Raw genomic sequence first — 72,089 nt, 5'->3', positions numbered from 1 at the left:
TTGTATTAGTTGCTGTAGCAAATCATACTGACCCCATGATTCTTGAAAAGCTGCTGAGCAGGGGAAGCAAATGGAGCATGGTGCTCAGGCGGGAGGGGCAGGTAGGCAGGGCACAATGAGGGCATCCCTTGGACTGAAATGGCACTCATTTTATCCTTCTCATCCCTTCACCCCAGAACCAGGCCTTATATCTCCTCCTCCAGAGTGGAATTTTTCCAGTTACGATGTCATCACACACATGGCCAGCACGTAAGATGAGGCCACAATGGCTCACGATACCACCTCCATGCTAACACCAGCTCCATTGTGTATTGTTCCTCTTTCCCAGGTTAATGTCCCATTGATTGACCAATACGCTGTTTCTCTTAAGGGCCAAGTTCCCACCAGTTAAACAGTAAGGTTTTCTGCATTGTATGTTCCTCATTATCTGGTCAATGTGCACAGCAGTGGCCCAAACATGGCAGGGCCTTAGACACGATTTCAGTCCCTGACACAACTTGTCACCAAGGAATGGTCTTAGAACGGAAAAGTCTGGGAGAGGGGGATGCGCAGGACCAGATACCTCACAAAGCACCTGCATCTCCTCTTGTGACAGTGTGGAAAGACCAGGCCTCTGTGAGTCAGTCCTGGCAGAGGTTTGCCCCCCCAGCTCAGGGTGACGGTGGCTTTTTGCCCCTGCCAGGGAGGTGTCTCAAGCCACTTGTGTCCCCACTGCTGGGGCTGCAAATCTCCTACCTCAGAACAGGGTTGAAGAGATATCATAGCTGGCACAAGGGAAAAGTTGGGATGTACTCTTAGGGTGGGTGTCCAGCTAGGACTGTGACAATCACGCCATGTACCGGTCTGGGAGCTTTGATATATACCCACTGAAGAAGTTAACTTCATATCCCTTAAAAAAAAAGGAACAAATCAGAAGTATTCTCTTCGAAGGGTGCTGTACAACAGTGCTCAATAGGATTATACAAATCAAACTGATGAATTCCATAGCTTCACAGGGTTGAAGCAAACTGTGCATTAAGTCCTGGAACTGAAGTCTGCATTAGCTGATATTGTTACCAATGTCAGTGTCTTTTAAAGCCACCTCTCAATTCCCTTCACAACCAGAAAAAAAACCAGCCCTTATGTGTGAAATAACCCTACAGATCTTGCAACACTATTGCATAACCCTATATGGTGACAAAAAGTGTCCTGACTCAAAGATTCAATTCTTTAAAAGGTGTGAGGAAAACTTATGTAGTCTGTTTAGCAGTTTACACCATATTTTCAGACATGTCTAAGAACAGATATTTTATTCAGATAGAGGAATGGGTCCAAAACTGAATGATCAGAGCTGATACATACTGAAAACAGAAAGACTGCTATGGGAAATACATATAACAGAGATACCGAAAGGAAAGAGGCAGTCTGTGAACCAAGAAGTAAAACAGCTGAGATGTGCTCCTTCCTAACTACTAAAATGATGACTTTTTTTTCTGTAAGAAAACAAGATAGTAAAACTGGTAGAATAGTGGAAAGTTAGGAAAACAAGATGACAACTGACAGTACTGCACACTTGGAAAGCACACAGGCATCAAGCCCATCTTTGTATAGCTGCAGTGTTTAAGGCATTGTATTTAGTTTTGATGCATTATTATCATTATAGTCACTTAAATTCTGGTAGTACTTGGATACTGTGTCCTAAAATTAAGTATCTTCTGGCATTTTTTCATCACAAAAAAAGGGGGGAATGACTCAGTGATGCCTTTACTTCAATGATGAAGTTTGCCTGAGAAGCTCCTCCCTCCCTGCTTTTCCTGGCCTGCTGCTTGTCACTCTGGCCTTCCCACATTCTTACTCACTGCCATGCAGCTGTCTGGGGGCTTAAGAAATTATCCTGGTTAAGGACCAACCATTTTTTCCAATCTGAGACACAGATAATTCCAGAAACAAATCTGTTCTCCCTAATTGTTTATGTGTTTACACTTTGCCCCATCATTTTAGTGTCTGAATGCCATGTCATTTGACAAGCCTTACATATGTTCCATCTTGACAGAATTAGGGGATGGAATTCACTAGCCATTACATCTATTATAAGGAAATCAAATATGTGGGGCGGGGGGAATAATTCCCAGTTAATGGATAGTCGCACAGGATGGCCCATGGGCACCAACACAATACAAAAAATAAATACTAATAAAAATAACATCAGTTCTTACTCATCTTTGCCACAAGAAAATAGGAAGTGGATTCAAGTGGCTACCCTGTCTGCTTAAAAAAACAGCTCTCAGGGTTAGGGTACGGTACACATTAACTATAATTGTAGCTACTGCTGAAGACAGTGGTTAGATTATCCAGCTGCCCTACTTCTCTCTCCATTCTTCTGTGCTTGCTGCTCCTCTTCCAACACTATTGGTGCTTGTTTGACCAGCTTGACCACAGAGTTAAGCTGACATAAAACCAGCCCTATCAAATAAGTAAGTGAATGGTTTTATTCTTGTTTGGCTTCCTAGACTGACTCATCTCACCACTTGACTCCTGCAGTGTGTCCCAGTTTTTGTGCGCTGTTTACCCCTCCAAACATGACAGTAGTTCCCTGTCTCAGATGTCAGAAAGCATCAGCATTAGCCAGAATGTGTGTGAACCTGCAAGTATTGGTTTAATTTGTTTGGGTTTGCTAGTATTTGATCTGAGGGTAATAACTTCAAGGGCAGCTATGTGATACTGATGAAGTGTTTTGTTTAATTACTTGGCACAGAGCTTCAGATGACAGACAGGACAGAAACTGAATTCCTGTAAGGTCAGAGAAGCATACTCAGCAATTTCTGCATCAAGCCTGTACCTCCTGCTTGAGCATTTCTGCACTGCTTTTCAACAAACCTCCAATTCTGGAGATGAAGAATCTCTGAGAAAGTGTGATTTCCAGTTATTAATTGGCTTTATTGTTAAAAATTCATGCCTTACTTCAAGCTTGAATTAAACTAGTTTTGACTTCCAGCCAGTGGATCTTCTCGTACTGTTGGTCCCTTGACACAGGTGTCTATTCTGTACAACTGTGGAAACCACACAAGAAAAAGCACTTTTATAAGCACTGTTATCAGTCTTAAATATTGCTGAGAAAATGTACATTCCCAAATATCTTCATACTGTCTCCATCACCTCTTCCTAAGGTCTCTAGAGAGAGCTGTCAGGGAAGACACTTTAAGCATACCCATAGAATTTGTTGCTCTGCAAAGTTCATGCAGTCATACCCACCAAAACCTAGAATGATTTTGTTTTTCTGAGAACAACACACTCAGCTGCATATGTGTTATGTGGGGGTGGGAGGGAGGCTGTGGGGTGAGGTTTAGCCATTATCTGAAGTGCTAGACAGTGGCCACAGCTAGACAAGAAACATCAGGTGATTGTGACCACAGGGTAGGAGTGATACCAAGATGTCTGTTCTTGGATGCTCAAATGATCCGTCAACCTCATCAAGCATACTTACAATCTGGGATGATTTTTCTAAGGTTTGACTGGAAGGAGCATCTGGTTTTATACCTTTCTTGCAGGTGGAAGGTAATATTCTGTTGGATCATCTGGGCATATGTCATCAAAGCAACTCCCTTACAAGGTCAGGGTGGCTTCACTGCATGTTGAGAACACAGGAATAATGAAGTCTAGGTTTGCATTGGCACCCATATAAGCCACCCTGGTTGGTGGTGAATGCTACTCCATTACAACCTCATGTATTGTGAGGGCAAAAGGCCATACTTCTGGATGCCTGCAAGCCTAAGACAGAAGTTTTTTTCTCATAGCATTAAACTTGCATGCACAAAAGCTACCTTCTCAGACTTAGAACTGCAAAAGATATTTGTGACATTCAGTGAGAGAACCCCATAGGAAAACCAGAAAGAAATGCTGTCAAGTGCATTTTTTATAGGTTTAGGTATCAATGAGACTTCACAAATTATTTTGCCCTTAATGCAATGTATATCAAACAGACACTGACCTGGCTCAGTGGGACCATACTATCCCAAAACCTCAGCACCCTCACACACAGGACAAGCCCCTACAGGACAGCAACATTACCCCTAACCAGATCTGAGGCTGCATAGTGCATGTGCTGCAACTCTATGAGGAGGTATGATAACTAATATAATATCTAATAACATTTTATTAAATATAATCATAAAGGAATAATCAATGTCCCCAAAGTTTCCTAGAAAGGAAAATCCTGGAATAATACCTTTCCTGGCTTTCATATTAGGTATGAATTAGTTATGAAATAATCTTCACCATCTTTAAATAATATTGTGTGCTACACAACATTAATAGCACACAGCATGATTTAAAGTTAGTAATAGTAAGGCTTAGTAAGTTTCTAAGATATTCCCAGAATTTAGTCACATGAAAAAAACCAGCTGCCCCATACAGCTGCATGCATGTGTGTCCTCACAACCAGCCATGCTGAGCCTCCTTTTGTGTATTGCTCACTAGCAGCAGCAGCTGGGATGACAATCCTTGCAGGTGTTAAGACACTGAGCAAATTTCATGTTCTGAATTTTTCAGGCCATTAACCTCCAGCTGTCTTGGCTCAGTGGGACATTCTACTACATGAAAACCTCATCACACTCACCAACAGGAGAAGGCCTACTGATGGCTGACCAGCAGCACTGTCCCTAAAGAGGTCTGAGGCTGTACAGTGCATGTGCTGCCACAAGAAAAATGTCCCTCACAGCCCAATCTTAGCAGGGAAGCTGAGTACTGCCCTCTTCCCTTCCAACTTTGTCCTTTTACAGCAGTGAAGGAAATGATTCCATGAAGAAGGGGCTAAGACCAAATCCAGTTATCTGTTTTCCATGGTGACTTGCATAATCCTTCATCCTTATAGGTACTCTTTATAGTCTTTTAGAGAACAGGGACTGCGCGAGCACTCTGCAAGCCAAAGTCATGGTATATATGTACAATCCGTGACAGAACTTAACTGACTACTCCAGGCATGCTGATGACACACAGAATGCACAGCTGTGAAACACAGTGTGCCAACACTCTGTGCAAACTGCTCTTTGGTCTGCTTTTACACATTGTACTGGAAAGTCATGCTGTCAACAAGCAGTGGACCCTTTGTGAGTGGAGGTCAAATAATGACATTTCTGCATGAAAGAGACCTGCCACAAAGTAAGCTTTATCATACTGCTACATTCAAGAGCTGTTCAACTGAAGATTATTGACTGCTAGAGATTTAACTCTGCTACAGTGTCAGAAAAAGCCCTATCAGACTTAGAGTCCCTTATACTGATTCCTGTGATACACTCTGTAGCATTCTGACTTTCTGGACATTTCTTTTTGTTAACAGGTGTTTCAAACGTATCATGCAAGTTTTAATATCATAGATGGGGATTTCATAGATGGGGATTTCAGATTTACTGATTACTTTTGTTTCTCTGTTTTGTCTGCCACATTTTCTAAAACTCCCTTCTTTTCCTGATTTAGACAATGCCTCCTCAAAATCAAAACATCTCCTTGCTGGGTACATTTCCAAGATTAGCCAGTCCTGCTAACTCCCTACCAGTTTCCTGTCAGATTGCCCATGGACTGCAACAGCATTCAGCATGAATTTGTGAGACATAATGTGCATCTGCAAAAAGTGTTCTGTTAATGATACCAGTGGGCTTAATATATGCATACTAGTAAGCAAGGTGCCTATTACCTTTCACTAGTAATCATTCCTCCAATTTCCATTTCTTGCTACCTTTTTTGATCATATTCGACCTAAACTGCAGGCTCTTCTGTGTGGGTTCTTTCCTCTATCTGTTCACTTAAGTGACAATAATAGAATTATGCAGAACGGGTCACAAAATCAGAGGCAGAGCTTCTTATCACCAAGTTTCACATAGCTAAGTGCTGAGCAGGAGGGAGTGGATTTTGGCAGGCCGAAGGGAAAAACAAATGGGCTTGTCTTTGTCCTGCATTGTGATAAATCTTCCAGCCATGTAAGTGTCATCTCAAGACCGAGAACCTCAGGATGTGAAAACTAAGTGAAATGTGAGTGTAGACTATGAATCATTGGGAGCTGAGTCATCAACACAAAGAGGTCTGTAACACCAAAAATGTTTCTCTCTTCCAAAAAGGTCCTACTAAGTAAATACTTTAGTATGAAATACTGATCCTTACTAAGAAAAACCAGATTTGCTTATAAGCGTATTTGAAGCTGAAGCTCATTCACTCGTGAAGTGCACATTCCTAGCACAGCATAATGGTGCCCTGGTTTATACTCATATCTTCCAACTACCATAACAAGTATCAGTCACAGCAAGGATGTTCATCTTAACAAAGAAAAAAGGAAATTGCTTAATCAATGTAAGACTGGACAAAGCACAATAATGAATGACATGAAGGTCAGACAATGGAGTAGCCGACTTGTTTTTAAGGGTGAATTTTATCTTTGCTTTCTTATATTTCAGCATCTCTAACATCAGCTGCAGGGAGGGACATAGCTACCCTCAGAAAATTAGCATCAAAACTGAAGAAAGTCTTTGCTGGTTTGATTTTTTTTCCCAGCAGAAACAAAGACTCTATGTTCCCCCTGTATTCCCGTGTTCTGTGTAGTCTTTGAGCTATGAGTTGTGTTCTGTGTAAGCTTTGAGCTATGAGTTGCCTCTTTGCTTCTGGACACTTGCCAAAAGAAATTATAAATGGGATTACTTTGTTGCTCAGTCTTGCTCTTGTAGCTCTTAGGAAAGTGTTGAAGGTCCCAAAAGACATGTGACATTGCACATATTTTAAGGGTGTATCAATCCATCCCAAAAGAACAGAAGGAACCTTTTGACTCACTTCAGTACCTGTTGTCTTACAGGACAGCTTCAAGAATAAAAAAGATGAAGAATTTTTCCATTAAGTAAAAGTTAGATAATTGATTATTATAGTGCAAATGAAGTTCAAATTAGAAAAACAAACAAACAAAAAACCCCAACAAAATACTTCTTTGAACTTTATTTGAAACTGTGGTGTTGCCCATTAATTTCAGTTCATGGCACATACTAACAAGGAAATTTCCTTGGCTGAGTCTTGGTGTTAATGAATAACCAATGCATGCCTCTTAACTTTTACAGCTGAGAGTCTCATTCCTGAAAAGGACACCATAGTTTTGAAATAGTTCAATAAAAAAACAGGACACAGGCATGGGATACAGCTTATTGAACAGCCTGAAGTTTTTACATTTTTCTTTCAACTGAAGTACCAAAGACCTATCCTTTCCTGTTTACTTCATGTTAGAGAAACTCATAAGGGCTGTAAACACATCAGAAATCTCTGGTGTTTTACCTTGCTTCTCTCTGTTTAATTTATGAAAATACAAATTAAGCATTGTTAAGTTTGCATCACTGTACAGAAATTCTATTTTATACTTTTGCTATTCAAGCAAAAATATTCTCTCAAATAGTAACTCTGCTCTTGTCACCCTGCTCAGCAGATGGTAGGGAGACCTGGCTGGTCGGAAATTTTAGCTGGACTTCCTCTTAGGCCACACAACACACATTATGAAAACATTCCCTACTTTTCCACTGTCACGCAAAAGCTATAAGCAATGTCATATTAGTTACATAGGAATTCTGACAGTCTCAAAATATCTGACAGTGAGTGAGACACCAAGAGCATGACATGACATATCAACACTGCAGAAGACAACATGTCAAAGAGTCTTGTAACTATGCCCCTGTTCTCCCTGCAGTACTGATGGAACATGCAATTAGGCTCTGGAAATGTAACATCACCTGTGTTACGCAAAACACTTCTTACATGACTGTATCATTCTTACACCTGTACATTATGCAAGAAGCCTTCTCATTCAAATAACTTACTAATTTTATAATTTAACATTGCTGTGTGGCATTGCAGTGAAACTACACATGACGAATGAAATGGATGGACATCAGGAAGTGATGTCAGAATGGGATTACGTGTGGCATGCTGTGAGGATCCAAGCCTTGGTAGTTTTCTGATACTGAGTTTAAGGAAAGGGTGTTTGATTTTTAAGCTTCTTCCTTTATGAACTTGGCTGTTTAGACCTTCCTGAGCAAAAAATGTGCGGCAGTGTGAGCTATTGTGGACCAAGTAGGACCAGGACAGGAGTTAGGAGTACTAGCAGGAATTACAGATGGAGCATACTAACTAAAGTTGCTCTCTCCTGCTGACTTTCTGTCAAAACAAAAATGACTCCACTACTCAAATAACAGTACAGGTGTCTCCAGATGAGAAAAAGAAATGGGCTTAGACAGTGCTACTGACACAGAACTGAAGGAGGTAAATAAGAGGACACATGAAGGCACTTAAAACATATCTGTGTAAAAATTCATCTCAGATTGAGGGCACTCCCAGCACAAAAGTTCAGATGACATATATAGCAGGGATTGAATATTCGAGTGAAACAGAAGCAAATGCTGCTTGTCACTGCTGCTTGTCACTGCAAGCACAGTCCAGTGGTATTAGGGACACATGACAAACTCTCTTTCACACAGATATTGCCACATGTGAACTTTTTGCAACTGCTACAGCTTCCAGATGTTTCTTCCACCTTTTCCCTAAGTACAGAGTAATTACTACCTATTGGGACAGTTTCTGCATATAAGCTGTTCCAACTACATTGATGACCCTAAGAATTTGCATCAGCTACCTTTTCCTCTTTTCCATGACTCTAGCTGTTAACATTAAATGTAATGTTTCATCAGGAAACTAGGCAAGATCACTTTAATTTCTGTGGTATAAAAAATCTGACCTTACGTACTACAGCCAAGATAAGAAAGAACTCCAGCATGGAGCATTAATTACCCTTGGAAGGTCTCACTACACCAAATAATTTGCTCAAATACATTCATAAACTGAAACTTGACTTAAAAACATTTTGCAATAATTATGACACTTTTGATCCATGATCCTGAAAGTATTTAATGTTGTAATACATTACTCAAAGTCAGGGTTGGATAAGAATAAGAACTGGCATCAGAAGTGAGAAGACGGCACACAACAGGTAAGGCAAAGCACACTGAATGTTTTTAGTTTTATCTCTGTTTCTTAGGTAACTAACATCTTCAAAATTGCCAGTCCTCGGAGTATATTAGACAGTTTGTGTTAATAAAAGCTTGTGGCTACCATCAGTAACATACATTTTAGAAGAACTGGATCTTTTCCTTAAATCAATCTATCCCTGCTATGAAGTACCCATAGATTCGATTTTCTGCGTGATAATCTTTTTTTTCCCCTCAAAAAAAACCCCCTTGTCATTAGGTTTTACAGATCATCATAAAGAGAATGCACTGATGCTTACAAACATTTACTAAAGACCATATTTTGGAAAATATTTTATTCAACAATACTTATAATGTCAGCAATATAACACTTTGGTAAACAATGGACAATGGTTTTTCAGTAGTTAATCTTTTATGGCATTTTAATGCCAGTTCAAAACAAAGCTTCCCTCTGTGGTCCATCAGGTGTGGAAGATGAAACCAAACAGAAGACTAAAGTCTGGATACCAAGTAAAAATGCCCAGAGACTCACATATGTTTTGAAACATGAGATGTAGCTTCCAAAATCCAGCCCGGTCTCATGCCTCTTCCAACAGCTACCAATATTCATTGCTTCTGCTGAGGGAGTAAATAGATAATACCTGTTGGTGTGGCAAAACCTAATGAACGGCGAAAAGTGAAGGGGAAAAAAATAGTCATTATTGGTCCATGTGAGGCTTTCTGACCATCATGCTGCCTTTCAACACCACGAGCTGTTTGAGAGATAGTTAAAAAATTGCAGCAGGAATAGTATCAGCACAGTCCTAAGGCAGACATCTTGAAATCTCCTGAACTCAGATAAGTTCTGAGATTGATCATTATGTCAAAGATTCTGTCTAGTTAGAAAAACTGAGCTCTCCTTGGAGCTACCACTGCTGTTGCAAAGCCTTGAAATATTTAATTGCAGAGCTGTACTCATTCTAGCTCTTAAAAAACTTATGTTTCAGAGCTTATTTTCTTAGAGGCCCTTCTCTACACCAGGTATCAGTGCATTCCAAATACCCATTAGTGTGTTATCTGATGTATTATGTCACAGCCTTGCAAAAAACCTGCATTTGTTTTGGACTATAATGTCCAAGAAGCTGTCAACACCTAACATTCTGGAAGTGTTCAGTGAACAGTTAAGCTTATATAAAAAGAATTCACAATCAGCTGTTAGTCTTGTGAGATCATGATGTCACTCCCTGCTCACTGCCCACTGTAGTACAGACTGGAACACTTACCTCATATACAAAGAATTTCTCATTGCAGATTCTCACTTCCTTAGACCCTCCAGCTAGGAGTATTTATTCAAGACCCTCCATTCTAACAATCACAGGGGGCTGCTGATTCCTCTGTCAGAGGGAAAGACCAATTTCATTTTGTTCTTTTTTCTCATTATTTTCTGAAGTGATTGACAGAAAGAGCAAGCCATTCTTCCAGCAGCAGAGATGAAATTAGTCAATGCTCAGACTCGTTCCCCTGCTCTGCCATTTGTAAGCCCCATTTGTAAGCCCCATTTGTAAGCCCCATTTGTAAGCACAGTAGAAACTTCTGAGATAGTATCTGAACTACAGTCCTGTCATTAAGCTGGTAGTTAACTGCCTTTCAGATCTGGAAGATACTACTACTTGTCAAACCTAGCATGCAGAACGTCAACAATTTGGCTTCATTTCAGCTCAGACCAGAAGATGTTGAGTCACACTGTGATAAGAAAGCATCCAGAAGAATTGTCAAAAATCTCTGAAAACCCCATTTATTCAGGAAAACTGCTCCACCATAGTTACAACAGCTAAAAAATTCAGTTTCTAGGTACACCTGTCCTTCTTTTCACTCTAACGCCAGAAATATCTTCCTGTAGTTCCTGCATGAAAGAACTACTCTCTCTTCTCTATTATTTAGTGCCTATCAATGTCATTCAAGCCATTAAGAACAGGCTACAACAATGTATTCTCCCTGTTCAGGAGACTAACAAAAACTTCACCTCATGGGATATAATGCTTCCTACCACTGTCAGCATCTCCTTGTTTCTGTTACAGTTTTATATCCTGATTAATGTAGTTTGCCAGGTATAACTGAAGTGCCATTGTGAAAAATTACCAAACAGCAGCCTAAGTCCAGATATGTGGAGACACAAATCATATTACTGTGTATTTACCACAGTTATTTTTCATTTCATGTGCAAAAATGTTCAGTAGAAAAAACCTCCATATTTTAACCCATATGTAAGCCTCACAAGTAAAAAAGCATCATACGTCACTCAAGCAAACAGATTTTTACTAAACTTTTACATTAGAATGCAACACTTGATAAGCTGAGCCTCACAGATTTGCCTTAGCATCTGAGGTATCAGGCTACCTCAGTCTACAAATACATCACAAATTATTTGACTTAACAAATTATAATTTCAACTATATTATTCAAAATTTATTTATTTGCTATTTATTAAAAAAACTCAGCCACATCAGCAATTAATACTGTGACCAGTGCTGAAGCACTTCGCTTCTCCATGCCCAAATCCCAGGACACTTTGTTCAAGATGACTGCCCAAGATGTTAGAGCAGTTTTATTCAGCCATAGACCTATCCCAGAGAGAACTATTCAAGCCATTTACAAATACTTACTGAAGTCAAGAGAATAAAAAACTGCAGCTTATCAGCAACCTCATGTCAGTATTTTGAATAGCCTGACTGTTGCCTTTTTTTATTAAGAATTTAATTAATAACTAAATTTTCACAGTTCTGGATACACAGGAGAAAAACAAACATAAACGCCTCAGATCCATCATCAAATGAGCTCACAGAAAATAACGACCACTACAAATACATAGCAAGTGCAGAAAATATGCATGACACAATGCCTGAGAGCCTTGGTTGGCGTAATAAGCACACTGAGACTTGGAAAACTGTCTGCAGCAAAGAGAACACAGATTGTACTGACTACCACCCAATAACACAAGCAAATTTTGTGTTCATCTTTGTTCCTTCCGCAGTTTTCTGTTTGGTTTCCTCCACCTATACACAATATCTAGTTTCAGACAATTCTTGTTAGATTTGGTATATCACTAAGGACATTTGGACCTCTGTATTTCACAGCATTGTAATCTTACTATAATTCACAAATTCTATAAAACTTCAAAATACAGTCCCTGCTTTCCTCCTGTTGCCTTGGCTGTATGTTGTAGTAAGATCTCACTAACATACACATAGTATGGTGTTCCTTCTACCTCTTCAGCCACTCTGCTGTCAGCATGTTGCCTCCTTTCTCTTTTCAACCCTTCACCTTTCCTCTACTGGCAGCACGGGTGAAAGATGAGCTGTTTTTCAGAAGGTATGGATGTCCCATCCCTGGAAGTGTTCAAGGCCAGGTTGGATGGGGCTTTGAGCAACCTAGTCTAGCGGAAGTCAGATATGCCCATAGCAGGGCGGTGGACTAGAGTATCTTCTAAGGTTGGACTGGAGGATCTTTAAGGTCACAAACCACTCTGTGACTCTCTGCTGCAGGTATCACAAAGTCCTGCAACATGAATTCTCCACTCACACATCACAGTGGAGCAAGCTCCAACTGAGCTTGCAGAGGAAATGTTAAACATATAGAGTTTCCCATCAATGATCCAGATGAAGTGACGGCTTGAGTTATTAAGCATTGGGGGCAGGTAGTCTACTGATCAGGACTGAGAGCTGCAGGATTTAATGGACAACAGTATTTCAGATTTGTGTCTCTATGTGAGGTGCTGCCCTTAAGCATTATATGTTTGCATTATATATTTCCATTAGGTAGCATATATTTTGCCATAACTTGGCAAAAGTTTCAGAAGCTGCTTTGAAGACAGCATAGATAGCAACAGCAGCATGACAACAGCAACCCAATGCAGTAAGGAAGACATGGATGTTGAGTTCTTTTTAATGTCAGATGCTCACTGCAGAATGGTGTTTCTAGGCCAGAAATGCAACCCAGGATTGCTGGGAGTAATCCACCCAACTTTACACTTTGCACATGTCTGAGTTCAGAGAGAGGCTTGATAGCTAAGGGAAGAGTAATGCCCGTCCCCAGTCTGAGCAATGAAATATACTGAGCAGACCTCCAGGCACTGAAATACAGAGCACCTATACTGACTGCAAGGAGCCTGACACTAAACACCTTGAATTAAACAATGTGTGTTTCTCCCTGGTGATTAAAAACACACATCACCATTGAAAGGTCAAAATTTTTACAAGCTTCCTACCTGTGCAGAACAGAAGGGACTTGCTATTCCTGTTCAGATTTAGACTCAGGTCACCATAATTAACTGTCCCAGGAACTGTTCGATTCGTCAAATATTGCTGCAGTTGTCTCAGACAGGTAAGTGTAAAGGTATGTCGTGTTTCTTTTTACTTATTGACCTATACATTTACGACAAAAAAATTACTTTTTTCCCCCCTAAGAGAAATGCTAATCTTTTGTCATCATATTCCTACCAGCAATGCTTAAAATGTCCTATAAAACAACACATACTGAATAAGCAGTCAGTAGAAATCATAACAATGACTACACTGCATCTTTTTCTAAGTCACTGAAAACATACAAGGTTGGTATGCTTCAGACACCAGAATGAGAGGTATCATAGTTAAGACTACTCCTTCTCTGTGATAAATGAACTAAGAAATTTGAATTGAAAGAATTGCATTCGTACCTTCTCTCTTAGTAACGAATGCTTCAGCCTGGCTAGGGTTCTGACTGTCTGAAAATTTGTTTACTATCAGACCTCCAAACTAGACAGAAGTGGAAGATCAGCAGAAAGATCTGTTGTATTAGTCACAGCATGTCCTAGCACACAAGCAGTTTGGGACAGTAGTGAGAATTCTAAAGAAATTTTTATAGCAACTGATATTTTGGCTTTGATATGACTGCAATACTGTCAGATCTCAAAATCAATTTGTGCACTTAAAAGAAGATAGTATTGTACTGAGCTCTTGTAAACTGCTGGTTCAAATGTCTTCTCCCACTATTGTCTACAGTTTTGATCAGGATGGTCAGATGAGGAGTGCCATGGGGAAAATCCTCTCTCAAACATGAAAATTAAGAGCCCTCACAAAATTATGACAAGGTTGGCAATGCCCATATAACCTGCCTGAAATGCTGATGCTTCTGCAGCACTTCCAGTGTAGTAATTCTGGATGTGCATGCCTATGGAGTTGCAAGAAAAAACAAGCCCATAAATTAGGGCTAAGCTCTTTCTAAGGCTATATACGAGTTACTACTCAGTACTCAATGCCTTTCTTTTCTAAGGTTTATAGCATCCTTGCAAGCCGTCACATAAAAAACTGTACGCGTGCTGTTGCCACACATCTAAAATGAAACCAGTGGTCCATGAGCCACACTCAGGAAAGAGGAAAACAATCACAATTTTCACACTTACGTATTTATGGTAACAATATACACTTCAGAATTGCCCTTCAACTCTAAGACTTAAACTGATAATACACTCAGTACTATCTCTGTACGGCAGGAGAATTAAATTAGACTTAGACAGAAAAAAGATCTGTGAAGACAGAGCATAAAAATATGTGTCACAGGTTCCACGCTTCATAAAACAAGAGATTAAAAGCCTATTAAACAGAAATTAGTGTCAAGGAGAGAGAATGCCCTGACCATCTTATCAATGATCATCACTGGTCATCACTGAACCTTGGAAGAGGCAATGATGACACTCTTGATATTTTGTTTAGTGTTTCATTAGTTAGACTTGTCAACAAACTGAAACATTTCCTCAATAGCCACTCATATCTATCATATTTTTAACAGTTTAATCTGCCCCTCCCCTCTGACTTCACTGAGAAACACTAAAACCAATATAGCTATTTTGCCTCGTACTTTTCAGTGAAACTATGCTCAAATGCTAAGTCTCAGTTAGCCAAAAGGTAGATATTCTCCAAGGAAGTGTTTTATGCTTTCATAAGTTTCTATAGCTAGCATACCTGTGGCAAAGTATTATACTACCTTATCCCACCACAGAATGTCTTAGACCAATTTACAAAATGAACAATAGCAAAGCTCTAATCTCAAAGATACCATGGGATAAAAACATCTCACTCATGTTATTTAAGTTTTTATGTGTCTCCAGGGTTGTCTATGGCTAGCACATCTTCATGAGGTCACTTTTAAATGGGTTTCCTCCACAACACAAATGGCCCAGGACTGGAGTCACCTTCTAGCGTCACTCACTATGATGCCTACTCTGGTTTGTATAACATACGGTTTACAAATGTGTTTCAAAAAGCATGCTTAATATTACAATGGTATTACTCATTTACTTGAACTTCTTTCAGGGCTTAGTTGAAGTACATGTGACAGAAGTATTCTTCATACCAAAAAAAAAAAGGTAAAAACCTGATACTTCCTTCTCAGGATTTGCAAAAACAATGCACAAATCTTTAGTGCCATATGCCAACAACTACATACCATACATACATGGTTATTCTAGGAAGATGGCATGATAGTTTGCAGTATTTGGGAACTGCTAAACAAAAACATTTAATTTCACAAAATTTCTGTGGCAGCATAATCATTTAGTCTTCACAAACTTCCTTTTTATTTTCCCTTAAAAGCAAGTAAATAAAACAGCAAAGAAAATACATCAAAATTCCATTAAAGCATTGCACTTTTATTTCAGGGGCTATCACTAAAGACAATTCCCCTTATGAGATTTTTCCATTCTGACAAATGTGCTTTTTCTTTGGGCTGATACAAAGACCCCTTGCATGGAGATACCTGGAGATCTGAAACCCTTCATTTTCAGTCCCTATGGGATTTTTCTGCCTACACTTTGCTCTTGCAAGAGGAAGCCTAGATGTGTGACAATGACAGCCCCTAGTGGAGCTCAATTATACCCACAGCAGCCTTTCACAAAACCTCTTCCACAACCACTGCTGGATTTGCAATACATGGAAGTGCATTTTTCTACAAACGTTGATGAATGAATATGGCCATGTTTCTTCATTTTTCATGCACTCTAGCTAGAAATTAACTATGTGCCCTGTTTCATCAAGTTTTTTATTTTTCTCTCATCACCATTTCTTGACTTAGCAATTATATTTTCCAGTTACTTTTTTTCTGAAATGAAAGTCAGCATAAGGTTTTATTGCTTTTATCATTACACTAATTCACAAGTGAAAAAAAAACCTATTTATTCTTTGCTCTCACTGGAAGTGTCACAGCATTACTTACTGGCAGACACTTACTCAGATGCTCTGAGATAGTTTCTAGATAACTGAAGGGGAATTAGAGCCTTTGACAGCAAGTGCAGCTCTTGCCTGGTCGTGGAAGCCTCCATTTCTCATCCAGCTGAGTCTCCTTGCCCTGCTCTGGTGGTAGGACACACGCTGTCTCCCAGAGACTGATGGTCTTCTCCTTGAGTCTGTCCCCCAAGAAGAGAGCTCAGCAACCTCGTGTCTGCAGTAGGGTTTGCTCCCAGAGAAAAGGATCCAAGCCAGTGTCAGAGTTCGGCAGGTGGAAGAGGGGCTGTGGATGCATTGCTCGTACAGGGCGAGGAGATGGTCTCTCCAGTGCTTCACCTCCCTGAGAGCATCCCTGTGTCCCTACAGGCTACCACATGTGGAGCACATCTCCAGGCTGCATCAGGTTTTTGGGCAGGGCTGTTCCACATCCAGGCTCATGTAGCACAGCTGGAGAGCTAGGTGAGCCCTATCATCTGCTGAGTGGGGCATCACAGGTAAACCAGGGGGAGGAGAAGGAGCCATGTTTGCCTTAAATAGCACCAGGGTGACTGGGCAGAGAGGAGAGATATCACAGTCTAGAGATGTCTACAGTCTCCAGGTGCTGCTGTGGGAGTTCTAATCCTGGGGCAGCACACGGACATTCTTTTGGGTGCTAGGCAGGTCCAGACAGGGGAGCTGGAGTGGACACAGCAAAGGCAGTTTCTAGAGCTTCTCCAGCAGTGACACCAGGAGGACCTGGATCTCCTCATACACACCCATAGGTAGCATGCTTTGGCCTGTGCTCCCCTCCTCTGTAAGGTCCTTGCCTATACCTCTGTTCATTTTCTCTGGGGTGGAAGTGCTGGGGTGCTTCCCCAGTCCATCCTTGGGGTAGGCAGGCACAGAAGCCATATCAGCGTTGCCCTGATGGGGGCAAGAACAGCCCCACAGGTAAGCCAGGGTCCAACTCTGAGTGGAGGAGGAGGAGGGGCCAGTCCCACTGCCAGAACATCCCCAGAGTGCTGGGTATGGCCATGAAAGCAACACTTTTTTCCTGCTGTGACCTCTTGGGTAGGAGCCAGATGAAGGTGGTAGAGAACACTGATGGGCAGCAGCAGGTAGGCCTGTGGGACGAGAAGGAGCAGTTGGCAGCTCAGCCCCTATTGCAGAGCCAGGATGCAACATAGCTGCATCCCAGGAGCAGAATGCCTTGCTGCTTAAAGGTACATTTCATCAAAATGGATTTCATTCCAATGTGACCTATGGATATTGTCTCTGAGACATTAGACAAGTACAATCACAGTGTAGGCTCTCAGCTCTGCTAATAAGTTCATTAGAACAAGTCAGTCCATTTGAGTCTGGCAAAGCTGTCTCCCTACTTCACAAAAGTGTCTTGGGAATGAGCAGAGCGTGGTGATCACATACACATGCAGTTTTCCATGCATGGAGTTTGGACAAGAGAGGGCATTATCCCACCTCACGTCGATACCATCTTGCTACTGCCTCTTTCAGAGCAGAGGGACATAGAGGAGGAATGGAGCTGATTCCAGGAGGTGATTGCAAAACTGAGGCTGAGCAAGCAGATTCAGCTGCTGAAGCAGATGCACCCACACTATGTTGTCTGCCTGAATCAGCTCTCCTGTGTGGGTATGTGGCATGTGTCTTGCCCACTGGAGGTCCCTGGCCTGGAGCCTGTGAATGGCATCTGTCACTCCTCTGTGTCCAAACCCAGGAGCACTGAAGGGCAATGGTGGAGCAAGTCAAAGCAGAATTGCAGCAGCACTCATTGGAGGAGCACTGACCATTCATGATGCAGCAGCTTTCCACAAAAGTAAGAAGAGCTGGAGAGGGCAAAGTGGAGGTGGGGCAGATGTTTTTTGTATGTGCTGTGAGTCTGAGCAGTGGTGTGTGGTGAAGGAAAGAGCTGAGTGCTGGGCTGCAGACATCTTCATCTGCCCTCTGCCTCCTTCATCCCACTCCCTTGCACGGGGAATTGCGATCCAACAGACCCTCTGGCGCACAAGTGACAAAGGCTGCTGTGTATGTGCATATGCGTCCTTGTTCTCAAGAAAGCAGAGCTCTCCACACAGGGTGCTGGTGAAGTGCCATGGGCTGGAAACAGCCTCTTGATGTTGCTTGGGGTTTAGTTACAGTGATGGGTGAAAGGAGAAAAAGCCTACAGAACACGGGACTTAGGGCATCCTCTTCGCTTCTCTTGCAATGCTCTCCAGAGTGCTTTGCTGGAGCGGCACAAGTTGATGGTGCAGAAGTTCTTGGAGGAGTGAGGGAAGCTGGTGGTCACATGGGCTGAATTTCACACCCAGAAGTGGCTGCTGAAGGAGTGGCATGAAATGGAACAATCTCAGCAGATGGGCTCCAACATGATGAAATTCCACTGCAGTGGAGCCCCTTCCTGTGGCCTCAAGCACAGCCTGGCAGGCTCAGGGATGGATCCTGCACACAAGGGAAAGCACTGCCTTCAGGTATTTAAGAGGCATCACTTGGGATGGTGAAAACCAGGCTGTTCCAGGCATGGCCTCCACCAGCCTGTCTTAGATGTCACCTGTCTCTCTCCTGTGCCTGTGAAGAGTTTTGGGCAGCCAGAGCAGGCCAAGATGCCTCTGATTTATCTCTAGTGAGGTGAAACCCCCAAGGTGGGCTAAGAAAAACCTCCCTGTGCCTTGGGAATGTGTCCAAAGTCAGTTCTACTCCTGCCTGGGACTGCCCAGAGTGGATATGTGGCATAGACATTGCAGCAGAGCTGCCTTTTAAAGGGCTATCAGGATGGAAAATAACCATCCAGGCTGAGTTTTTCTGCTGCTGACAAACTGTCAGGCTTTGAGCTTGTTTTAGGGTGTGGAAAATGGTGAGAGGCTCCATCCTTTCGGTGAAGGAGTGTGTGTGTGTCTGTACAATTGTAGCTCTGCCAGCCCTGGCCCCCCACCCACTGTTCCAAGTACCTGGTGGTGTTGCTCTGCACCCCAAACTGGCCCACCATGAGAAGTTCAGCAGGAGCAGATTGCGTTCATGACTTGGGAACTCATAAGTGAGACAGTGTCCAAGACAGGGCAGGTAATGCATTGGTTTCCCCCATGCCCATCTTAGGAGCAGGCAGGGCTGAAGTTGTGGGGCTGTGAGCTGAGAGCCAAGGAGGAGTAGCTGGAAATGGACAGGGATCAGATGGATGAGTCCTGGCATGAGCTGATGCAGTAGAAGGAGGTGAACAGGGCAAAGCATCTAGCAGTGGGAGGAGGACATTCAGAGCATGACTGAGGTAAGCAGAGCGTCTGCTCTGCAATTCATACATGTACAGAGGCCATGACCATAGCTGCGGCTTCACGCCTCTCCTGAAGTTGTGAACACTAATCCTGACCCTGAAGGGAAATAAGGGGATGCAGAAATGTGCCTTGCCACAGGGCAGCAAGAGTCCCTGTCCCCTGCCTCACCAGCCACTCTGCCTTGCAGCACTTATCCCAGGAAGGGGAGCAAGCCCTGCAGGAAGCATGCAGGATGGAGTCTGAACACGAGGAAGGCTGCAGGCCATGCAATGGCACTGTAGGAACTGAGGTGGCACAAAGAGCATCTGCACCAGGCAAATAGCCCCTCACCTTTCCTCCTCAGCCTGGGGCCTCTGTGCCAAGGGCCTGAACCTTTGCCAACAGCTACTCTTTCTCCTGGGGATGGGGTAGGATCATCTAAGCATAGGTAAAACATGAATTTCTCTATATTCCAACTGGAGAGGATCACTTCTGAAGTATTGTAACTGGAAGTTTGTGGGTTTTGTATTGTGCCTACTTGGCCTAACAATTCATCTCCTAATTCATAGAGAGCAGAATAGAAATATATTATAAATATAAAAATACCAAGAAAACCATAAATTACTGGCTTTTGGAATTTTCATAGGAACAACTGTCTAGGAAACACTGGCCATATGCCTGTGACTGAGCTAAACCCATCCTCACAGTTTAAAAAATTAAAAATAATTTCATAGCAGTAAAAAAAGCATCTGTCATACGCTTTTTACTTAACTTTTTCACTCACTGGAATGTACAAATACTGATGGGATTCCTGGAACCAGCGTGAAAAGTGTAAGTTTTGTTTTCCACAGGGAAAACCTACCCTCATCTGGAACTCAACCTGCAATGAGTTCTCAGAGGAGATGCATTTTTCCAGACTCCTCAAACTATTATAGCAACTGGCTGAGTGCACCTGCTGCAGCATTGGCAAGGGTTTTCGCACTTCTGATGTGTTCTCTGTGGGTATCCACATCTACAGTAAAAGGAGGAGAAGGCAGGGACAGATAGTAAAATGGCTTTGTGGTGCCAACGACGGTAAGGTGTCGTTCCAGCAAGCAGAATTGTCTGGCCTAGTTACGGGCTGGGATGTGTGTAGAGCTGGATGCTGTGAGGTAGGGGAGGGGAGATGGGGCCTTTGCAGAGCTACTCCTGAAATTTTTGTCGTTCCAGCGATTAGTCAAGAGTCTGGGCACTGCAGAAATCTGACACAGAACTGCCTTCTGAGAAACACAACGATTTGTTCAACAGACAGCAGCTTGTGAGAGCAATTTAGGCAGCCATTAAAAGCAAAATTTAAAAAAAAAATTTAAGTATAATCTCGTTCTATTTCTGTTCCGCAAGTAACAGGAGCAGGTCAGCCTTTTCAGATACTACCCCTTTAAAAACTAACCCGGTCCCGTTCTTTTAACTCCTTCTCCCATGCAAGCTGCTACCGGGGAAACAGAAGTTACTTAACTGCTTTTACTTAGGCATTTACTGCTTTAAAAGTATTTTCAGCTTTGAAAAATCATGTAAGCGTCCCAATCGGCTAACTCCGGAGGATTCCCCCTTGCTCACGCAGCTAACGCACAGCTCCTGACGGACGGGCGGGAGGCGGGACAGCGGCAGCCAGTCAGAGGGGAGAGCTCCGCAGGACAGCCAATCAGAGACGATCACTCCGGGAGACAGCCAATCAGAGGGGCGAGATCGCCGTCCCGGGCGGGCGGCGCGGGGGCGCCGCGGTGCTGAGGGAGGGGAGGCGGTGGCGCCGTGAGGGGCTGAGGTGGGTTGCCGTGGTTGGTTCCTGTCCGTGCGTCTGTTTAAAAACATTTGACGCTGGCAGAAGTACCTCATCCTGCATATTTCGCTTACTGAAAGCGATGTTCTCTCGAGTCCTTGGAGAATGAAACAGGGTCATATCCTTTTACAGATGGATGGGGTTTTTTTGTTTTTCCTTAAAAAACTTGGAAGAATTCCTTGTAGCCCCACGGAGTAGTATTTGTAGGTCCCACTTTTTCAGTTTTAAACTGGAAAGTTGGGACGTACCCGGATGTGGTGGTTTTGGTGTTTACTGATTGACACCACCTTTAAAAACTAGTGGTGCCTGGAGTGGCTGCTGGGCAGTTGACCACTTCTAGCTGTGTTAATTCAAATTCTATCACTGAGAGTAATAGTTGCAATTCTACAGGTGATACACATCAGTTCTGCTAAGGTGCAGTTCTATCCACCGCTCTCCAGCATTTAAGGTGCAGGTCCATTCCTCCTTACAAACGCATCCCGGCTCGCTCTACTCTCCCACACCAAATCTGTTGGATGTAGATCTGATGGAGGGTCCAGCAGGCTGTCCAAAGGGTTTTCTTTAGCATCTTGTGATTTTGGTCCGCTGTTTTGTACTGTCCACACTCCTTCCATCAGAAAGTTCCCGTCTACTTTGTTCTCAATATGATTTTGTATACCTTATTCCGTGTTCTGTTTATTTGCCTGAACCTACCATTTTATCTCTCCTGTACTTCTTTTCTTTGCCCAGACTCCTTGCAAGTAAGCAACTGTGTCCTAGTTACTTTTTCCTCCACCGATTCCAATTCTGTTACATCCATACCTGAATTTGGTATTTCCAAATTTGTTAGGTAGGCAATTTTAGCCTGATGTCGTGATACTTACTGGTACATATGTGAAGATTGTTTTCTGTCAAAAGTTTCCCTTATGGCCCTACAATTAATTTTGGTTGCATTTCAATCACATCATACACTTTCTGATAGAATTATCTTAATTTATCTTTGACTCTTTTACCTATATTTAATTAAGAAAAAGTACTGTCTTACCTTATGCAGATCCCAGCTACAATATATCCTGTTTTGCATTCATAGTGTGTCTCTGGCCTTGTGCAGTTTCTGCCTCTCTTCTGGTTCCCCTCAGAAGCATTGACTAACTTAGAGGCCTGGTGTTCATGAGGGCCTCTTGCTCCCAGCTAGCCTACACAATCTCCTTTTCTCTTGTAAAACTGAAAGGAAGGAGAAAGTCCCCTCACAAATACATGAGGCAGTGAAAAGTTAATAGCCTAGACAGTTGAATTAGTGCCATTAAAAAGTAGTTTATAATCCATAAAAATTTATTGAATCAGTTAATTTAAGAGTTATTGCTTAAGGGAGGTAATTTGCATTGCCTACATTCACTTGATGGTTCTAAAGGTTTTCTGTGGAATAAGCACCAAGAGGCATAGCTAAAAAAACAACCAAAAGCCCAGTTCTTTCAGATAAAAAAATATTCATGGTCTGCAGTTGGTCTGTTACATCCTTCCAAAGGAAGAACACTGAATGCTTTGGGTAGCCTTCTTCTACAAGAAATTCAGTCCAAAGTGCATGTGCTAGAAATTAGGAAGCTATTCATGTTGAGCCTGAATTTCAACCTTCTCTTTCAACATTCTGAGGTGATATAAAAAGTTTTTAACTGTTCGATATTCTATATATCTTCCAGACAACTGAAATGTTGAAAACATCACAAAACAAGATGTTTGCAGCTTTGAAGTATCACTCAACAGACTATTTATATGAGGTATAGTTTTATTGTTTCTCTTAATAGTCTGAACAAAATATAGCAGTTACTGAAGAAAAGATTGAGTACGAATTTAAAAAGATAACAAGAACTACTTGCTTTAGAATTCTCTTTCAGAAAGGTTCTTGTGCTGCACTTTGTGGGATAACATAGTGAAGTGATTACAGGTTTTTTTAATAAAAAATTTAAGTGCAATTTTGCCCAAACTGAAAAGCATCAGTTATTTTTAGTGTCTGTTGCACTTGTTATTTACTTATCGTGCACATACAAGTTTCCTGCTTGAAGCTTTCTTACAAAATACACTGTGCCTTCTAATGCATTAAATTAAATTAATTGCTTTCTGGAGAACTAATCCAGTTTTCTAGCTACTTTGGTGTGTATGAGAATAGTGATATACCATGCTGTATTCCTTAATGATTGTAGGGAAGAGGTGTTGCAATGTCTTAGATGAAATTCATGGAAAGGAATTTTTTTTCCACACCAACAATGAATATTTTGGCTTTATAGATTTTGATCAAGTAAGATCTAGAAGCCTTGTGAAGTCTTGTTTTCCTTCCCATCTCCTTCTGTGAAGTTGCCAACCTCTTATCCCTGAATCACCCTGTCATAATTGGATTTTTACTTACTTATGTTTTCAAAGAAATGCCACAGACCAAATACAGGACTTCTTTTGTAGAGAAGTAAAGTGGTTCTTTGCCTGAATGGGGCATTTCTAGTGTGTGAGCAGAATGATGTAACAAGACGTGATGCCTTCAGGAGTTCAGGGAGAGTACAAGGACACACAGAAGCGCTCCTGGCACCTAACTGGAGAATTGCAGCCTGGGAAGTGGTCCAGCAATAGTACTTGAGCTTAAACTGGGATCCGTGTTATGAAACATGGCCCACATCCCTTTCCTTGGAGTACAGCAACTGATATGTATAGTGCCAGTGGACGTACCTGCTGTTTTCTTAGATTGTAGCAAAGAGAACGTCTTTTCCTATTGTAATTCCAACGGGTTATTGAATCTGGTAATCAGTGAAACGTCACTAAACTTGCCACATAGACTATTTAATTTCTGAATTCAATTGATTACTAACCCTGGTTTTAGTGAAAATGAAAGGCTTTAAAAGAGCTTTCATCAGCTCATAATGGCGCATGAAAGTCAAGAGGTCTTAGAATATTAGAATATTAAGAGGACTTGAAACAGCAACAGTAGAAATGATACTAAGTTGTTTCTGGTCAACTTACCCATGTGTCCATTCAGGAGACCATTCCAAGTGTTAAGATAAGCACTTGTAATTGCACATTCAAAGTTTAGTTAAGGTGTAGTTAAGCATATGTGCAGTTCTGTGTACTCAGAGGTGTAAATTAGAAGCTAAGTAGCAAATCAGGTAAATGTTAGTATCTTTTCTTAGTTTGGATTGTGTTAGCATTACAAGAATAAGGTTTAAATATAAAATACAGTGTTCTAATAGAATACCCTCAAAAGCAGTGGGAATGTTTGAAGAGGTAGTGCACAAAAAGAATGGAACTGTCTCTCTCATAATTTTATTGCATGCCTTTTTTATTCAGAGCATGGCCAGACAGAAGTTTTCCATCTGGAAGTTATCACTTTGCTTTCCTCCCTGCTTACATCAAGATGAAAAGTATCATCTCAATGGACTCTTTGCTGATGATAAGTATAGGAAGCCATGGACTAGAAGTATGTTATATAATCCTTAAGTTTAGTTTAGATTTACTGTAGATTAAAGGAAAACTTGTGTTTATCCATAATATGGTAAGTCTGACATAGCACTGTCAGTTCTTAAAGCTCTTGAAGGTAGGACATCTTCATTGCCCAAAGAGAAACAAATGGGTAATGGGTATTTATCTGTGTGGCACCATAAATGAGATGATATTTTATTAGTTCGTAGAGATCTCTGGAAAGATTTCTTTCTAGAGAAATGTTTATGGAAGAAAAGCAATGATCAGAGATAAGTCAAATACTAAATCTGATTAGTTGGGAGAGGTTTGGAAGGTGATGCTGAGATGATGAGATACGGGAAAAAATGAGGTTTTCAAATGACAAAGGTAAACATATGTATAAAAGTGTTTGCATCTTTCTTGTGCATTTGTATTACCTTTGCTAATGGAAGGCGGTGTTTCTTCTGTACATCATGTGTAAAGCTTGATTAACCTCTGCAATGATTTAAACAATATATAAAAATTCATTTTAATATTTTCTGTGTGATTTCTTTTCTCTCCTTTTCGTCTTAGTTGGTTCAACACGGAACATGATTGCTATTTCAGTATTGGATCAATGGAAGAAAAGTTTGCCTGTGGAGGATTTCCTGGAAAAGTCAGTAACTTTAAGTTAAACACATTTATGATTTCTTTGATATCATTCAGGTACTTTGTGAATTATAAGCTAATGATGAAAACGGAATATGAAGATGTTTCCTGACAGTAAGAAGTGTGCTGGAACTCTACACTCTATCAGATAGCTTAAAGATGCTTTTTTCACTAAAAGTAGTATTGTGTTTTTATGGAGTTCACTGCTTCTTTATATTGTTTTTTAGTGGTTGTGTAATTTATTTATGGCATTGGAGAAAGTCTCTGAAAACTGCATGAACATGAAAATAAGCATTTTCCCCCCTCCTCTCTAAGACAATGATCTCCTGTAACTGTACAAGCATAGCTATATGACTTGAATATATTTTTCCATACTTAGAAGTCTGCATTAAAATATTTGCCATTTTCTAGAACAGCCCTACTAGGGCTTTGACTTTGGAAGAGGTGGCCTCTGTACTCTCAAAATAGGCAACTCAGTTAGGCTTTTTCTGTCTATAAAACTGTAGTGAAACCCGGTGATTTCAGTGAAGTTGGCCCACATGTAACTGGGCAGTGTTTTAAGGTTCATGGATTTTCAAAGGTTTATGCCATGTGAAACTTTGGATATTAGTTATTATCAGTACCACATGGTTATTACTTGTGAACTATACTACTTGTAGCTTCAAAATTAACTTCTGAACTATAATCAAAATGGTGTAAAACTGGATTTTTTAAATTCCCCTCTGTTGCTGTTTACGCATGAAGTCCTGTACTGAATTTCAGAGGTGCACTTATACACTGAGTTTATGAGAATTACCTTTAGATGACTAGCAAATAGCAAGATGGTGTAATGCAAAGTGTTAGTAAAAATATGAATAAAGCAATAGGATGCACAATTGAGAAATTACTTGTCTGAAATGAGAATATTAAGTACAATAACTATAGATGAACTGCTTTGGGTTCTTCAGAAATGCTGACATTTCTCATGTCATGTCTGATGACTCATCAGTCAGAGTCACTGTACTGTTGCAGTCAATTTATATGGGTGGCACAGCATTAGCACATATTTTAATCAACAATTGTAACTGTTTTGTCCGGATGCATACTTAGCTCAGGAATATGATGGTTGTCTTTTTTTTTTTTTCCTTTCTATAGTAAAATGATTTTGCTGCTTATTTGGCAAATGGTAGGGAGGTTTTCTTAATAAATACTAGTAGTACTGAGGTTAGTATTAAAAGTGACAGGAAATTGAAGTGGTTTTGTTTCTTCACTTACCCTGTCTTTTTCCTATTGCTGTTACTTGCAATTTCTTCATGGTTTTTGAAACAGAAGTGTACGTTTAACCCAGCAGTGAATTTTCGTCAGAAATGTTATGACATTAATAGGTTTCATGCTTTTTTTCCTTTTGTTCAATTTGATGCTGGGTGTAAACTTAAAGGGCTTTTTCTTGGGGAAGAATTGAACATGTAATCTGAACATGGATCCAGTGAATAGAGAGAACTCTGTAATTTCCAATCTTCTTAAGTGAATACAGTGATTATCAAAGTTGTTAGAGCACCTTGATGAGTGTTGTAGATTCACTGAGGAGTCAGGGAAGTTACAACATTGATTTTGCTACAGCTTAAGTGTCAGATATTTTTTTCTGTTTTTTAGGAAACCTATCTCCTCTGTAGAGTTTCAGACTAGTAATGATTTAGTAGAAGTAATTCCAAGTTCAAATCCATGCTCTGAGACTGACATGGAAGAACCTTTTTTACTTATAAAGAATGTTTCTAAGGAAGATTCCACCCAAGACAAATATTTGAAGATTTACTATGCCACTGAATTTAAAGAACCATGGCAAGGTAAAATATTCAATCCACTGTTTTGTAACTTTTGGTAGAGTAATCTTGTTAACATCGCTAATTTTTTGTGCATTCTCCAGAGACATTGATGAAATCATTTGGGTGATGAAAACCTTTGCAGTTGTGTAAGGTATAACCACTAAAGACAGATTTATTCCCTGGAGAAGCAAGGCTTGTGTTACTAGTTCAAGAGAGAGCCAAAAGAAGTTTAAGATAGATTTTTTTGTGAGGATCTCTTTGAATTAGCATCATAAAACAGCTTGGTGGGAACATAATCAGTATCCATCATTTCTGGGCAATATGAGAGAACAGAGAGTTATTACAGATAGGGAGTCAACCAAGGATTGAAAAGGGGATGTGGGAATAAGGAGACTTCCATATTGGTAAAAAATAAGGAAGAAGAACAAAAAACTCCCTTTGAACTTCCATATGTATCATATATGTGTAAAATGTACGTGTAGATACATATGTATTTCATACTGCAAATGTAAGGGAATGTATCAAAAGTGGTTGCTGCATCACTTCTGTCTCAGGAGAGCAGTACTTTAAACTCAAAAGAAATAGAATCATGTGATGGCTTGGGTTGGAAAGAACCTTTTAAGGGAGTCCAACTCCCCTGTAATCAGCTCAGGTTGGTCAGATCCACATCCAACCTCATGTTGAACACCTCCAGGGATAGGGTGTTGACACCTCCCTTGTTGTAAGAAACTGTTTCCTTATTTCTAATTTAAGTCATCCCTCTTTAAGGTTAAAACCTTAAACATTACCCTAAAATGTCTATCCCCACCTTTCTTATAGGCCTCCTTTAAGTACTGAGAAGCCACATTAAGGTGTCATCTCTTCTTCAGGCTGAACATATGCCAATTCTCTCAGCCTTTTCTAACAGGAGAGGTGTTCTTTTCCTGTGATCGTTTTTGTGAACCTTCCTCTGGGCCTGCTCCAAGAGGTCCATGTCGTTTTTCTACTGAGGACCCCACAGCTGGATGCAGTGTTCTAGGTGGGGTCTCACCAGAGCAGAGCAGAGGGGCAGAATCCTGTCCCTCGCCCTGCTGCCTACACTGCTTTGGATGCAGCCCAGGACACGTTTGGCTTTCTGGGCTGTGGGTGCTCATGGCTGGGTCATGTCCAGCCTCTCATCCACCAGCATCCCCAAGGCCTTCTCACAGGGCTGCTCTTGATCTGTTCATCCCCCATCCCCAGAGCTGATACAATAATGTCATCTTTCTTGAAATCATAGTAATTTGTGACTTTTTTTGTAAATTTTTTTTTCTTCAGAATTAGGGAACTGCATTTAGGTTTAGACATGCATGGAGAGACTGCCTCGTTTCTATATTTAAAATTGCACTGAGCTAAGTTTCGTTATCATGCTTGAAAGCACAAACAAGGATATGAAAAGAAAATACCTTTTGTATTTAACAGGCATTATGTCAGACAAAAGAAAAAGCAAAAGAAAACTAGAGGTGATCATGTGAACCATGGAAGTCTAGACTTTGTTGCACTTTAAATATTTCAGGATATTTAAACTTTAAGTAAAAGAGCAGTTAATGTTTTGCTGACAGTTTTAGTATTCCAACAGTTGCTCAACAATACTCTTTATTCTGATAATTCTTAGTATTTTTATCTCATTTTATAACATATTTTTGCTTATATTTTCTCAGATTTATGTTTGGAAGAGGATTTTGTTTTTATCGATAATCTTGAAAATTTTCGTAAAAAGCTTCCAACTTTATCTATACTTCGGAGCAGACTACAGTTTTTTTTAGTGAAAGATCCCCTTTTAGATTCTGAAGGACAGATTTTAACAGCAGAGAATATGTTCAGGTACCTACTATTTTCTGTATAATATTAAACATAAAAAATAGTCTGTGTATAATGCCATTAACATTTTAACATTTGTTGTATTTTACCTTTAGTTTATATTTGCAACAGGTAAAGACTTTAGTTTTCTTCTCAGGAAAAAATGAGGAGGGTGAAATTTATATGCGTTAAGAAAACTGTCTTAATGAAATTGTCATTTTTACATTCTGTGAGTGTGAAATGTAGTCAGGATATTAGTTTTGGAATACTGAAAAAAGGTACATCTTTAAGGGACCTTGTCCTCCCTCAAGCTGACTGATTCCCTGTCATGAAATTATCACTAAATTTAACAGGGCTAGGATTTTACACATGCTTCCATGTTCCGTTTTTCTCTCCTTCAGATGTGCTGTCAGTAAATCCATGCTCTTACCTGTTGAATTGTATTTCTCGAAGTTTAAATATTAATTATTCTTATGGTTTTGCTCAGTTTTGTATTGCTAGTTTGATTGAATTTAATTGAATTATGTCATGAATTTGAACAAACCAGTACATTAAAACAGGTATAAGTTGTATCAAAAATGGGCCAGTATTTTGTTAATATACTCATGGTGTAAAATCTGGCTGTTGGTTTACTAAATCGTATGCTGGTTTACTTCATGTCTGGACTACTTGTATTGCTTCCTTTGCACTTGAAAGGGTTGCATGATTCACGGGCAAGGTAAAGCAAATTTTAACTGAACCAACTGTACCCATATAGTAGAAGAACAGGGAGGAGTGGGGTTGTTTGCCATTTTTTTCAGACATGTGCCCCAGTCTTGCAGTGAATTTTGGACATAAGACTGTGTGAGTGCTCTAAATATCCAGTGAAGATAACGTGATCCAAATTCTACAATGACTTTCAGAAATACCAGTAATGGGAGAAAAAAACGCTAGTGTGAAGCTTTACAGAAATAGCTCTGACCTCCTGATCTGTGGTTGACTAGCAAAACCGTGGACCTGTCCAAGGTGGGAGTCCAGATCTCCTAGTGCAGCACACAGGAAGATGCATTTAGAGAAAGGGACTCAATTAGGCAGATTTCTACTTCAGTTAAAATTCATGAGCATCCCAAGGCTGGACACAGAACAATTTGTACTCTTCAGTCTAAAATATTCCTCCAGGAAAATAGTAGTGTCAGGGACTGATGAGGAAGTTACTCCCCTAAAAAGTCACTGTAGATTTAATGCCGGTAATTGTCACAAAGGACAAGCCTGAGGAAGAGTCTTCTTTCTACCTGACGAATCTTCATCCCTGTGCTCTTTGTGTCCTTGCTTTACAATGCAAGTAGTAGCCTCATTCCTGAGTTCTACTTCCAAGTGTTTTAAAGTTTTTCAGGTAAACCAGGGAACATACTTCTAGTTTTCGCTTTAACTAATAGTAAGCACACTCTGCCTTCTTTCCTGCTGAATCTTGCCTGAAGATAGACACTAAAGGTGACAAAGAGAAGTAAGGTAAATAGATTACAGAGACTTTATGTATAGTAAAAAATTTGACATTGGAAGAAATTAGATCTGCAGCTTTTGCAGAAAGCACTTTTACATGAGGGGACTTATGTGTTGGGAACTTGAAGAATTATAATATGAGGGTTTTTTTCTGTAACTGTTTAAGGCTGGCCCCAATATTAGGCAGTTCTACTCTGCATATAATGCATTATTTCTTGAAAATTTTTTTTGGTTAATTACACAAATCAATACGGCATCACTTGAAATTGCCTTCTTAGGAAAGGCATGAATTTAGAAAAACTTTTGCCATGTATATGGCTATGAAAACTATTGCTGAGAGTTTCAGTCTTAGACATTAAGTAATACAAAGAAGTCACTTACTTTCTTTTATGATTTTTTAAAGAGAATGTTTGACTTTCCAAAATGAAATGAAGATGGAAGAGAGTCAAAAGGAATTGCAGGGGATTAAAGAGGATTTCTGTACTATATCAATAAAAGACGAAGAGGTATCATCCTGTTGTTTCATACTATATATTAGTGGTTGTTCTATGTTGTGCATATATGTTTGCTCACCGGCAAGCCATTTTACTGAATTCTTTTCATATTTGCCAAATATTTTGAGCTTTCATATTTTCAAGATTAGAAAACACTGGTATTATTTGGGTTTTTTTTAATTCTTGGATGCTGTTTTTAGCAATCTCCACTCTGACTAGCTGTTTCTCCTGGTACCTGATGTGTTTGCAGTTTTATGTAGATAACTTGTTGCACTAAGAATAAAAATTAATCAGAACAGGAAGCCATGACATGAGCATGGGAAAGGGGAAGCTCCAAGACATGTTCTGCAATTTGAGGGGCCAGCTTGTCTTTTTTTTTTAAAGAAGTCAAATCTACTTTTTGCTCCATTTTTCAAAATTCTAAAAAACAAACTTTCAATTTAAAATAAATGAGGATTTTACTTGATTTGGAACTGTAAGTAAAGATACCTTTTTTACACTCCAGTGACTCAATCTGAAATTCTGTAACACTGTATTTTACCCTGTATTGAGCAAAGCTTTGTGTGTGCTGTGTAATTGTCAAGTGGTAAGAGCTCTTAAATTGGTTTAGAATTAATTTATTTCACGATTCTGGAGATGCTTTGACTGTACAGTAATTTCAAAGGAAATTTACTGACCATTCTGTTGTGATTAATATTTTTTCAGTATTTCCTGTTGCCTGTTGAGTTAGAATTCAGAAAACCCAACAATGGCAGATCTGATTGTGTTAAGAGTCCATCATACTTGGAACTAAAGGAGGTGTTAAATTTAGCTCCAGTCACTGTAGATGATGAAGACCTTTGCAAACAAGTGATCAGAGAAGGTGAGGGTTGGCTTTCTTAAGTACTTGACCTAATTTTCCTTTCATTTGAACACATTTAACATAATCAAGCTCTTTTATATTGAGCTCACCTACAAATTACATCTCATCAGATGAGAATTTCTGTGGATGAACTAGGAACTGTGCTATACCCAAATTTCTGGTATTGGATGTGTCTCCTTAAGGGGTAGTAAACTACCTGCCATTTGATTTAGTCCAGGGTTCTCTTGTAATCTTGAACACAATTGTAATATGAGCCATGATTTGTGATATATGATCAACCATAATTATAATCATTTGGTCTTGTGTTCTCTAATCTGTTTTTAAGTTTACTTTCAGAGACTCCCTGAGAAGATTATATGCAAAACTGTCATAACCATAAGAAATGCTTTTGTTGCATTGTAATTGCAAGCACAAAAGCAGATTTCTGGGGCAAAAAAGGGTTAAATATTTCCATAGATAACAGGATTATTCTCGATGCTGCGGTTTCTTTAAAGGAGTTTTAGAAAAATTACTGAATGCTCTTATACTACTGATAAATATAACTTTAATGGCAGTTATTGGCTAATGGATTGATTTGTATGACAGTATTTTGCTTAATTAAAAAAAAGACATTGCCTGAGGGTTGGGGGTTTAAGTCAAAATGAATAATTTTCCACTTTTTTCGTGGACAAGAAGTAGCTCAAAGAAGGAAATTAATGCTTCTGAAGATGGAGGGTGTGTACTGAATTCTGTGTCTGATAGGGCAGCAGTTTGAAGTAATCCAGTATCTTAACTGAAGATAGAAACAAAACTTTTAGAAGTGGATATTTGACTAGGACAATTTCATGTACATTCCTCTGATATATTTAGTATGTGCCATGTTTCAGCTGAGATTGAAGAGATTTGAAGATTCTGTACATAAGTGTCAACCTGTTGGGGTTTTTTTGTTCTGTTTTAGTCCTTTTTTAGTAGCAAGAGAATCTACATACACATACTCCTAGTAAACTGTATTTAGGCTACTTAATTGTTCTGGAAATTGCTGTAGTCATAAGAGCTTGGAGTAATTCAGATAGTGACTGCACAATACTGTGGGGGATTTTTTCTCTCACTTAAGGGACAAGACTGAGCACTGCTCTAATCAGCTAAAGCATTTGGGGTTACTAAGCATGACTAATTTTTCATAATAGTATATCATTGAGGTTCAGTAAAAAGATTGAAAGCTCTGACGGGAAAAATGAATAAATGGTTCATTTACGGCACCTTTTAAAATCTGTTTTCAGATCTCAAATCAGAAATTACATACAAAATAGAAATTTCCAAGTACTGTGCCGTTCCACAAGAGGTTTGCTCCAGTATTAGCACAAGTATGTTGGAATTCTGTGAGTCAGGTAGGAAGATCTGTGTAAATCAAGGGGAGATATTTAAAATGAATTCTTCAAGTGGTTTTTCCAATATTCCGTTCATGGGAGAACATGTACCACATATATAAGAAGATTTGCTTCATGTAATCTACTATTTTGTACCCACATCATAAGGAGGTAGAAGTGCCATACTCCTTTCTAGAGCTTTGTAGTCTAAGCGCAAGCAACTTTACAATTCCTTCATGTTGCTTTTGGCTGCATGTGATGTCTATAACTTTTGCACTTGATTAGGTTTTTAGATCTTTTTAAATAGCAACTCATCTACCGAGAGAGGGCAGATGGAAGTTAAGGCAGACTGATTTAAAATTGTGGAGTCAAAGAGCACAGTTTAAAGTTAGTTAAACTATTAGGTAAACACTTTCAAAAGAGGGTGGTGGAGAACAATTCGGGTAGAAGTGTTGTGTTTGTAACTTCTAGAGATTCAAAACTCCTGTGCAGACATTCTGTTTTGCAAATGGTTCAGTAATTACATGTGTTTGATAAGTTAAGTTGTGTAGTCGCCAGAGCTGTTTTCTACAGAAATAAACTCAAAGTGTTGAATAGTTGCTAACGTGCATTGAATCCTTACTTCTCTTATGCTGGGATCAGGACATCCTTTGTATCCACCTTTAATATTAAAAGTGTATTCACCTTTAATAGCTTGAAAACCCAAGTCATGGTGTCTACACCATCTACCAATGCTGAGCAGCTTTGGTGTCTGACTGCTCAACCTAGTCATCCAACTTTAGTTAAGGTTTTTTTGGGCATAATGTATAGTCTTCGCCAGCCTTACTATATTCACAGCTAAATTCTGGCTGGCTAAAAGAGGCAGAAAAACAGCTGTGTTGGTGACATTTTTCACCTTTCATTTAATGCAGAAGGAGCTGCATAAAGAGTAATATTTACAAATTAATGTGATCTGAGTAGAGTGTCAATACATGATTATACATGTACCTCATCCTAATGTATATGCTATCTATGAAAAGATCCGTTGATTATTGCATTGGACAGTAGCAGTATTATCCATCAGTGCTTGTTCACTTGATAGTTTTCCATCCGGAAGTTACCAAAATACTCAAGAAGTGTTGAATTTTCTCCAGACCAAGACCCTTCTTGTTGTCTTAGTTTCAACAAGTTTTAAACTGAGCTGATAGTTGTCCCCTGGAAGCTAATAGTATCATGCTTCAGATACTATATTGTAGTGGAATTTTGGTTGAAACAATCATATCAGTTCAAAGTGTCTGATATAAAAGCTCAGTGCAAACATACCAAGTTCCACCAAGATAAAGTTACACTTATTTTACAGCTGGAGATTATTGTCTGGCATGAGAAACTGTAATCTGTGTCTCCTCAGATCTCTGCTCTTCTAAATCTTACAAGCAGGAGGGGCTTCAGTGCAGTAGGTCTGAGTAGTTTGGGACTCTTTTCCTATATGCCATAACAATAAATTAACTGTGATCTTCTCTAGGATATTGCCCATTCCTCTGCAGTAGATGAGTAGTCAAGCCATCTTGAATTGTCTTTTAAAGAAAGTGGCTGCATTAAGTTTTATTACCAGTTGTTGCCTTAGCTCTGCTGTTGAATCAGACAGAATTATACTTTTGGGGCACAGTCAGCTTCTATCTCTCTGTCTCTCTTTTCTTTTTTTTTTTTAGTATAGACTCAGATCTGTAAGATCGAGACCTACAAACCTGTGCGAGCACTGCTAAGATGCAGTTTGATAGCAGAAGTTTCTGTATTGGGTGTCAAGACCCGACTGTCTTCTCCTTCTTATTAATTTTGCTCTTTATGAGTTACGAGAAGTGAAATATGTTTGCTTGAACCCAGAGAAAAAGCAGTCGTAAGACTAAGCTGTCTTTCTCTCATCATTGGGTTTGTTTAAAAAAGGCATCAAGCAACAAGATAGTTCTCTGAGTCAGCAATGTTCTGAGAAGGGGAATGTTACTCTGAGTATAGGCAGAGTTTAACTAATGTGGCTGATCAAAAAATTCCAGTCCCAAAGGCAAAAATAACTAGACAAGAATGAATATGAATAGTATCGCTCAAAGAGAAAGAAAAGTTCTTTTTAGATATGGCAGGTATTTTTACTGTCCTGAGAACAGCTCCTGTCCTGTTCAAAGTAAAGTCCTAAAATTGTTGTTCCTTACAAAAACTGCTTTGTGAGCTGAAATTCACAGCATAAGCTCACTGAGCTTTTTTTTGTTCTAAGTAAGAGGGAAAGTATGTTGCTTTCTTTTGTACCCAGTTTTATTTCTTACCTTTTTTTTCTGCTTTTTGATATGTTTGTGTCCTCTGTCTTTCTAACATTGTCCCTCACCCTTCCTGCCTAACAATTGGCTTGTTAGGTCCTTCAAGGAGAAGCCATGAGCAGCTGGACAGGTGACTGATTCATAGCCTGCTTTGTGCCAATTGGCCAAGCAACGTGGGTATGACGATTGCATCTACTTACTGCCTGGTGGAATGAATAGGGAATTCATTACAAGTGTTTTTCCTTATGGAGGCACTGATTTATTCACAATTTTTCTGCCTTAATTTTCACAGAACATGAAACAACTGTGGTTTTTGTGATTTCTGCTTTCTGGTTAGTAGAATGCCAGAGAGAAGAATACCATGTAAACCACCAAAATCAGTGAAGTTGCAAATTCCTAATAACACTTGAATAAAACCCAATAATCTTTAATATGTCTACATTTAATATGATTGGCCAAAAAAAAAAAAAATAGAATGTTTAAAGTTACTTGCAGAGGACTTTTAACATGCCAGGTTTGTATACTGCTTTAAAAAAAAGCCAAACTGGTGTTGTAATTCATTTCAGTGACCATCCCTAGAAATTTCAATGAGTACTAATTCTGCTTGAAAGAGTAATTTTTTCTTTAAAATCCTGACTGTTTCTGAAGTCCTTGAGGCCGTTCTTACAGCCATTCTTACAGAATCTTACAGCCACCACAGTATTGTCTGTAGTCTCTCTCCCACCTAATTAACTTCATTTATGGAGGAACTATCTAAGAAGTCCAACAGGCATGAATATCAAAACCTCAGCCATGGTACCTGATGATTTAATTATAAAAATAATCTTATATGTGAAGTGTATGTACCCAGAACTACATTAAAGGAATGTGATCTACACATTATTATCCCCAAACTGTCTGGAAATTAGATGTGAAGTATTTGGGGTATATAGCTTAGTGAATTGTCCCATGAAAATCTTTTATATTTTAATCCAAAACTTCACTAGTGTAAAATTCGTAAGCATGTGTATTTCATTCACAAGTAGCTTTGTGGTTTTGATTTTTTATTTTTGTTTTGGCTGGGGTTTTATGCTATTTTCAGCTGAATATATTCCATATTTGAAAGATGAAATGGACATGCCTTTAACTCCTCCATGCAGACAACAAAGATCATGGGCTAATTTTCTGTGCAGAGGACTTCAAGAAGAACCTATTTCTCTCTCTGGTAACAGGTAATGAAACCTTGATAGTGACAAATTCTGTCATGAATCCTCTAAATCATAAATCCTCAAAATTATGGAAAAAATAACTTTAGTGTATTTATGAATCGGTACTTTCATTCTTTGAGCTGCATATATGTTGTGTTTTTGTGAAAGAGTGACAGAATGCATGGTCCATATCTGTGGTTTTCCAGGGAAGCCTGAAAAAGGAAAGGAAGTTGCTTCTGTAGACCTCTTCCTCTGGGGGGATTTAATAGCCTGAAAATCCAGTCTCCTTTCTGCAGTAGGCAACAGTAAATACTTAAAGTATTTAGCAAGTGTATGTATGGGCATATGTGCATATTTATACCTATGGCAGGCATAAATATATTGCACAAGGATCACCTGCAAAATATCCAGAAGAGATATAGTAAGAAAGTATTGTCTATTTAGGGGATATCCTCCAACCACAGATTTCAGGCCTTTTCATGCCAAGAGAGGATTAGGATTGCTTCATCTTTTCCTTCTCATCTTATTTGAGACTAGCATTTTTTGCCTTGGTATCTTTCTATCATATGCAGGAGGAATTTCAATATCCCTTTGGGGTGGGAGCCACAGTCTAGACAGAATTCTCATTCAGTGCTGTTTTATTTCATGACCCAGCCTTGATGGCTCCTCTTCTCACTCTTTCCTGTTGTCTTCTGTGTGGATAGGAAAAAAATTTTAATGAACAAGTGAGTAAAGAACGAACTGAAAATTTAAAGACAAAGTGGATCTTTAAAAGATAGTTCTATATAAATCAAAATTCAACAAATAATGCTGCTAAGCTTCATACCTGCAAGTCTTTTTTTATGTTCTTCATAGTATTTTGATTGCAGAGCCCTCTAGGGAATTCTTAGAATCTTTGGTATGGCAATCGGAGAAGTACCGGGATAATATGAGCTCTCTTTTGCTTGTTGGTAAGGATTTCTAATTGATGATCAATTTCTAATTGATGTTTACAAGTTCCATGTACATAGAGAAATATAGCAGAAAAGATTATGTTATATTACAGAGCACATATTTTGAGCCATTGAAGTTTATCCAATTACTGTAACCCTCTGAAGTTTGGATTATGTGATTGTTGTAGAACATATAAAAAGTTACAGTAGGGCAACATAGAAATTGTTATTCCATGTATCCTTCTATGGAGGTAATTTGAATTAAGTAAGACTTTTATTTTTTTATGACAGTGTTCACTACTGTTATATACAATAACTAATGATTGACATTTGCTAATCAGTTGAACTCCTTTCTATGTGCTATTTTCCCTTAAACAATGTTTCAAAATATGTATCAATCAATACAATAGAACTGAAAATAATATTGTAACTTCACAAGAATAGAGGAGAAACAGAATACACAAAACCAAAACAAGCTGCAGGCTGTTTATGAAAGTGCCAGAATATACACTACCACTATTCTTTAGTTTCATTTTATTTGACTTCGTTTTACAAGTCTTAGGATTAAGTTATGTATATTGACTTGTTTTGTTGTCCAATTCATTTTTACTTTGAGTTATAGTTGAAAATAATATATGGTATGCTCATTACTATTTCAGTTAATTTTTTTTCAGGTAAGGATTATGATAAGTCTTTGTAACCACGACAATAACCCACAGATAATTAACAAGATAATTTGTAACTTTAGTAATGCAGCTACACATTATTAGATCTGAAAAAAAATTTAAACCCCTACTCATAGAACTCAGAAAAGGCACACTTACTCTAGTAATGTTAACTGTTTTGAAGTTAAATCTATTGATGGACACAGAGTTACAGATGGAAGTATGAATAATAGATATATGTAGTAGGCCGCCAGTACTAGGGAACTTTCATTTCCTAAAGGACATTCTGTTTTCATCTTTCTAGATGATTGATATTATATGTTAATTTCTGGTTCTTTTGTAGAGCATCCAGCTGTTAACCTTGTGCATCAGCGTCATTCACTGACAGAGCTGCAGAAAAACCTGCCACCTGAGGTCGAAGCACCAATGCTTAGCTCACTACAGGAGGGCTGGTGGCTTCATATGGGTTTAAATCCAGCAGCGGTAGAAATTTTGGAACAATTGGATATGGATGGCAGTAAAGCAAACAGTCTTCTTCCTACAGAAGTAGAAACATTCACACAATTTACATTGTATCAATTAGAAAGTAAGTAACTCCTTTTTTTTAAAAAGTGATAAAAAGGCAAAGATAGGTACTTTAACAGAGAATCACGCAGGGAGTTACGAATCTCCAAGAGCAAAGGAAATTAAATATTTCTTAAGAATAAAATGTTTTACAGCAGAATGAAAGAATGGCACTACTGCAATTAAGGTATGCTTTCTCTAACTTAGAACAAATTATAGGAACAAAAGTGTTTAACTACACTAAGTCATCTTTTCTATTACTGTGCGGATGAAGAGTAGCATCCACCTGTCGTATTATTTTTTAATGAAATAGTTTCATACAGGAGAATTTCTTAACAAGTAGTTGTTTTGCTTGGGAATATTTTAATAAAGCAGATATTTGCATAGTCCTACCTGCACAAGGTCAGTGGGGGGAGGACGTTACAGTGAAAATTCCTTATTTTGTGGTGCTGTAGAGGGTTTTTTTAATGCAGACTATTTCAAATTTGAACAGCTCATAACTTCAGAATTTCAAATGGGCAATTTTGCATACTTATAATCAAACTTCAACAAAAAATGCAAAAAGTTATTCAGATTTTGTTGTATACCTATGGCCAGACTGCAAGGCACCAGTTGTGGTTGTAGAACTCCAAGGATTGACAGTAGCATGATATATTGTGAAACAAAAAGACACTGCTCACTGCTCAGTTAACTGCTTTTTACATTTCTTTAATTGATTAGCTACTGTGTTTCAGATGGCTATGCAGCCACAATGCAAAAAGGTGGTAGTTCTAGTGAAGCATATCTTTAGAGGGAGCTGTTTGCATTCTTCTTTTTTCCCCTCTAAAAAATAACAATAAAAAAAGTTAGTTTTTCGTCCTAATGAAGTGTGTCGCATCCCACTTACTAGAAATCTAGCATCAATAAGTACTGTGTAGATGGTGAAAACTTCAAACAGTAGCATGGCCTTCTGTGTCTCAATATTGTACATTTTTCTTAGGACTAGTTAGTGCAAGTTTTCTAAAAGGAGATTCTAGTGATCTGAGAAGGCAGAAAGAAGAAATTTTAGAAAATGCCTTCTCTATAAACCACCTGAAGTCCTTAACTCCAGTGGGGAGAGAGAAAAGAAAAAATATCTACATCGCAGCAAAGAAATTAAATTGTATTTTTTAGGATGGCTTGAAGAGAAGAATTCTGTGACAAACCAAGAGCTGCTTTCTGCTGAAAGACATCAGTCAGAGAAAGTAGTCAATCCTGACTTGACACTGCAGACTCAAAGGCAGTGCTCTGCCATGAGTGCTGCATCATCTGCCAAAATTCACTGTACAAATACATCTGTGGAAGACCGTACTGGAGGAAGCATAAGAAAGATTAAGACAGAAGAGGCAACTTGCTTCTTAAACCAAGAAAAGAAAATCCCCAAACCATCTGAATCAGACAGCTGTAAAGATGTGTCTTCTAAACTAGACAACTCATCCTGTAGTGGAAAGCCTGCACCACATGCACTTGCTTCTGAATGGGCCAATGATGATTCTGATCTGAACAACTTTATTATGATGAGATCTAAACATACAGTCACCCAAAGAGAGGAAAAATATTATGTAGATAGACCTGAAAAAGGTATGTGAACCGGTCTATTCTGCCATTTTTCCAGATTTAATTCTTCACTCTTTTACCAGTTACAATAGATGCTACTTCATCCTAGTAGGTTTATGGATAAAAAAAATTATTGAAGTAAATTGGCAACATTTTTATGGTCTTAAATGTAGCTGAATTTGTAGCTAAGTATCTTACCTTTTGTTGTTTTCCTTAAGATATATTAGCAGATTTTGGTTGCTTGGTTTACTTGGGCTGGGATGGGGGGGTGGGGAAGGAGAGGCTCTTTTTTTGGGACAGGGGGATTTTTTTGTGTGTTGGAAGAGGTATTTCATAAAATTAACATTTGAGTTTATTCCTGTTCTGACAATGGTACTTACTTTAGGGGATCTCTTCCATCCATATATTCTGAATTGGATCTCCTGGCCACTTTAGAGAAGTAATAATCGTCAAATTCATTATAGTTATCAAATAGTAAATTTCAGTCCTCTCACTTCTGTAGCCTAGACAATGAACAAGAGTTGTTCATTTGAGCCGGTTACCTTGGTGCAAACCCCGTCAAAACATTGAACATTGAAGCAGAACAGGTATTACGGAAAACAGAAAATTGGTTGCTAGGCCTGTTCTTCTTGATGGCAGTACTTAGGAGAGAACATCAGACTATGTGTTCAGCATTGAAGGAATTCAAAATAGCAGAGAGAAAAAAGTAGAAGAATTTTCTTATTTGTTTTTAAAAGAAAGTATGTGTGACATAAAGTAGCAGGTGACAGTGGCATACTTCCAAATTCACTTTTCAGGATAAAATTATATGTAAAAAAAAAAGAAAATGTTTTTGGACTTTTATGGCAGAATTTTGACAGTAACTTTTATTTTTGTTTTAGTTAAATGTCCCAGCATTTAAAAAAAAAAAAAAAAAGTTACATAAAAGCTTCAGCAATAATTCCTGTAGAATTGGGATATTTGATTAATTGCAAGATTATGTAATCTTGTGGAATTAACTATTTCTTGGTAAAATTAATCTGTTTCTGACACTGTCGGAGATGAATAAAGCGTTTCATGGCGTCAGAAAGAAATAACCCATATTTTACAAGTAAGAGGCGCAGGTACCTGAGGTTTTTTGCTGCCATCTAGTGAAGTCTGGCCAGAGCTGCGTCGCCCAACAAGAAATCCAAATGTATTGAAAAACAAGCTGTGTCGCATTCACGAATAGCCTTGGGGAAGCTTAAGTAGGTTCAATGCAGGTTAGGATATGTGCACAGGTAGACCCCAGTGTTGCAGATCAGTTATGCCTGATATATAGAGAACCCATTAAAATACGGAGGTCTGCTGTAAGTTACATCAATGTAGAAATTATATAAATCATCACATACTTTTGCAATAATTAAGAGTTTTTATTAAGGGTCATTCTAACCTTAACTTAAAATTAGTAAGGCCAGCATTGCTTGTAGGCCTCTTTGTTGTTTGCCTTATTTTTTAAAGATATCATTGTGTGTTATGTTTAGTTTAGAAAATACACACGAGGGAAGCAGTAGCAGCAATTCAATGGTGCAATTTTGAACCCCGGATAGCTTTTCAAAATAAGACAAGTTTTCTAAGTTAACTAGAATAAAAATTTCATTTTTCTTTTCTTTCTGTCTTTGTATGATTAGTTTGTTTTCTGAGGAAACTGACATGCTTAAGTAGAAAAATCAACAATATTTAGAAGACAACTATTCAGTAAGAACCTCTCTCAGAAAAAAATATTCAGAAACAAAGAGATAGAAGAAGATTTGTGGCCAGAAGTTGTAGCTCTTGTATCAGTATCTATCAGGAAGAAGGGAGGGCCACTTAGAAATACTAAAAAGTTGCAAAATATATGTAGAAGACAGGAGAAAAATTATTTTCAATATGCAATTTTTTTTCTCTCTTTTTTTTTTTTCCATTTGCAATTTCTGTGTTCTTTCTGCTTGGCTTACAGTGTCTAACCTTTTCTGCTCACAGTCACTGATGTATTTTTCATAGTTTGAGCTGTTTATGGTCAGCAGCATCTTTTCTCTCATACATGTTTTTTCTCCTCATAAAGGTATATGAGGTTTCCTATGGAGCTATATTATAAAGCATTAGTACCAGCTCCTTAATTTTCCCAGCTCTGTGTTTCTGTCCTTAGGAAGACTAATCTGATAATGCCTCACTTCTTGGGCTGTGAAGGCAGACAGGGACTAATTTGTTTTTGTGTCTTGTGGTTTTTTTATACTGTATGAGCCCATGAAAACAATAAAGAATTTAGGAAGAGAAAATTTATGTGTCACAGAAGCAACTTATTTGAAAATATTTTTGCATGTAGAGTCACTTACAAAGTGGCTTAAGAGTTTTCTTATTCATTAAGCTGTGTTTGTGATATTTAGAGCTAAATATTCATTTGTGGTTTAATTATTTAGTGGTACAGCCTGAAGAGCAGCATATGCATGTTCAAGAAGAGGATGTTTCTGTTTGTGAGACTGTAAAAACAGAGGAAAAGACCCAAGAGAATGAAGACAGTATCACTGTCAATATTCTAGCATCAGGTATACTATTTTTGGAACTGCTTTACCTTCTCCCAGGTAACAAGTGAGAGGAACCAGAGGAAATGGTGTCAAGCTGCACCAGATGAGGTTTAGATTAGATATGGGGAAAAAGTTCTTCATTGAGGGGGTGGTCAGGCATTGGAACATTGGAACTGGCTTCCCAGGGTAGAGGTGGAACCATCCCTGGCAGTTTAAAAAAACCTGTGCATGTGGCACTTGGGAACATGGTTTAGTAAACATGGTGGTGCTGGGTTAAGAGTTGAACTCAGTGATCTTAGTGATTCTATGATTCTATATAGTTTTGCAATATAATTTCATATTAAATAGTATTGCTCAGACAAATACAGAAATTATTAGACTTAGTCTCTTCTCTTTGTAACTGGTAGTACTGCAAGTAGATGGATATTTATTTTGGCACAGAAGTGAGAGCATGCTATGGAGCTCCATCTTAAGACTAAAGCCAATTGCTTTAGTAAAAAGAGTAACTCAGACTTTGAGTTATGTCTGATCAAAATTAGCAGGCATGAAATCTCTTAGTGCCAGTCACTACCTTCCGTTTATTATTCTGCACATTTTTGTCTGACAGAGTAAATGAGAATTGGAGATGGAAGAGATCAGTAGTCATTTTGAAAGGAAAGGTCTTTAGCACAATAGAAATAAACTATGGATTTATCTCATACATGACTGGGCCTTACCCCTTGAACTCTGGCTGTTGTACAAGGCATTGTATCAAAAAGCATAGCTGACAACACTTTTCTCATGCAGTATAAATGGTAGAGGAGAATCCATAAAATACTTATCCAAGCTATTTTACAGCCTCAAATTAAGAATACCCAGCCCTAGGAAGTTGTAGGCCTAGCACAGATGAGTTTGGTTTTCCATGAAAATGCATTTGCTCCAACCATGTGCTTAATGGGTTTTTCTTTCACAGAACCAGTGAAAGAGTAGAGTAGTCTTTTCATCTGTTCCCATCTGAGATGGGAATCATAGCTCTAAGCTTATTTTTTAATTTTTTTTTCCTAATAAATTTTGAAGCAAGACTCCTTTAATGCAGCTGGGGGGAAAAATTAAAGCTTTTTGGCAGTCAAAACAAAAATTAGCATTTTGAAAGTGACTACAATGTAGAAGCAGGCTGTAGAACAATTGAGTAGTAGAACAATCTTAGTGTGAGTCACAGGAGTAGAAAATCCTAACTTCTCATCATGCAGTTTGATCCTGTTATGAAATGCGTGGAACAGTGTGGTTGCCTGCTGTGAGGATCAGCGGATTGCTGCCACTCAGGAGACTCTGTGGCAAGCAACTTTTTCTCCATTGATGTTGCAGCTTTCATGAGCAAGATAAAGTTGTTAATGTTTTGCTAGGTCTTTTGAATATTCATGTCCAGTCATGGTATGTGAAACCAAACTTTATTGTTATGTTTTGTTCATTGTGTTATCCAGAAAGCCAGTGCCAGGCATACTGCCTCTTGGAAGAAGCAGCCATTCCTGTACTAAAAGATTTGACATGTCTGGGCGTACTTGCTTCTGTTATTTGGAGCTTTGACAGTGTTAAATTTGATCATACAAGGTTTTTCTTAAAACAGCAAGAGAAAGTGATATGTGATAATTTTAAACAAGGTATGTCTTTTTAAAAAACATCTCTTCTTTTCTTCTTTAAAACCAATACAGATTTAATTGGTGACACAAGATTCAAGATGTTTTATAAATTAATGATAAATCTTTTAAGAGTTTATCTTACAGACTTACAACAATTGATTTCTTCTTTTATTTTAAAAGTGTTTCCTCGTGGTTCAACATTACATTTATTAACCTCATATTGCAATATAAAAGTATTCTAATTGGATTTCATTTTAAAATATTTTACATATGCTTCAGAAATGTCATTTCTATAGCAAACAATGTTTAAATTTTTTCACATGCTAGATTTTAAAATTAAGTTTTCCGTGTGGTTTTGTTGTTTCTTTTCTTTTAGTAGCTATATTTTATCACACCTGCATGCTGCCAAATACTATGCCCATATAGAAATGAGAAGGAAAAGAAATCCGTAATAATTTGGTTTCTTTCTGACTTCGTTTCTCTCCTATGTGGGATATGAAAGCCCAATAAACGCAGAAAAGTGAAAAGGAAAGTCAACAAAGTTAGAGACCCCTTACAAAGATTTTTGACTGTAAAGAGAGAGTCAGGAAAACTTCATAACAAAATAGAGACTATGTTTGAGGAACATTTAGAAAGTTACTTGTTATTTTGTGTTCTTTTTCGAGTTGTACAGCTCATAGTTGAGAACTAGTTGTAAGGATAACATAGTAGGCTGTCTACCGCCTGCCAAGTTTCGATATTGTGTCGCAGATTATGCAATAAACGCCTGCTGTCTCAACTTCATTACTTTCTGTGCTGAATGTATTTTTCTCAAAGAAAACATTAACGACCATGAAACCACAAATGAGAAAAAAGGCAAACAAAAAGAAACTGTAGTTAGCCCTGCAGAATGACAGCCTGTGATCTATAATATTACCATATTAAAATTGTCAGCAGCAGTGTTCTCTTAATGTGAAGGAGCTTACAAAAAAAGTAAACACCATCTTCACAAACATGAGGGACAAACATGGTATCTATATCTGTATCAGTGAATCACAGAAAGGAAAACATTAGTGAGAAAAGTATACAGAGAATTACTACTGCTTCTCTGAATCACGGAAAAAAATGTAGGAGTCTGTATTTCAACTCAAGATTAATTAAGAAGACTTACATCCTCTCAAATGCAGTTTACATGCTATAGAAATTGCATTTTTTCCCAACTAAAGCAACAGAAGGAAACAAGAACTTTCTTGCTGAAAGGCCCACAGAAACAATGAAGAAATTATCCTATTCATTCCTAATGAATATTTCTCTATCTCTGTAGGAGATACCAAAATCTCCCTGGTAACATACTTCTTTTATTTGCTTCCTTGTCTTAAATAGTTTCACAATATCCAGTCTTATTCCACTTTGCTCCAGAGTATTCTGATCTATTTGCCCCTTAATCCCTGAGTGAACATAGAAAACAATCACTTACTATGCTGGTAGTGATCTCTTAGCAGATTATTATTCACCTGCTGGTCTTTTCTGCATCAACTATCACCAAGTGCTCCAGTCTTTCATCATAAAACTGTGTTACTTTGTTTCTAAATGACCTGTATTCCTCACTGAGTTTTTATGGTGTTTGATGTAAAGAGCTGGACATAGTCCTTCGGTTTCAGCACCTTCACTAACAGAGCTGAACATTCACTTTCTGTATTTCAATGCAGAGTAGTTGCAAGATCTTAGCCTTTCATGCAGTTTCCAGCTAAGTCCTTCTGTATGCTGTGTCCTTAAGTTGATTTTTCCTTCCTAAGTGCTTTGCTTGTCTTTTTGAATTAAAAGTTATGTTAATCCCAGTACACAGAACTAGCTACTATTTTCCTCCTAGAATGCACCTTCAGCTGTAGTAATTTACACTTTAATTATCTTCCTCAACCATTTTTAGCATCTTGAAGTATGTATTTCATTATTAAGCACGCTTACTCTGCAGTTGAGTTTTCAAAAATATCTGGTTTATGATAGTGAATGCTACTATTACCTGTGTGCAATTCCCAAAAATACCTTCTGTCTTCAGACTAGAAATTCGGTCTGGTTCAATCAAGTCCTAGAATATATATTCAAAATGGATACATAATACAGAATAGGAAGCCCGTAAATGGTTTGATTTATATGGGTCTAAGAAGAAGCAGATGTCATCCAAATTTACCTTCTTGAAGGTGAAGATTCTCATCATGAGACGTTAATTAGGTGTAGAGAATTGCCACACTAAAATCAGTAAAGCAATGTGGTTTTAATGATATGCCATGGGGAACTGTTATCTCCTGCTCCAGCAAGCCCCATGTATCTGTACACACCTTTCAAAAACACTTCCCTGTGTGCCACTTGCTTTGGGTCAGAGGACCTGGGAGAAGTTATGCTATATTTTAAGCTATTTGGAAAGACCACCAGATCTGAAAGTTAACCTTTGAAGGTTATCTATGTTTAAGTGTGTTTAATGAAAATGCTTAGATACCAGGATCTTTTAAACTGATTACATACATATGTTATATGAGTTGTAAAATTTTCTGTAGACCACACCTCTGTCTTCTATTTGTAAAGGTAAAATGGATGAGAAGGAGATCATGCTGTTCAGACATGCTGCTCTGGTACACCTGCTAGTGACAGTTCGAGATCTGCTACTAACATGTGGCTTGGATACAGCTCTAGGTTTGTTTTCAGTACTGAATAATGATACCCAGAAAACCAAAGCTTTGTGTGTGTTCTGCTGACCGTCCCTCATGTTTGTAGCTGTGACTCTTTGCCATTGGGGTATATGCTTAGTTCATGACTAATAGACCATTGTTTATGTTATTCCATGGATTGTTAAGAATTTCCACATGTGTAATGTGTCTTGTATCTCAGAATGACAAATTTTCTTTGGAATCTCTGTGTGGAAATGGAGGAATGCAAAAATGTCAAGTCCTTCCCTATCTGCCATATATCTTTTGTGAGTGTGGAACACTCTCCACACAAAATAGCATTAGGCTTCATGGAAGTGAGTACTTAAATCTGAGAGCATTTTAAGCAAAATCTTAAATGTTATCTAGTGTGTCATGTGGAAGGAAGTTTAAAAGTACAACATTGGGCTTACATAGAAGGTTTTTTTGAGCTTTTCTGGTCTTATTCAAATTTGGAATATGGCAATCCACTGTAACCCAGTTTAATGCCTGAAATGATAGTGCTGAGCTTGTAAATTCCCATAGTTGTGTATTGTGAATTTTCAGATACCTCTATCAGGATAGATCCATAAGAAGCTGAAGTCAGTGCTTACGAATGCCCTAGGAAAGTCAGATTCCCTCTGTCTTTATAGGAGATAAAGTTGCTTCGGAGCATCTAATTTCAGTCTGAACTATCCCCTGATGGATGGTGTTTCCTTAAAATTGATGTAAAATGTAAGACATCTGCCATGAACTGAACTGTAGGAAAATTAAATTATTTTGTATTTCCTAAAATGTTTCTATAAACAATAAAAGAGTAGGAAGAAGAATACAGAATGAATACATAAGTAGAATCCTAGGCACAATTCTTTTCTATACTTACTATAAATGACGTAGAAGGATGGGAGAAAGAAAAAATGAACAGTTCTTCCTCCACTGTTTATTGTAGCAGAACCACTCCTAGATGATATTTCAGAATTACAGAAACCACCTGTATTTCCAAACCTGAGCAACAGCTCACGCAGGAAACTGTACAAGTAAAAAAGATCTGAAAAAAAATTAGAAAATTGAGCAAGATACTAAGTAGGCCTCATGTCTTCACCGTTGTGGTGTTGTGTGTACTAGCTTGAAAACAAACCAGTGGGAGGCACCAAGTCAGAATAACAATTTAATAGGGAAATTTTAAAAAAAGGCAGAAAACACTGGTTCAAACTGACAGAGTCAGGATACAACCTGACACCCTGTTAGTCAGGGTGGCAGTAGCAGTCTGATAAGATGGTGGCTGCAGTCCTCCTGAAGTGTTGGATGTGGTTCTGTTGAAGTGGTGGTCCTGTAGAGGGGTCTGCTCTTCCTTGGAAGGTCCAGTGGTGGCTGTGTAGCTCCTGTCCTCTGGGAATCCAGTGGCAAGGGTGGCTGTGGTGCTCAGAATCTCAGATTATATCCAGGATGAAATGCTTGGTTCCTCCTTCTGGGTGGAGCATGTCCCAATGGGATGATGAGTCATGCGGCCAGGCATTGATGGGCTCATTAACAGAAAATAGTCCAGAGGGAGGAGGCAAGGAAACACTGCCCCTCCTGGTTTCAACAGCTCATCAGGATGGTAGTAGAATACACTGCAACCCATGACGTTGTGCTGTGTGATTTGTCATGTAGTTATATTGGGTGTATTTATTCTTTATGCATTTTCAAATAACACCAGCATTGTTCACCATTTATACACAGAAGGCATCATTCAAAGTTGAGAATAGTTGTGATAATGAGTTATCTGAGAGGTAAACACAGGACAAAAAAGCTTTAGACAATGGTGATAGAAATACTGTTGTTACTTAATATAAATGATATAGGTTAATTAAATGTAACAGTGTTGCTGCTAGCATCTGCAGCTTTAGGATATAATCTTGTATAATTCTAGCTGGAGTTACATAGCAGATACTACATAAAGTCTTAAAAATGCCATTTATGTACAGGATTAGTGGTCATATTCTCCTTCCATACTGGGGAGTCATTAAATTTTCATCTGTTTTTGTGCAAGATACTGTCACATAGATTTTAAATTGATGTACATATTGAACACAATGCTTGACAATTATCTTTTGTCACTGCATTTACTTCTTTTGTTGCTTTATTAACAGGTTATTTGTCCAAGGCAAAGGATATCTATAAAAACATTTTAGAATCCTGTTTGAATAATATCTGGAGGCAGTTGAAGATTGTGCAATACAGCAGCCAGAAAAAGCATGAAACACATCCCAAAATAACAGCACTTCAGCGTGAAATATTAAATTGGATGAAAAGTTATGGAGAGAAGCACAGTGTTAAGGTTAACAAACAATGTAACCAATTTCTCTTAGCAAACAAAATTGTTCCAGATAATATAAATAATTGCAAAACTATGTTTTAACAAGTGTTTGTGTATGGAAAAAAAGCCTAGTAATTACCTCATGGTATCTATTAAGGGTAACATAAATTTTAAGAACTTTGTCACAGCAGTACAAGTTTTTGTTTGATCAAATCTCCCCTTGTTGCATGCATGAAATAACATGCAAAAGAGTTTTAACACTGCCAAGGATTTATCTTGTTGCAGGTGGTTTTGTTTTCCTGATAAGTATATTGTATCACATCAGTAACTAAAAATTATGATATAACCTTTTGCTTTAAAGTATCGATCATCTGACATGGAGAGAATCATAGCACAAGTCATGGTTGCGTGATTGTACACTGTGGTGTACTCCACATACACCAAGGAGAGTGTGAGTGTTGTTATCCGCAGATACACTGGTTAAGCAGAGGTTATCAGGCCAACCTCCTGGCATTTGAGTTACATAAAAAGCAAATATCTGTGAGTGATAACTTGGGCATGGAAGACAGGGCTTTGGACGATATTCAAATTATCCAAATATTTTCTTTCCTGGATATGTGAGTATTTTGGGTGATACAACACAGTGCAAAATACCTCTTTCCTTTACAGAATATTTATTGTTTCTTTACAGAATACTGATCACATTAGGAAACAGACAGAATGAAATGCATAGTGTTTAAGTGTTCTAATTGTTTGGAATAGAATTTATGCTCCTAAACACAGCCAAAAAATCTCTTTAAGTTTACTTTATTTTAGCTTCTTTCCATACTTCACTTCCTGAGGATTTATTCTTCTTGTGTTTCTTTTAAGAGTTTCAGTAGGTGCTCTGTACATCTTTTGATTAAATTTTGCTGAGAAGAACAATATAACAGCTTATTATACACCCTTTTAGAACTTAAAATTAAAACAAAGCAACAAAAATAAATTGATTGTCTTGTTGTCTACCCTTCAACAGACACACTAAGATGATTTTTCATCCTTTTCTTCTTCTTAAGAGCAACACATTTTGCTTTGTGACATTAGGATTATGTTGTAGTAGGAGGCTTATGAGAACTTTGTCATCTTGATGTCAGCTCAGTGATAATTTGGCTTTTCTTCTGAACTCTACTAGCTGTGATTTTTTAAAAATTTTAGCTATAATTCCTGAGCTTTTACTTGCTTGCTTCACTTAGTCATACAGAGATATGCGTGCAATGTAAGGCTATATATGATTTCATTAACAATTATTAATTGTTTACTGTTTCCTAACATTCAGAGACAGGTTTCAATGAGCCAGAACAGGTAGGAGTATTTTGGTTTTAATAAGAAGTAAAAGTTGCGTTCAATAAACTATTTACTGTTCTATCATACACATCAGTATCAGTTAATATGATGTGAAATATGATAATCGCATTATCCTTTTATTAGCCAAAGTTGTTATTGATGCAGGATTGTAATGGTACATTTCCTTTATAAGGAAGAAGTTACTGCTGGTTTAGAAAAAAAAATTAATTTTGCTCTATCTTTCATTATCTTTGTACTTATGATTAGATAGGACATGACAAAAAATTTCTAGCATATAATTAGATGAACATATAATGAGTCTCCTGTTGAATTGTGCAGAAAAGCAGGTCTACATTTTTAAATGCAGTTGTCCAAAACTGCTTATAAAGGTGCCAATGGATTGTCAAGTGGCTCTTCTGTGCACCTACTTGGAAAATTGAAATCTGCCTTATGATTGTCTATCTGACCAGAATTTCTTTTCTGGCAAGATCTAACATGCTTTTAATATTTACACATATGATTATCTTATGTCTTTAGTCTTAAGAAACAGACAGTGCTGTGTGCCTTCTTAAAAATCTTGTGTACACCACAAAAAGTGTCTATACAATGGCATAAAAGTTCAGAGATCGTCATGTCAGAAAGTCTGGTGTATGTATGTAGGTACATATTCTTCTTTATATACGTCATATGGCACATGTTTAGTTTGTATCGGTTGAAATGATGGACAAGGCAAACACCTTCTCTGGTGGTGATTCTTTTTATTACTGTGTCAGTTTGGTAGACTCTAATCCTTTTCAATATTTTTGTCTTAAGCAATATTTAATGAATCTCAGATCTCTGGCAGGAACTCTTTAATGACTCTATCTACGGACTGGAAAATCTTTCTAATTAGTTCAGCAATACATTCAGTACCTCCCTCCAGTACATCAGTACCTTGCAGACTAAATTCTAGATATCTTTAGTTGAAGTTTTGTCTCCGTAAAGGATAGTGCTTGTAATGTGACAAATCTGTCTAGTACAATAGTAATAGTGTGGTATAATATCTTTAGACAGTTACCTTTAAGTAGCATTTTTATTTTCAATCAAATATTCCCATTTAAGGTTTCTTCTAGAAGAGCTTTATTCAGAATAATAATGCACACATACACCCAAGTTCCAAATTGTTGATGGTTGGAGAAAAACTGCCAGCAAAAGTTTGACCTTGAATATGGGGAGAGAAGACTTGAGACCGCTGGAGGAGCTACTTAGTAAGATCCAGGGGAAATCTGTTTTTGAAGGTATTGGGGTCCAGGAATGCTGGTCACTTTTTAAGAGCCATCTTTTTTGAGTACAGGAGCAGGCAATTCCAACGTGTCAAAAGCCAAGCAAGCAAGGCAGAAGCCTGGCATGGTTGAGCAGGGATCTTTTAGAATTTAGGTGGAAAAGGAACATGTGTGGACTTTGGAAGTCACTTATGAACAGGTGACATGAAGTGGCTATGGAGAGGCTGTTCACTCCTGTAGGGAGAAAATTTATGTGGCCAAAGCTCAATTGAAGTTCAAGCTGGCCAGCACTGTGAAGGATGACAAAAAATGCTTTTTTAAATCAGTCAAGAGCAGAATGGAAATCAGAGACAACATTGGTTAGTTGCTCAACAAGGTTAGTCACCTCACAAACAGGGATGTAGATGAAGCAGAGACATTCAGTGCCTTTTCTTGCCTCTGTCTTCCATCCCCAGAGACCAGTGTTAGAAGACTGTGACTGAGGATGATGATAAACTCTCAGCCAATCCTGAACTTGTTTGAGACTTGCTACTCCATCTGGATGTGCATAGACCTATAGAGCCCAATGGGGTTCATCCCAGGCTACTGAAGGAGCTCAAAACTGTCATTGTGGGACCTGTCTCCATTATTTTTCAGCAGTCTTGGGAGTCTGGAGAGATTCCAGCTGATTGGAAGATGTTAAATGTTGTTTCAGTTTTCAAGAAGGGAAAGAAGGAAGCCTCTGGTAAAATTATAGAAAAGGTTGTTCTGGGAATTACTGAAGAACACATGAGACAGTGCAGTCATTGGCCACAACCAGCACAGGCTCACAAGAGAAAAGTGCTACTTAAACAACTTAATTTCCTTTCTTTTTCCACTTACGACAAGGTGACCCATCTAGTTGACCAAGGGAAGCCAGTGAGTGTGGTTTTTAATTTTAGCAGACTTTTGATACTGTCTCTCACAATATCCTGGATGAACTGTTCATCACAGAGCTAGACAAGTCCATAATACTGGGTTGGGTGAGCAATTGACTGATTGGTTGAGCTCAAAGAATTGCAGTGAATGGAATCAGGCTGGTGGCCAGTGGTGTTCCCCAGGGCTCAGTTTTAGGGCCAGTGCTCTTAAATGTTTTTATAAGTCATCTGGACACAGGAATCAAAAGCACATTAAGTGATTTTACTGATGATACTAAATTAGGAGGAGTAGTGGACTCTCTTGAAGGTAGAAAGGCCTTACAGAAAAATCAGACTAGAGAGCTGAGCAGTCACCAGCTGTATGAACTATACTGAGAGCAAGTGCCAAATTCTCCACCTGGGGTGGGGCTATTGTGGTTATACATAAAAATTGGGAGAGAAGAGACTGGAGTGCAGTGGGAAGAGACTAGAAGTCTGGGTTAATGGCAAGTTGACTGAGGCCCTGGCAGCCAGGAGAGCCACCCGTGTCCTGGGGTGCATCAGGCACAGCATCACCAGCCGGGCAAGGGAGGGGATTGTCCCGCTCTGCTCTGCACTGGGGCGGCCTCACCTCGAGTGCTGGGGGCAGGTCTGGGTGCCACAATACAAGGAGGCTATCAAACTTGTCTCTTTTCTGTGTCCAGAGGAGGGGGACCAAGATACATTGAAAGGCCTCAAGGGCAAGAGAAGGGGCAGCTGAGGTCACTTCTCTTGTTCAGCTTAGGGAAGAGAAGGCTGAGGCGTGACCCCATCACAGCCTACACCTTCCTCTAGCAAGACAGCAGAGGGGAAGGTGCGTATCTTCTCTGGTGACCAGCAATAGGACACAAGCAACTGGATGAAGCTGTGTCAGAGGAAGTTCAGACATATTGGGCAAAAGATTCTTCACTTAGAGGGTGGTCTTCCCTGGAGCAGACTCCTACATAAGTGGTTAAAGCACCAAGCCTGTCCATGTCGAAGAAGCACTTAGACATAGTCATTTGGTTTAGTTTTAGGTAGTCCTGTGAGAAGCAGGGAGCTGGACTCTATCCTTTTGGGTCCTTTCCAACTTGAGATATTCTATGATTGTCATTGTGGAAAACTCCAAAGTTTCTATTTTTGCCATCTGTTTATTCAATCTTGTGTTTTCTGTGCAAAGGAGAAAGAAAGATGTATGCAGGCTGAAAGAATAATTTTTTTATATTACTAGATTTTCTTTTACTTGTCTTCATACAGATACTAATCGTTACAAGGATGGACTCTGAAAGAGAAAAAGCTGCCTTCATTCACCCATTATCTATGATAGAAGGTAAATAATTATTTTATGTATAATTTTGAAATAAAAAGTTGCTGTTATTCTGTGGGTTGCTGCATTCTTGTTTGAATGCTTGGTGCAGGTGTTTCTCCCTTTTCTTCTCATCAGGAGCCTTTCTGCATGCTTTTCTCACTGTTTAATATTTTCTAACTATTCCATCAGCCTTTTTTCTTTTTTTTAATTTTATTTTCTCCTGATTAAGAGTGGTATGATGTTTTCTATTGCAAGAGAGTGAAATGTATCTGTTGAGTCAAAGATTTTTTTAACAGAACAATTAGCCCATTGCCTAATTATATTTGCATCTGTTATCTTGATCAGATTGTCTCATTGTTTTTAGCTGATCATTGGTCTCATGCTTTCTTCCTTGCAAGCTTATTCAGAGCAGTTAGATTTTAAAAGTCTTGACTAAACTCCCCAGCATAAAGCCTTGAATGAGTAGTTGGGTACAGATCATATTTTCCCCTAGCTATGTGTTGCTGATCCTGTTTGCTAATTTGTTAAGTATGTCAGCATAAACTCTAGCAATATATAAAAATCAAGGTAAAAAAATTCTGTTTCCAATAACCCACCTCCCCGCTGATACAAACAGCATTTTCATCATTTCAGCATTTTACCTGTGAGTAATTTCTGAACAAGCTAGTTCAACACTGCAAATTCAGCTGGTAAAACAAACATGTTTCAGAAAAATTGTAATTTGAGACTATAGTTATGTTTAGAGCAAGTAATTGATCCTTTTATATTGTTTTTTTTAAATCCCTTTTCATAAATCCTACTGGCATGAACTTTATCACGTGTCATGTACTACACTGTTCTTTTGCCTTTAAAAATAAAGTTAAGATTTCCTGTGCTCTTAAAAGAAGAAAGACTGCCTTTTAGAATGTTTTGAAAGGGAGGAGGCATGTTCACAGTGCTTTTACTAATAATAATATTTAATGAAAAGGGTTTTATTTGTTTTAAGATCTTAAGACTTGGTTGCAAACACAGGTCAATCCAACTACACTTTTGAAAAGAAGCACTTGTGTAATACCGATATTCCTTCTTAGATACATCTTTCAGTTAAAATTTCAAATGTATAAAAAGTATAAAGAAATTTAACCTATAAAGGAGCAAATGTACTTCCTGTTGTATTATTCTTTAATTATTCATTTTAAGGTAACAGGGTTGTGAGTTTGTGAGAAGTGAAACTTGTTTGTGTTACTTTTTCCTTGGGTTCTGAGAAGGAAGTTTCTAAATCATTACATCCAACAGTACAATACAAACTGAAATTGTGTAGGACTTCAGCAAGACAGAGTATGTAATACTTAAAATTTTCATAACTTGTGTTGTTCCACATTTGCTACTTACTGTTGTGGATTGATTCGTAGACATAGAGGCTCATTTATTTCATCAACTGTTTAATTATTTTTAAGCAGGCTTGAAAGTTGTGGATTTGAATTCTGAGAAAAAAGGAAGCCATTTAGGTTGCAAAGAGATCATAAGCAGGTAAGTTAAATTCTTGATTCTTGAGAACAATTTCTTTAGTCAGGAATAAGGTCAGTGAAACTTTAGTTACTTTTTTTAATTTCTATGGCACTTTCCAATCTGAAGTGAAGTTTTCATTATATGAACCTACACCTTCATTTTTAAAGTGGAGAATTTTGTCCACTCTAGAAAAATGCTTAGCGAGGCTCAGAGGAACTCTCAGAGGACAAACAGTTGCATATTCCTAGCCTTATATGTTGTTTTGCATGTTTTAGAAAAACTTTTAAAGAGAAATATGTAGAAAAGCATGATTTTTTCATGTTTTAGGGAAAAGTGGTGAAAGAGTGTAACAGAAGAAATGGCAAATTACGACATTTCTGGAAAATATATTTCAGGGAGATGATTGTAGGGAGAAGAGTACAGCTTTTATTTTTTAAATGAATTTTTAAGGGAGTTGGAACTTTAGGCAGGAAGAGTTAATATTTTTTTGTAAACAGACTTTAGCAGTTAGAATTTATCAAAGTAACACTGTGTTTATTTTGCTCTGAGGGTACTTCTACCTGCATGTAATTTTATTCATGTTCTGTTGGGGTTTTTTAAGCCTTAGTAGATATTCCTGCATTATTGTACATAATCAGCAACTTGGACCTGACTTCCCTTGGACACACTTCTCATTAGTAATGGAATATGATTATTCTGAAAATTCTGGCTGGAAAAATCTGTGCAAAAATCTGAATGTTACTTATATGACTTTTAAAACCACCCTCCCTGAAACAGTACAAATGGGTAAGTGCTCTCCAGAATTGTAATAAACAGGCTGACATATGAAAACATTTTCTGTTCCATAAAATGGTACATTCATGTGCCTGTGGAAGAGAATGAGTAGTATGTCCTGAAGGATAAAGCTAAATAAACAGAGCTGGGTTATCTGTGCAGCAAGGAGGTGTTTTTCTTTGAGTGTAACCCTAGTTTTGGCTAGGATGTAGTAGTACATGTGGGTTTATAAGAGACTTGTGCCAAGTTCCCAGGTTGTTTACAGCTTCTGCAAGCTGTATCCACGCTTCCTCATCCTAAGGGAATGTTGTAGATCTAAAGAAATCTGAATTAAAGTGTAATTTCAATGGCATTCAAGAGTTTAATCTGGGGGGGAAAAACCTATAGAGTGGAAGAGTTTTATTGAAGATGAATAAAACTTGCATTTTTAAAAGATATGTCCATTAAATGTATCCTTAGTTTTTTTGCTTGTTAAACTATTGTCTTACATATACAAAATGTTTCAGGGAATCGTGGTGGTTCCTGTCTTCTGGAAGTACAGATTCCATATGTATTTCTGACAACTGAAGGTCTTCTTAATATGCCAGATATTCTTCAGCTTTTTGAGTCCAAGTGAGTGAAAAGAATCTATATGGACTATTTATTTTCAGATTTTCAGGACATGTATGTTGTTCTACTGTATCATGTATTAGTCATTTACTTAGCTATCAGGTACATTTCTGCAATTACACTATTAACATTTTAAGAGACAAGAATATAGTTTTTCTGTTGAAGTTGATAATTTAGTACTAGAGATTCACACACATGCCTACCAGAATAGAATTGGCCAATTTTTTTTTATTGTTATAATGAGGTGGTACTTTTTAATTAAAACAACTTTTTAAATTGTCTACTTTTCTCTGAAAATTGTAATGCTAATCTTTTTTTATTTTTCTTTAATGCTTCTTCGTCCTTGGAAGACTTTGTATTTAATTCATTGTAAAAATTGCTTTTGGGGTTTTTTTTTTTGTTGTTGTTGTTTTTATCTGGTGAAGCTATGCTAAATACCCAAACTGAAAAATAGTAAAACATCTTATTTTCTGATGCATCACAGTATTTGGGAGAGACGAAGTTTAAAACAAAAGCTAATTTATTCATAAAATTCAGATCTACTATTCACTTAATTTTTAGTACTCTATAACCTGTACAAAAACTGCCAGGGTTGTAAATTATTGGGCTTCTTTATTATTTCTTTAACATAATTTTCTTGAATTTTGCTTTCACAGTAATACATACCTGGTAAAGCTACCTTTTATCTGATGGAGGGGGAAAAAAAAAGAAAAATAGAAATAGGGACCAGAGCAACAATATCTCTCAGACATGGTGACAGAGATACGGGTAGCTGATTTCACCATGTTGCTGGAGAGACATGCCAGTTTTTTTCCTAGCTTTATCCTCGAGTCAGCTGTGGAGCCATTTTTGGTCTGCGTCTTATTGCAGTTCAGTAGGGGAAAAAAATTTATGTCTTTGACTTTTAAAATTTGAACACATAATCTGACATGCTTTTAAACTCTGACTTGTTCAAGTTCTCTGTTCAGTCTGGCCATAAGCCAAATAGCTGGGAGCGCTGTTTTGTTACTTTCTCACTAGCTCCTTTTAGCACTGGTGAAGAGGTTAAATAGGTGAGTAAAGAGCTGTACAATTTCAGAAAAGGTAATAGTTTAGTTTTTTTAAAACGTCTGAATACACTGCCCATACAAGTTTCTAGAGGCCATACTGCTGGCAGATTCACGTTTAGGTCTCTTGTGTTTCCTAGTAAAACACAACAGGAGGCTGTGCTGCTGGCAGTTTTAAGTCACTGAGAAATTTTAGGATCATACCAATGGCCATCAAGGAGTTTGCTTTGCCTTGTGCTGCACAATCATGAAAGGAGGAAAAGAAATGCAATATGCAAAGTTAGTCAGTAGGAGTTTCAAATTATCTATCTTAGTTTCTATATTACCTCTTTTTTTTTGTAAACTCAAAGCCTGGATACCAAGGTCATGCTCAATGCAGTTAGCAACATAATTTAATTTCACTAAATCACTGCTACATTGATGTGTATTGTTCAAGTGTGTCTTACAGTGAACTGAGCATTTGAGAAAGATCAAGACTGTGTAAGTTTAAAAACTGTATTAAAGGGTACATGTTATTCATTTGCTTTAAGAAAATAGTAGTATTTTATTGCTTGAGTTTTAATAAAATAATTTTACTTCTTCAGTTACAGCATTACCTTTGTTGAAAGAAGCAGTAGTTATTCCTTAAGGCTCTTTGGAAGTATAGATCGATACGTTGTGTTGACAATAGATGAATGTACTGCAATCTTTTTGCAGGTACTGTGAAACTACTGAAAAATGAAACTATTGTGTCCAAGTTCTGTTATGTGTTGGGTCACTTTTAGGCCATATCTTCAGACTTCTAGCATATCTTTCTTCTTCATAATCATATTTAATTCATGCATTGTTTCACATCACAAATCATTAACCCTGAAATTCTGTGCCAGTTTGACTAGTTTAAAATGTTCTCAGTTTCTTCACTAAAGTAACATTTGACCTGTGATTTGATTATATGAAATGTAGTTAAAGGATGCATACTTGAAAATAACAACCAATTAAATGCATTTCGGGCTGTATTCTCTTACCAATGTGTATATTAATTCCTCCCATTTTGGATGGTCAACTGAATTAGTCTATTGAATAATTTGTCCTGCTTTTAATAAAGAATATTAGCTTAAGCAATAGCATACTACTTAAATTTCGGTATGCAGCAAAACAGATTGCAGGTAGAAGAACTGCTTCTGAAAGATAGATAAATAATTAAATAATCAATTAGTATTACAAGTACAATGTAGACATTCCTACAAGCTGCTGCTATTAGTGATGTTGTACTTTATATAGTTAATGTAGGTGTAATATGATTTGTATAGGCTAAGTAAGTACTTCAGAAGTTTATAACAATATTTTGCATTATTGAAGTTCCCAAAAAATCTTAAGAACAGCCTAAAAAGGTATTGACACTTTCTTTTTAGAGGAAGGAAAAAGAGGCATGAAGCAGTGAATCAACCTTTTAAAGTTCAAAGAAAATAAAAGTTGGGAGTAAAAGCTAGTTCTCCCAATTCCCATATGTGTCCTTAATGCTTACATTATTTAGCTGTATTTGTGTTTGATCTGGTTTCTGCATATTATATTGATACTCATTAAAAGTGTGGGCAGCCATGGTAATGTATTTATTTAGTTTTTACTCTGTATTTAAATTCCATGGTAGAGTATGGAAGAACTAAATTGTGAGGACTCCTGTGACACTGTAATATCAAGGCTGGTGACATTATCACTCCAATATACATGCTGTTGGATTATTTTCTATTCCAGAGAAAGACTGAGTTTAGAGTAAGTTGTGAAATTCTTTTGTTATCCTAGTATTTTTAAAACCAACTTGTCCCTAAAGAAAGCAGCTTATTAGAACAAGTTGTTACTCATTTTTCTTTGAACTTCTCTGTAGGAATACATTTCTCTTAAAAATACGAATATTGTAGTCTCATATTTCTAGTGGTCTTTGAGTTTTTCACTTAGTTACAATCTTGTTATGCTCCTATTGAAAAACTCAGTGAAATAATAAAAGTAACAGTGATCACTGGAGACCACCAAAATGTTCGAAAAGTTGGTTTTTGTTTGTAAAGCTATTTTTAGTCTTACACAAGAGACAAAGAAATGGTTGTTACAAATTAACAGAGTTTGAGGCAGGCGATACTGAGGTGAGGTGTGTTGCAAATGTGCGGGTCCAGAAATTTCACAACTCTAAGGATATGAAACACTGGAATTATTCTTACATCTGTTTGAAGTAAATTCACCCTACAAATGCATGGTTGTGAATTACTGTGTTACTACCACTGTATATAGTTTGCAACAGGGAAACTTTCTTAAAGTGTTCTTCCAGTCCATCGGTAGTTCTCCTTTTGCTATGGAAGCACACCTTTTGTTCACATAGTTAATAAACATTAATTTATTACCTCTTTTGAGATTTTTTTTTCTATAAGCAAGTTGTTGCTTAATTTCCTCTCTGTTTTTTCTCCAGTGTCTCCAGTGACTGACCTTGATCCAGACCTTTGCTTTTCAGACCAGACTTGCTTTGCTGTAGATGGACTCTGTTTTCTTTCCTTACAGTCCATCCTTCAGCAGTCAATCCCTTAATGTATCCTAGCTCTCCTTCCACAGATATTAATGCTCAAACTGTACCAGTATTCTGAATTCCAGGAAATGAAGCAGATATTTATGAAGACATGGAACAAATGGTTTGAGATAATTACATGTGCATATTAAATATTTATGATCCAGTGAAACTGTTTTACAGGTACAGTCTCAAGGGAAATACTCTGCTTAACCTTGTCTCAATTTATGCCATTCTAATTGAACTTACACCGAAGTCAGAAGACTTTGAAGTGAAGGTAGTTTTTTTCTTCATGATACGATATTTCTAAAGAGCTCAATCAAGTATGCCTTCTACACTGAAAACATAAAATAGCTCAAAATTACTAAAATAGAAGAGGATCTTAGTTCAGTGCTGCTGAAGTCAGTGAAAAGACTGTGTTGACTGCAGTACAAGTTGAATCAGATTCAAATAGCAGTTGAATGACTAGGAGCCAAAGAATTATATAATACCCTTAATAAGTTATTAGAATATATATTAATCCTCCTTATGTCTTAATTTGAAATTTCATGTCAATATTGTGTTGCTGATGTGACAGAAGAAATAAAGAAATAATTTGCTGTCAGCTGGTTTGCTTTTTTAATGTGACAAGATAAATTAACCTTTTTCTTTAAAAATCAGGAAATCTAGAATCGAAAATTTGTTTTAGTATCTAGAATAATCAGCTTTAAAATTGGGGCAGAAGTTTCATTCAATTTACCAAATTGTTGGTAACTTAAATTTTTGAGTGAAGTAATATCCTTTTAAATAATAATAACTTTTTTTTTACTTATTTACTGCCAATATTTAGTGCAGATCTTTATGAAAGTCATTATTATTTGCATATTAAAATTTGTATAAAATTTACCTGATTACATGAAAGTTACAGAGAGGACAAAGTGTTTTTCATTTTGTGTACTCAACAGTGTAGCTTGTGTGGAAATTACAGCTTCAAAGCGTTACACATCTCCTTAAAATTTAATAGGCATCTCACAATTGCCTGTTTCATTAGGGACTCATATTATACCCAGAAATTTGATCACATAAAAAAGACCTATAGGAAAAATCAATTAATTTCACCTACATAGGATTTGCATAAATACGGAGTGTAATTTGCAGCCAGGCTAGTGGTCAGAGGTTGGAGTTTGTCTGCATGATAAGCATGGATCAGGTTTAATTACTCAGCAGTACCAACTCTTTGTGTTCAGGGTGACCTTTGGTTTTCACCTCAACTTCTGTAGCAAATTAAGACACTCATTGGAGTAAGTTTTAACCAAGAATATTATGTATCACTTTTAGGTAGTTCTTACACCAGGGATTGAAGAGACAGCGCTGATAATTCGTCAGATTGCTGACAACATTTTGATAGCATCTAATATCAGTCCTCATGAGTGGCTGGACAAGTCCTGGCTTTCAGTCTTGCCATCTGAGGTTTGCCATGATTTCCCATGAATTTACAGTTTTCTTCCTAAGATTCACAAAGTTTTAGGCTTTCTTGTTGCTGTCCTCTTAAAACATATTATTCAAATAAGCATTTTATATATGTATATACATGTATATGCAGATATATATATGCAGAGATATATATAAGCATATTTCTAGTATATATGCGGAGATATATATATATACACACATACACACACACACACACATATATATTATTTCCATTATCCTTGTCAGCACAATTAGAGGCAAATTGGACTTTCCCTGTGCTTTCATGATTAACCTGTAGGGATGTTTATCCTTCACATCTGCCTGTCAATTTGTACCATTCTAGGCACTAGGTTTAAAAAACTACCCAAATTGTAAAAGATAAACATGCAGTGGCTCATTTGGGCAGGAAGCCAAATTCAGCAGTGCTGATCCATTACTGAAGTCAGTGGCATTGCTTGCTGACTTGCTTTAGTACCAGATGGTAGAAACTTGTTTATCTCACGGAGTTACTTATTTAACTCATTCCAAAAAATGCTGGAATAGGCCCATCAATCACAGTCAAATATATGATATCCTTTAACTTGTATAGTAAGGTTTTCAAATAAAACATATGGATTTGTTAATTTTATGTGAAAACTTTGAAGTCTTGTAAAGCTGAGATTGTTTTTGGATTTTACAAAATTCAGAAGTGTTATAAAGCAGGTATTGGCATGGCCTTTCAAGAGGGGAGGTATTGGATTATAGGTTTTCCAGTTTAGAGTTTGAGGATACTGGTAAGAAACTGAGAGGAGTCGTTGTATTGTGTCTCTGTTAAAGATATTTGATCCTGGCAGTGCTGTATGAAAGTCAGGAACAGGAAGCCGACATTGATAACAAGCTACTCTCAACTTGCTGCCTTGTTTGTGACATTCATCCTCTCCCTGGCAACTTCTGCTTTTGCCACCTGTCTGCTCTTAACAAATACAACTTTTGTAAAACAGAACCAGTTTTGTCAGTTTATATTGATCTAGGTAACTCACTTTAAAATGGAGAAGTAATAGTAAATCTGGTCATGCATTTTAAAATCGAGTTTACATGATTCACTTTAGAAAATAAACATCTTTAGAGTTGCTTTTTGTCAAACTGTTATGCAGAACTTACTCTTTTTCAGAAATGATACTATGTTACATCTGTAGTAAAAAAAAAGGAGTTTTAAATGGACTGTAAAAGTACACTGTTTGAAAGCTCTTTTTCTATGATATACTCTATGACTTATTCAGTAAGATATGACTTTATAGTAACAGGAAAAAAAGGAAAAAAAGTTTGTCAGGTATCAATCTAACAAAGTAATTTCCATTTCCAGACAGAGAAATGCCTGCTTACTTTTCCATGTATCAATCCTCTGGTTGCTCAGTTTATGTTAAAGAAGGGATCTTCACTGAACAGGTTATTTCTTGCAAGCTTTGATCAACTCCAGGAACTTCTGCCAGAGGTTCCGAAAAAAGTTTTAAAGGTTGGCCAAAATTATTTTATGTGTTAGATCAATCTTTTTGCTCTGTTGTCATATGTGGTTATTTCGTTTGGGTTTTTTGATCTGAGGCTACATGTGCATTTGCTGGTATAATTCAAAAATTAATTACAGGCTTTAGCATATCATTCATATCCCAAATGCTGAGTCTGCTGATTCTCAGCAGATTTTGTCAAGTCACCAATATGTTTGTGAAAAGATAATGAGAGCATTTCCTTAACTGAAAGAATACTCAGTAGATCAACTTCCTCCTCAAGCTTCACTAAATTGAGTATTGTATCAGCATGCAAGCTTTTGTGTTTTTCTAATGTAAAAAATGTTTTCCAATTAAGCATTTCCAGGCCTTCCATCTGTCCTTCAACCCACCACTTAGAAATTCATAGTACTAAGCATTTGACAGAGCCCTAGAGATGAAGAATTATGTGCTCCTACTGTTCAAACCTGGGAAAATTATAGACTGAATAATTTAATTCAATAAAAAATGCACATATTTTATCATTCAAGAAAATGGGTGAAGCATTCTGTTAAGGTGAAGGAGCAAATGAACAGGTAATTTGGGCACTGAATGTGAAATTGTGCATACTATTGTTATAACTGTATTATGTGTAAAGCCATCTTTATTGACAGAAAAAGCTGAGTTAAATTCCTCTGTGATGTGTGATAGGTGCCAGTTCATTGCAGACACTCTTTCCTACAGTCTTGGAGTAATGAAAGAGAATAAACTTATTAAGATATTGCTTTTCCTGTGTTTCAAGACAGAGACTGTTACTTACCCTGTTTATAGATTTAAAACAGGTGGTATATTGCCTACTGTACATGCCTCTCCTGCTTTGGTAAGTCTTTTATTTTTGCTACAGTAAACAAAAATTTATACATCTTAGAATCTTAACAACTGGTTTAATTTTTTATGTGTGACAGTGGTATGTACAGATATGCACCATAAACATTCCTGACATATTTTCTTTATTGCTTCAGCATTTCAGTGACATGATATCTTCATACAGCCTAAATGCTGCTTCTCACCTAGAAAAAACAGTGAAAGGTGCATCACACCCAGAAAGCCTGAATAACTTCAACGCATTGTATCTTGATAATAAACAAAACTGTCAGATTTTAGAGCTGCTTGATAAGGCACAAAACAGCACAGGTAATACCTTGAATTACTAGGGAAATGTGTCTCCTTTGAAACCAAGTAAAAAATCTGAATGTATTAGAATCTTTCTCTTCTCATCATGGTAAGGTCAGTTATTCTGATGAGACAGACTGCAATCAAAATGCTCAATGACATCTTGTTTTTCTGTAAAATGTAAAAAATAAACTTGTCTTTCATTCTCCAAACAAAATGGTTCAAATTTTTCTCTACCAGGAACATCTCATATGAATTCTGAAGCCCTAATTCCTCCACTGAATCATCATAAGGGTTTTTTAAAGTCTGATCTTCCAAGCTGTATGCAAAAGAAGGCATGCTCATCAGATATAATTACAAGGAGGAAGCCAGATTTCTTTGCTGTATCAAAGGACTGTGAAGATTTTGCTCATCTAGATGTTAAAAATTCTCTCCATGTTCAAAGACAGCCTTTCAGGATGCATGATAGCTCTGGTCATTCTTCCAAAGACTCTGAAAAAGAGGATTTCTTTGCAACTTTCAGTGACTGTGCACCTCAGGAGAGCTCTAAGAGTTTTCTAGAAGAATTTAGAGATGCAACATTTAAAAGCCCAGAAATTCAGATTGACCAGCCCATGTGGAACTCATCATCCACAAGCCCACGTAATTCATTTGGTCATGATGATTTTCTCTCTGATTTCTTTGATGATATGGATGAGCTTCAAAATCTGAATTTTAAACAAATAGGTGGAGCATCTAAAGGAAAGAGAAAACAAAATTCTCCATTCTTATGGACAAAAGAAAAAATTAAAACAGGTAGGTCCAAAGTAAGCAGATTTTACTGAAATTACTTTTGTTACTCAACTGCAAAGTTGCAAGGAGTATCTGTAAGACTGTATTTTGTATTTTATTTAAATAGTTGTTAAATCAAATTCAACCCAGCAATTGCATATGTATTTCTTCTGTGACAAAAGCTTCCTAACAGGTTTTGTTTTGAACATAAAAAATATATTTTTAAAAAGTGCTAAACCAAACGATCTAGAATTGTGTTACTGCCATTATTTTTCCCTGGTAAATATTGAAAAATATAGTTTTTCAATAGTGTAAGATTCAGCTTCCTTTCTCTTTGACAGAGCCTAAAATATAGATAATGAGCATGCCAGAATGCATTTAAAAGTTATGGGAAAGATTATTTTGTAAACATAGATTTGGACAAGGTTGAACAAAAGACTGTATTTTCTCTATAGGACAAAGAGGAGATTCAGCAAATCCTGAAAGTGAAATTCAGATTCTACTAATGGCTGTGTTTTGCTGTGGGCACTAATGGAGTAAAATTTTCTAAGTTTCTTTCATGTATTTTCTTATTCTTGGAATATTTTTTTAGCTAGTATCTCCAGGGCTAAACTCTCCACTTGAAATCATTCCAAAGCTTATATTTTCAGAGATGGTATAATATGTACTTCAAACGTTGTTTACCCTGAAACTGCGTACAGTCCTTACACAAAATATTAGGCTTCTCTTTTTTTGTGATTTTCTTATCCCTGGTTTACTCCATCAAATATAGTTAGCTTGAAACCTTTTTTAATAAGCCATAGTATGTATCCATGGAGTCTTGCAACTAAGAAAGTCCCTGTCAGACTGTATTGCCATATCATTTATTGTAGTATTTTTTTAAATTATTCTATTTCCCTGTAGGTGAGATGCCACATTTTTTTTAAAAATCCAAGTTTAAGTTTGTTTAAAAAAAGTGCCTAATGCCTAGTACAGGTTACTTCATTTATGATTTGTCTGCTGCTGCCCATCATTAAATCTCTCAGTGGTACAAGGTCAGCACAGCATTAAAATGCTTTCACTAATTAAATCAGACCCATTCATGAAAACCAAAGTAACTAATTTAAATTACTCTTTCATGGACTTCTTTGGGTAATTACAGAGGTAAAGAGAGAAAAGTTAATTGGATATGGTAAACTTCTTTTAATTTTCAGGCTATGTAAATTTAAATGTTCATACAGAAACTCTGAACAGACCTTTTGCTTCTCAGAATAAAAATTGAGACCTGCAGTATTGCTGAGTAGGTAACAGATATTTCAGTAACCTGTAACTAGCACTGATAGCATAAAATTCTACATACAATATATTTCAGTAGAGATCAGGGCAGATTCTCCTGGTACCACATTTTAGTGTTCTGAAAACACTGTGATCTCCAGCTGATAAGTTTTCTGTAATATTCTTGCCCAGTAGGACAAAAGTATACTTGAATGTGAATCAAATCAAAACAAGGAAAAGTGATTTTTGGTTTAGATTTTGGAAGAACAGGCTTATTCTACTTTATAATTCACTAGCCAGGGGAAAAATAAGTATATGAAATAGTTTTGCGTGCTAATGCAACATCCCCTCCAAAAAATAAAAAATTCAAAAACCAACCTACCAAATGAAAAAAAAAACCCAACTGACCAAAAAAACCCCAACTTCACCTTAATACAGTGAAAGCCTCTGAGAGCAAAAATTTAAGAAATGTGTAGCAAGTCAAGTTAAAAAGACACACTGGGAACAAACCCCAGGGATTTCTTCAGGCTTCAGATCAAGCTCTCATTAAACCACAGATAATTCATGACACCACACCAAGCCAGTATTTCCACTGGAGCAGATCAAATCCTTAGGTCGGTGTTAGAGTTTTCTGACAACACTTTTTTTAAAGATTAATATAATAGTATTTATAATTTCCTTACAGTAACTTGTTTTGAATAAGCAATTTCTCAAATACTTTATTGTAAAAGCACTTGAATCTTATGTAAGTATGAATGTAAGTAGCTTTTTTGAACAACTTAGAAACATGACCATGTCTGGTTAAAAATAACTAAATTTCAACAATTATAGAATAGTTCTAAGTGTAGTATTAATGAAATAAAAATAAACAGTAAATATTTTCTGAAACATTGTGGTTAAGGATAGTGTAGGTTGATTTATTAATTTTTGTATAAGGTCCTGTATTCCTATTACAGGACAATATGCATAAAACAGGTCAGTAGCAGTAAGAAGTAGCAAATATTAATCTGTACACATTTTATTTTATGACAGTTGGTACTTTTCTTAGGGAACATACCAGTCAAAGATAAAGTCTGTTAGTGCTTCTGAGAAACACACAGTTAAGTCTACATACAGGTTGTATATATAGTTAATCATGGTTTTTCTTTTTTCCACTTCTTTTTCACATTCAGGATTTTCAGAAGTACAGGAGTTCAAAAAAAGGAGATTGACATATGAAAGAGTCCCTGGAAGAAGAGATGGACAAACACGTCTTAAATTCTTTTGAATGGAATGCGCATTTGCATATTACATACTTTTTTTTTTTTAATTCTTGACATCCTTAAAGGAAAATAAATAAAGTATTGTTGTTGTTAGTTTCTAGAAAGAAATTAGGATTTGGAAATTCTTGCTAGCTCAGGATTCTTCTATATGTTTTTCAAATGTTAATAAACAAACTAGTTTCTTGAAGCTGGATAATTTCTGCTTCTCTGTTTGTTGTCATGGGTGATACAGAGGTACTGTATCGCTCTTTACATAAAAAAAAAAGGAAAAAAACAGATGCTGAGGCTCACTGAAATTTCCAAAAGCACCTGTGTTTGCTGCCTGAGCATGCCGCTTTTCCAATGTAAAGATGGGCTAGATCTGCCAGAATCTCAAGGCTTCTCAGAAGTCTTAGAGATTTCTTGCAGTTATGGCTGTGGTCCTTTGTAGCTGTCCCTTGGGCTCTGTTCCACTTCTCTTCTTCTGACATCTCCTTTAGGAACCGTGTGGTAAGTTCCTGAGCTCCTTTTAATCAACCAATCTAGGAGAAAGCTCCTTGTTTTATGGACATTGTGCAAAATTGTGTTGAAATTTAGCGTTCTCATGGATTTGATTCAGGGAGCTAGGCTGTGACCCTCACTCTTTGCATAACCTGGTGGAGGCCATTTGTTGGCGTCCATATTTTTCAGCCTTCTGCAGTGCATTGGCAAGTAGGGGGATGGGAGTCATCTGGGAGGCAGATCCAGATATTACAGGGTACAACTAGAAGGGGTAAAAGTTTGAATTTTAAAAAAAAAGCTATCCCAATTGTAATCCAAAGAGCAGGATAGAACAGTACCCAAACCCTCACTTTCCATCAAAAGATTTGGCAACAAAACTGGAAGTATATGTGGCAGCAATGGTAGACAGTAACTCCATTCTGCTGCAGGAATGCATAAACGGTTTGCACAGGCATGCCAGCCAGCTCCAGAATGTCTCTGCTCAGCGGCCTTCAGCTGAAATGATTCAGGTTTCAAACTCACAAATCTTTTTAAATTTGATGCAGTAACAGAAATGGGGGGGGGGGGGGAAGGAAAGCAATAAAAGAAAAACCACCAAGTTTGAGGCTTGTGCTTGTACTTAAATACTTATTTGACATTAAGCCTTCATTACGCACATGTTCACTATTTGGGTAAATGAAACTAGCACTTACGGGAGAAAGATTTGGTCTCTCAGAGACAACAGAGTGCTGATTTTTAACTAAATTCTTAAAAGCTATGATGGCAGCACTAACTGCAGTTTTAGTTCAGAGTAATATCCCAGAATTATTTGTACCGCAATTGTTTGCAAGATTTTAGAAAATACCTTTCACAAGTGATAACATAAAAAGATTTCTAGTAAAATTGCAAACAAGCCACTGTTTCCTAGAATAAGAGTCTGAAATAAAAATTGCGATTTGCTTATACTATCTATGGCCCATTTTTGTGGTCACCTGACCTAGCCATTTTCCTTCTTTTGCATCATGGGTTATGTTGTCAAAACTACCTCCCAAACATCCAGAACCAGGAATCTGTTTTTTTTAAAGCACAGCTGTACAAAGTCTCAGTCACAGATGACCAAAGTTTGAGAAAATTATAGCTGCCAGTGCCAAGCTATGTATTTATGTCCTCCTCTTCCACAGGCAAAGGCTGACACAAGAACTTTCATATGAACAGTTGTGAAAGTGTAGCATAGATAATCTATAGATAACTTTGAAAACGAAGACATGTTGTCTACATTAAATAAAACAATTCAAGTGCTGTCTGTGTTAAGTTTCCATTAGGTAGAAAAAATGTCAGTGTACAGTTAAATTACTGGCAATGAAGTGGAAAATAAGGAAAAGGGCTTGAAATGACCAGTTCCTTTTTACTGTAATTGTTTATGACAAATATCAGTCTCTCACAGATATGGACACATTGACAAATTTATAAAACATTACATTCTTCCCCCTCCTTTTGTCTGTTTAATGTGCAGTAAAATTACTAATGAACTACACTGATGCACATCCCCCTGCCTGCCCTGCCAAATGACCTATAACTATGAATTAGGAAGCAACTAATTCTTAGTCAAAAAGATGTAGTACAAAATCTAATCTCCAGTCTTACATCAGCAGGTAGGGATGCTCCATACCTGGAACATGTTTGTAAGCCTTTTAGTGACCAGGCAGGAGGCAGCTGTAGATGGAGAAGAGCCTTCCTGATCAACTGGGAGAGAAGACAGTGAGAAAAGGGGGTCTTATGGCTCATGTAAGGCACTGAGCATACAAATGTGTGCACTCAATCTTCTTTACATCCTGGACATCCTGTATGACCTGCTGCCATCAGATGCCTCTGCGCAGCAGATAGCCCTCTTGGATAGTCTTTGGTAAAGGAAGCTAAGATGCTGCCCACAGTTGTCCACCTCACTGCAGATCATACCTGTTGGAGCAGAGGTGGTGAAATGTGATGTTTGCCCTGGTCTAGGCCATCACAGGGTTCAGTTCAGCAAAGGAGTGCAAACTCAGGTACACCTGCAGCTGTAGAAAAGACATGGCCCTGTAGACTGGGGTAGGTAAGAGACAAGAGGTTCTCCTGCCTGCAGAAGCAGTCAGCTGCCCATGCTTGTTTGTCAGGTTCTTTGGTTATGGCAAGGAAAGGAGACCTGCAAAAGCTGAGCTGCTAAGATGCAGCCACTTCACCCAGCCAACACAAAATAACCAGCAGTGGCACACTTCACCAAACTGATTCCCAACAGGAACCAAAGAGCCTTAGTGCCAACCAAAACTAATTTGGAGCTTGTTCTGACACTCAACTTCTCTCACAGAACATGCCCTGGGAGGGCAGAGGTGGCATTGCTGTCACTCCTCTCCCTGCTTCTACCCAGCAGCTCAGATGCACACTGCCCTGAGAGCAAAGAGGTGCAGCAACCACACTCCTCTGAAAAGGCTGGGATCCATGTCTGAGGAATAAACACCATGCTCAGAGGGACATCTGGATGGAGTGTTCCCAGTCCATCTCACAACTGCTGCACAGGTCTTTCTAGCCCTTGCTGGTGCAAGACACGGAAGTAGACAGGATCTGCAGTATGCTCACAGTGCTACTCCAGCTGTAAGAGACCAGATGGAGCTGGGCAGGGCTGCCAAGAGACAGCAGTGGTTGACTGGCTGTCTAGCAGCGGTGGCTCCCTGCTGCACTCTGTGATTCGCCCACTCCTTATGCCAGCTCAGGAACTGCTTCAAAACCCAAGCTCCAACTGACATTGCTGAGCCGGAAGGAGTACGCAACAGGAGTTTTGGGGAAAGAAACAGATGTGAAGGGATGAGGGGAGGTTTTATTGCAGGAGGTAAAAGAAAGATGAAGGGCTTGCCTGGGAGGAAGTAGGCAGCAGCCATAAGCTGGCTGTCCAAAGGCTTTTGATGTATGCACTCATCAGTATCTTTGTCATTTTGGCCTCAAACCAAGCCTCTGATGGCCTCTATGCAAGAGTAATTTGGTTTTCTCTAGACTTCTGTAACTCTGTCCAGTGCTAACAGAAAAGCTGCCATATTTAAACAGCCTACAGTGAAAGGAAGTCAGAATGAAGAAAAGCTCTGAAGAAAGGACGTTCTCTTCTATATTTAAAGGCACAATACATACTGGCAGTATTACAGCTCTCATTTTGGTGTCTTTCTGCAGGACAGCAACCACGAAAATCTTTTGACAAAGACTGAACTGCCTGGAGGACACTGTTGCCCCATTCCAGTTACTGTTTATGAATGTTAAGTACTCAGATTGCAGAGTTCTTCCTTACAGCTTCAAAATGTGTAAGTGAGCCTGATAACATTGTTAGTGTTTACAAATATGGTCAACAGATACAAATGGGATTTTTCTACTAATAAGACTGTTTCTAAAAATCCAGTAGCAACCTTCTCTTCCCAAAAAAGCAAAGAGCTCCCCTCCCACTGCAAAATCCAAGTATCCTTTTCCTTACATAGCTGCTCTTTGCTACACAAATTACACAATGAGTTCAAAGCCAAGAGGGATAGGAATTTTATTTCTCAACTTCTAACAGATTAATACAAACAATAGAAAGTAGAC

The 72,089-nt window shown here is 37.9% G+C and overlaps 2 protein-coding genes across 2 annotated transcripts in view; one reads left to right on the top strand and one right to left on the bottom strand.

Annotated features, from left to right (window-relative positions):
• The first annotated feature begins 22,943 nt into the window (after positions 1 to 22,943).
• Positions 22,944 to 68,223, top strand: SHOC1 (shortage in chiasmata 1). The gene is made up of 25 exons (XM_032097249.1): positions 22,944 to 23,022; positions 24,575 to 24,704; positions 25,259 to 25,340; positions 26,966 to 27,156; positions 28,815 to 28,977; positions 30,836 to 30,938; positions 31,632 to 31,788; positions 36,498 to 36,627; positions 37,459 to 37,553; positions 38,544 to 38,786; positions 39,917 to 40,363; positions 42,757 to 42,882; positions 44,322 to 44,498; positions 47,037 to 47,144; positions 49,267 to 49,454; positions 54,169 to 54,241; positions 55,660 to 55,729; positions 56,310 to 56,494; positions 56,989 to 57,094; positions 60,848 to 60,941; positions 61,982 to 62,113; positions 63,459 to 63,608; positions 64,599 to 64,770; positions 64,990 to 65,544; positions 67,947 to 68,223. The coding sequence occupies exons 1-25, from the start codon at positions 22,954 to 22,956 to the stop codon at positions 68,039 to 68,041; spliced, it is 4,041 nt and encodes a 1,346-aa protein (XP_031953140.1). The 5' UTR covers positions 22,944 to 22,953; the 3' UTR covers positions 68,042 to 68,223.
• A 3,794-nt stretch (positions 68,224 to 72,017) lies between these two features.
• GNG10 (G protein subunit gamma 10) overlaps positions 72,018 to 72,089 on the bottom strand; it is a 6,186-nt gene continuing 6,114 nt past the window's right edge. Inside the window, exon 3 of the mRNA XM_032096430.1 lies at positions 72,018 to 72,089. This exon is cut by the window's right edge and continues 825 nt beyond it. The gene's annotated coding sequence lies outside the window, so the exon portion shown is untranslated.

This window comes from Corvus moneduloides, chromosome Z (assembly GCF_009650955.1).
Source record: "Corvus moneduloides isolate bCorMon1 chromosome Z, bCorMon1.pri, whole genome shotgun sequence".
NCBI classification, from domain to species: Eukaryota; Metazoa; Chordata; class Aves; order Passeriformes; family Corvidae; genus Corvus; species Corvus moneduloides.
Note: the sequence above shows the minus strand (reverse complement) of the source record. Positions and strands in the feature narration are given on the sequence as shown.

Bases quoted from the DNA above. Each gene is read 5' to 3' on its own strand.
- SHOC1 (XM_032097249.1), top strand. From the start codon at position 22,954: ATGTTGAAAACATCACAAAACAAGATGTTTGCAGCTTTGAAGTATCAC. The intron at 23,023-24,574 runs GTATAGTTTTAT...TTTTTTATTCAG, and splicing joins CAACAGACTATTTATATGAG to AGCATGGCCAGACAGAAGTT. The intron at 65,545-67,946 runs GTAGGTCCAAAG...TTTCACATTCAG, and splicing joins AAAAGAAAAAATTAAAACAG to GATTTTCAGAAGTACAGGAG.